The 60,948-nt window shown below is 56.1% G+C and overlaps 2 protein-coding genes across 4 annotated transcripts; both read right to left on the minus strand.

The window, feature by feature from the left end:
- Window positions 1-9,253: 9,253 nt before the first annotated feature.
- On the minus strand, window positions 9,254-12,185 carry MFSD6L (major facilitator superfamily domain containing 6 like). The gene has a single exon (XM_002718978.5). The coding sequence runs from the start codon at window positions 11,968-11,970 to the stop codon at window positions 10,207-10,209; it is 1,764 nt and encodes a 587-aa protein (XP_002719024.3). The 5' UTR covers window positions 11,971-12,185; the 3' UTR covers window positions 9,254-10,206.
- A 2,349-nt stretch (window positions 12,186-14,534) lies between these two features.
- PIK3R6 (phosphoinositide-3-kinase regulatory subunit 6) lies at window positions 14,535-60,581 on the minus strand. Of its 3 annotated transcripts, none has more exons than XM_070060053.1 (20): window positions 60,396-60,581; window positions 47,169-47,270; window positions 40,275-40,358; window positions 39,703-39,876; window positions 39,238-39,306; window positions 38,591-38,723; window positions 38,365-38,434; window positions 37,218-37,401; window positions 36,298-36,463; window positions 34,671-34,757; window positions 33,615-34,038; window positions 33,243-33,321; window positions 32,612-32,743; window positions 29,499-29,609; window positions 24,065-24,155; window positions 23,745-23,815; window positions 23,167-23,257; window positions 21,136-21,251; window positions 15,455-15,567; window positions 14,535-15,024 (listed from the first exon to the last, which is right to left on the minus strand). In XM_070060053.1, the coding sequence occupies exons 3-20, from the start codon at window positions 40,356-40,358 to the stop codon at window positions 14,868-14,870; spliced, it is 2,352 nt and encodes a 783-aa protein (XP_069916154.1). In that variant the 5' UTR covers window positions 47,169-47,270; window positions 60,396-60,581; the 3' UTR covers window positions 14,535-14,867. The 3 variants fall into 3 exon arrangements, with proteins under 3 accessions (XP_069916154.1, XP_069916155.1, XP_051681149.2); XM_070060054.1 differs by having other exon boundaries at window positions 39,703-39,794; window positions 60,396-60,574; XM_051825189.2 differs by having other exon boundaries at window positions 39,703-39,797; window positions 60,396-60,574.
- Window positions 60,582-60,948: the final 367 nt, after the last annotated feature.

Raw genomic sequence — 60,948 nt, forward strand, 5'->3', positions numbered from 1 at the left:
TCTCTCTCACTGTCCACTCTGCCTGTCAAAAAAAAAAAAAAAAAAAAAAAAGTAAAAAGCTGAAGTGGAAAATCAATGACACTACTAAGATCCATAAGGTATTGCCTCCCCAAAATTGGAGAGATTGACAGGTGGATGGAGGGAATACCACATGCTGGGACAAACCCGCAGGCAGAAGCCTCCGCCAGGAACCTGGGCCAGGGTAGGAAAACCTGGGCTGGAGTGACAGAATGCTTGGAGGGGGAAGGGGAAAAGGGGGGAGAGGGGGAGAGGGAGGGGGAGGGAGGAGGAGCCAGTCAGAAAACGAATTTTATCTCAGAGAGCTCCACCACGTTCCCACAGTGAGCATTGTGGGAAAATTCCCTCCTGCTTCCATGGGGGGTGGGGGGAGAGAGGCACCATGTTGAAATACGCACCAGCTTTCCATTCTTTTTTTTTTTTTTTTTGACAGGCAGAGTGGACAGTGTGAGAGAGAGAGAGACAGAGAGAAAGGTCTTCCTTTTGCCATTGGTTCACCCTCCAATGGCCGCCACGGCTGGTGCGCTGCGGCCAGCGCATCGCGCTGATCCGATGGCAGGAGCCAGGAGCCAGGTGCTTTTCCTGGTCTCCCATGGGGTGCAGGGCCCAAGCACCTGGGCCATCCTCCACTGCACTCCCTGGCCACAGCAGAGAGCTGGCCTGGAAGAGGGGCAACCGGGACAGAATCCGGCGCCCCGACCGGGACTAGAACCTGGTGTGCCGGCGCCGGCGCCGCAAGGTGGAGGATTAGCCTAGTGAGCCACGGCGCTGGCCCCATTATTCTTAACCAGCTCTAACCTGCTGGGCTTAATGAGCTTGAGGAAAGGGCGTCCCCCCCACCCCAGGGAAATACTTAATTCCCCTCCAGCCTTCTACGTGGAAGAACAGCACTACCCCCCTCCAGCGCACTCTGACCATCCCGGCACCCCTAAGAAGGGGGACCCACCGAGGAGCGAGTGTGCAGTCCATGCACAGGGGCGCCAGCCAGGGACAGATGTGGGACCACTGAACGCTTGCTTCCTCCCACCTTACTCTAGGCTGATTGACGGCAGTTTCTTTCAGCAAGAACCTCAAGTCTAGCTATGAAGAAAAATGTACAAGGCAAACTCAAAGGGACTCCCACCCCCACCTCAAACAGCATCTTTTTTATGTTTTAAAGACGTATTTATTTGATTTGAAAGGCAGAACCACAGAGAGAGGGAGAAACACACACACAGATTTGTTCCCCAAATGGCCACAATGGTTGGGGCTGAGCCAGGCCAATGCCAGGAATGTAGATCTCCATCCTAGTCTCCTATGTGGATGGCAGGTGGCCAAGTGTTTGGGCCATCTTCTCCTGCTTTCCCAGGTGCAGTAGCAGGGAGCTCAGATCAGAAGCAGAGCAGCTGGGACTTGAACCGGCGCCCTTATGGGATGCCAGGTGTTGCAGGTGGCAGATAAACCCCCTGCACCACAATGCTGGCTCCCAAAGAGCATTTTTTTTCCAAATGTCTGCTGCCCTTCTGTCTTTTGCCCTTCTTTGCACAAATGTTTATTCAAGGCCCTTGCCCATTTTAAAATCAGGTTTTTGGGGGCCAGCCTGGTTTTCACACAGAATCAAGACACCGCTTGTGACATCGGCATCACGTATCGAGCGCTGCTTTGAGTCCTGGCAGCTCCTTGCGAATGCACCTGGGGAAAGCAGCAGACCATGACCCATGCACTTGGGCCCATGTGGGCCACTCATGTGGGAGACCCGGATGGAATTATGGGCTCCTGGCTTTGGCTTGGCCCAACCCTAGCTGTTACAGCCAAATGGGGGAGTGAACCAGAAGATGAAAGATCTGTCTTTCCTCCTCTCTCTCTATCACTCTTTCAAATATATAAAAATAGATATTAAAAAAAAAGTCAGGTTTCTCTTGCTGTAGAGTTGTAGGAGTTCCTCCCATAACCTGCATGGTAACCCCTTCTCAGACGTATCACTGCTGAAATAGTTGTGTAAATGGCTGATGCTCTCTTCCCTCCCGCACGTGGCCTTTTCTCTCTGTTGCTCGTGACCTTGGAAGCCTGACCTGCCTCCTGGTGTCCTTGGCGCCCACTCGTGAACCCCTTCCCTTGCTGGTGGCCGTGTGGCACTTGGGGACCCAGAATGACGTGGAAGGTGGCCCCTCCTTAGATTCCTTGGGTTGCAATGGAACAAAGAGACTTAAGCTTTTTTTTTTTTTTTAAGTTTTATTTTCTAAATGCTTCTTTATTCTCTATTCAAGACAAGCAAAACTCGGAGATCACCCACACAAGCTGTGGCCCTCCCGGTGGCAGGTTGGATGTCTTTGTCCAATCCTAGCCGCCGCCCAGCCGGTCTGGCTCACCAGTCCCCGGGACAGATGTGATAAGTTTATTTGCTGCTGGCAGCCAAGAACCCCCTGGCTGCTGGTGGCCCCCTGCTGCCGTTTATCGCGGCTCAATGCTACCATTTAAGGTAGGTTCTTGCTGTGGCCCCCAGTCAACTTCTCTCTGCCCTAATTCACCTCCCTGTTCTCCAACAGAAACCTAGAAAGCATTCAGGACAGCTCACAAGAAAGGAGGCTCCAAGCCAAAACAGGCGTGGGATTCTCCGCTTCCTGGTCGTGCAGTCTGCCCGCGCGCACAGATTTTCATGCCTTTTGCCAAGAACAGCAGAGAGGGGCGTTGCTTACTGATGCCCCAGACAAAGGGGGCGGCGACGGCCCAGCGTCCACCGACACTGGGGCCCCAGGGGTTGCCTGCTTGAGGCCAGAGTTCCAGAGGCTGGGGGAGACGCTCTCTGCAGTCCAACCCTGCTCCGATCAAGACGGAAGCCGCAGTACTGGCGCCCGTGTCCTCGGGAGCACATCCCCAGGGCTGCCCTGGGCTGCCCGGGCTGGGAGCCCTGCCTGTGTGTCTTCCAGATCAATTGCAGGGAAAGCCAATTTCAGTCCTCTCCGGGACCTACCGCCTGCCTCTCACAAGACCGGCTCAGATCCAAGCTCCCAAGGCTGAAAGACAAGAGGGAGCTATCGTCACCCTGAGCTGGCGAGGGGACAGAGGACCAGGTTTGCCCAGAGGAAGCAGCCGCTTACTTGTTTTCCCCGATGTGTTTGGTGCCCTCTGGTGGTAAAGCTTCCAAACTGCAGGTCGAATCTCCACTTCCAGGTCTTGGTGAGCTATTAGAAAATCCTCATTGAGCCCGGGCTTAGAGCGCCCTCCTGCTGAGTGGAGGTAGGAACTGGCTTTTCAGCCTTCACAGGATGCTCCTCTCCCTTGCGGGGGCAGAGGGGCAGCAGGGGTCCCGACGCCAAGGCTGAATGGCAGCAGGAAGGCGCTGCCTGCACTGATGGTGCCTAGCCAGTCTTCTCTCCCCCGCCAGCCCCCTCCCCACCCCCAACGCTGGAGCCCCGACCCACAGGCTGCTCCTCTGGCTTGCATCACCAACCCCTGCACCCTGGCTGTGAGGGCACGTGGGCTACCCAGTCTGCTAACCGCGGGTAACAAAACCTGGGGAGGAATGTCCCCTGTTTCACACCCAGAAAACCCTTTGTCCCAGAGAAGGGGGTGGCGGGAGGAAGCGGACCCCATACCCTTATCAAGCCTGGAGTAAATGGAGCCTGGGTTTCTCAGATCCGGCTGGAGATCTGCCCACCCAGTCTCTATTCTTCACACTCGCTGCCTTCTTACCACTACTCTCTGCCGCATGTCTGAAATTCTTTTTAAGATTTTATTTACTGGGGCCGGCACTGTGGCGTAGCAGGTAAAGCCGCCATCTGTAGTGCCAGCATCCCACATGGGCACCGGTTCGAGTCCCTGCTGCTCCACTTTCAAGTGTTGGGCCCCTGCACCTGTGTGGGCCTTTCAAATAAGTAAATAAATAAATAGGCAGAGTTACAGACAGAAAGAGGGAGAGACAGAGAGAGAGAGGTCTTCCATCCACTGGTTCACTCCCCAGATGGCCACAACGGCCGGAGCTGGGCCAGGCCGAAGCCAGGAGCTTCTTTTGGGTCTTCCACACAGGTGCAGGGGCCCAAGCACTTGGGCCATCTTCCACTGCTTTCCCAGGACATTAGCAGAGAGCTGCTGGATTGGAAGAGGAGCAGGCGGGACACGAACCGGCACCCATATGGGATGCCGGTGCCGCAGATGGAGGCTTAGCCTACTATGCCACAGCATCGGCCCTGAAATTCCTTTCTTGCAGGAAGACCAGAACCTCTGTTGCAGCTATGTCTGCTCGGCTCAAAGGAGGGGCTCGTGTCCATGTTGAGGGCATGAGCTTAGGAGGCCGTGGAGGCCAGGACACTCACCGTTGAGACCTGGGAGCTGAGAGGCGGCTGGGAAAGCCGCTTGCCCAGGAGGTCGTAGCTTAAGCTTTCCCTCTGCAGCAGAAGACAACTCGCAAACCATGTTCCCAGCGCAGGCCACGGCTCCCGCTTGTAACCTCCCGCGTCCGAGCCGTTCCACAGCCGGGCCCTGAAAGCAGGCAGGAAAAGCCTCTGGATGCTAACAAAGTTCTCTGCTTCGCCCACTTGGTGGGCCAAGTTAGAAAGAGGTTTGCAAAGATGGGCCATTGGCAAGATACTTGGCAAACACATGTCTCAGGTAGGTTAGGCTATGGCGTTAACCTCGGTTAGTAAACATGCTGTTGTCGTTTTACTAATCTGTGCCGAGTATGAACAGTCTGCATTTCAGGGAGAGCACCTGTGACATTCATCAGATTGTTTTAAAAAATTGTTATTTATTTGAAAGACAGAGAAAGATTTTTTTTCAATTTTTTAAAAAAATTTATTTGACAGGTAGACTTATAGACAGTGTGAGAGAGAGAGAGAGACAGAGAGAAAGGTCTTCCTTCTGTTGGTTCGCTCCCCAAATGGCCGCTACGGCCGGCACTGTGCCAATCTGAAGCCAGGAGCCAGGTGCTTCTCCTGGTCTCCCATTCGGGTGCAGGGCCCAAGCACTTGGGCCATCCTCCACTGCCCTCCTGGGCCACAGCAGAGAGCTGGACTGGAGGAGGAGCAGCAGGGACTAGAACCCAGCGCCCATATGGGATGCTGGCGCCACAGGCAGAGGATTAACCTAGTGAGTCACGGCGCCGGCCACTCCACCTGGGTCTTCTACCTGTGTGGCAGGGACCCTGCTACTTGAACCATCACCTGCTGCCTCCCAGGGTGCACGTTAGTGGGAAACAGGAATCGGAAAGAGAGCTAGCAGGGACCCAGGCACTCCAACGTGGGATGGGCGTGCCCCAAGCACCATCTTCAGTGCTGTACCAACAGCCCACCCCCATTCAGTCCATCACTAAAAGGGTCTATAAGTGTGAAAAATGACTTCTAGGGACAGCACTGTGGCGTATAGGTTAAGCCTCTGCCTGTGGCCCCAGCATTTCATATGGGCACCGGTGCTTGTCCCAGCTGCTTCTCTCCCCATCCAGCTCCTTGCCAATGTGCCTGAGAAAGCAGCAGAGGATGGGCCAAGTGCTTGGGCCCCTGCACCCACGTGGGAGTCCCGGATGGAGTCCCGGATGGAATGGGAGTCCTGGGTGGAGTTCCAGGCTCCTGGCTTCCACCTGGCCTATCCCCAGCTGTTGTGTTCATTTGGGGCGTGAACCAGCAGGTGGAAGGAAAATTCTCCTCTTTCCCCCTCTCTCTGTCATTATGCTTTTTGTCGCTCCCCCTCTTCGTGGAGGAACGACACAGGACCCTGCGCTGTTCTTTCGTCTGCTCGGCCCTCCCCGGGTTTGCTGCTGGTTCTTCACGGGTTGGCTACCGTCCCTCCACCTCCGTGGAGGGGCGGGCCCCCTGCCACTTTCCGCGGGGGAGTGGCACACCGCCAGCCGGCTCTCTCGGGGGCTGCACAGGTGTTCCCTCAGATGTTCCCCTTAGATGTTCCTGGTGCATGTTGTCTCTCTCCTCCTTTATAGTCCTCTTCCACCAATCCCAACTCTGCTACCCACACGCCGAGTACGCTGCTCTCCTCCAATCAGGAGCAGGTCCTGCTGTTTATTGGTTGAACTGGAGGCAGCTGTGTAGAAGCTGTTTCCTCCTCTCCCAGCGCCATATTGTGGGAGAGCAGATGCATAGAATAAGTCTTAATTCCAGTAACTTAGTCTAGTCCGAGTTGCTCCCAGTTGCTCCCCACACTTTTCAAAAACATAAATTTTTTTTTTTACAGGCAGAGTGGACAGTGAGAGAGAGACAGAGAGAAGGGTCTTCCTTTTGCCGTTGGTTCACCCTCCAATGGCCGCCGCAGCCGGCACGCTGCGGCCGGGCGCACCGCGCTGATCCGAAGGCAGGAGCCAGGTGCTTCTCCTGGTCTCCCATGGGGTGCAGGGCCCAGGGACTTGGGCCATCCTCCACTGCACTCCCTGGCTACAGCAGAGAGCTGGCCTGGAAGAGGGGCAACCGGGACAGAATCCGGCACCCTGACCAGGACCAGAACCCGGTGTGCCTGCGCTGCAAGGCGGAGGATTAGCCTAGTGAGCTGCGGCGCCGGCCCCCAAATAGACTTATATTTAATTCCATTTTCCGGGAACTCTTTGAATTGAACGATTGCTATTTGCACACATGGCACAGGGTGGGAGAAATCGGCTTTATTTAAGCAGAGTACTTTGCACTAACGACCGTCTTCCAGATCTTTATATATCTTGGAAGTGATCAGTGGTCTTAGCGTTTTCCCACAGAGACCGTTGTCCCAGTGCGTGGGATGGAATTCTCAGAGATCGCCGGAGGTCCTGGGGCTGCATTCTGTATGGGAAACAATCCCTGCCAGGCACAAAGGGACCGAGTTTTCTTTTCTCCTTTAAAACGCTCGAGGAACGAATTCCAACGCGTGCAGCAAGAGCTGCTCTGCTAGGCTAACGCGCCCTCGGGGCCACCAGGGGGCGTCTGTTCTCCCCAGTTTCTTTGCGCAAGGCCAGAAGATGCTCAACGCCACAGTCAATAAGGAGTTACAGCTGCAGGGCTGTATGGCTGCACTCCTGGCTAACATGCTTGGTCTTTAAAGATTTGTCTATTTATTTGAAAGGCCGAGTTAGAGGAGAGAGAGAGAGATCCTCCATCTGCTGGTTTACTCCCCAGATGTGCCGATCTGAAGCCAGGAATTCTTCGGGGTCTCCTACACAGGTGCAGGGACCCAAGGACTTGGGCCATCTTCCACTGCTTTCCCAGGCCATAGCAGAGAGTTGGATCAGAAGTGGAGCAGCCAGGACTCGAACCGGTGCCCGTATGGGATCCAGCATTGCAGGCAGCGGCTTTACCCACTATGCCACAGCGCCGGCCCCCAGTAGTACAATTCTTTACAAAGGACGGGTAGCTGGCGATTCACTAAGCCCGGATGCGAATTTCCCGGCTTCCCATTCTTCCTATAAAATCTTTTAGGTCATTAAATCATTACCACACTGTCTGTTATCCCGCTCCTCAGCCCAGGCCGCTCTTTCTCATCTTTCTTCTCCTTCTTCAGGTTAAACCACACCTGCTAACTTCGATCTTAAGCCAATCCCTGCTCTTGTTTGCCTTAGGAAGTGGCTTGCGTGTGGTATTCTAGTGTGTTCCACCTACATAGTAAATACTACCCACTGTTCAGTAAATGTCACGCGATCGTTGCCTTCAGTCTAAACTTTCACAAATGTTTCGTTTATTCCAGAGACCAGGGAGAGAAACAGACAGACAGAAAGTTGGAACTCCCACCTGCCGGCTCACTCCCCACACTGTCCGCAACAGCCAGGACTGGGCCAGGCTGAAGTCAGGAGCCAGTAACACAGCCCAGGTCTCCCACATGGGAAGCAGAAGCTGGAGCCATCATTGGCTACCTTCCAGGGTGCACGTTAGCAGGAAGCTGGAATCCGGAGTTGGAGCCAGGATTCAAACTCAGGCACTGTGGTGTAGGAAGGGGCTTTGTAACTGGATCTTAACAACCCAGCCAACTGTCCACCTCTGCTTAAACCTTACTGTTTCAGCCCTCTTCCACTCCCCTTGCCCAGTGTCCTAGAAATAGACCACAGCGATTAAAATCTTAGGTCCTGGGGCCCCGCCTTGTGGCACAGCAGGTACCTGTTGCTGTTGGGAAGTTAGACTGTGAACTAACTAATATCTCTTTCAAGGTGATCTGGTCTCTGTTTTTTTTATGTTTCTGGTTTCTGGTTAGGTCCCTGCAGCTTGAGCGTAACGTGGTGGGTTTAAATATGTCTTGCTCTGGATTTCTTGGGCTTCTTGATTCTGTAGTTTGGATTCCTCATCAGTGCTGGAGAATTCTCAACACTTGTTTCTTCCAAGATTGCTTTCGTCCTGTTTACTCTTTGCTTACATTTTGGAACTCTGATTAAACCTACATTACACCTTTCCAGTCAGTTTTCAGAGTCTTCAACTCGCTGTCATTTATTTCCAATTTTATGTGTCTCTGACATCCACTATTTTTATTTATTCTCAATTCCTCTTCCTGGCCGGTGCCGCGGCTCACTAGGCTAATCCTCCGCCTTGCGGCGCCGGCACACCGGGTTCTAGTCCCAGTCGGGGCGCTGGATTCTGTCCCGGTTGCCCCTCTTCCAGGCCAGCTCTCTGAAAAGGGACCTCTACAAGGTGGAGATGGGACGAAGAGGTGAAGAACAAAAACATTCTAGGTCCCCAGTGGCACAGTGGAGCAGCTGGGCCACCTCTGGGCTGCCTGCCTCTGGGGGGTTTTACGTGAGGCAAGTGACTCTAATCGTTTCAGGCAGTGGTAATTTTATTTTGTTGTTGTTGACCTTTATATTCTTAGCAGAGTTTGAAAAATAAAAGGCCCTGGAGCCATGTCTCAGGGGTGCTTGAGAAAGTCTGGGTTGTGTTATCAAATTATAGTATAAATTTTTTTTTTGACAGGCAGAGTGGACAGTGAGAGAGACAGACAGACAGAAAGGTCTTCCTTTGCCGTTGGTTCACCCTCCAATGGCCACCGCGGCCCGCGCACCGCGCTGATCCGAAGGCAGGAGCCAGGTGCTTCTCCTGGTCTCCCATGGGGTGCAGGGCCCAAGCACTTGGGCCAACCTCCACTGCACTCCCTGGCCACAGCAGAGAGCTGGCCTGGAAGAGGGGCAACTGGGAAAGAATCCGGCGCCCCGACCGGGACTAGAACCCGGTGTGCCGGCGCCGCTAGGTGGAGGATTAGCCTAGTGAGCCGCTGCGCCGGCAGTATAAAATATTAATCTGACCATACTGAAGGGTCCAGGGACTTACAGAGTAACTGGTACGTGAGGGTACTTCCAGAGGGCCATGGGAGATGGAATTAAAAGATAATTTTATTTTGGTGCAAAAAAGTTTTTTGATATCCTTGCACGTTTTCCATCACCTGCGTTTCCACAGACTTTTTGAAGTAGCCTCGTGTACCTGCTCTCCTCTCCAGCAATGAGACTTTCTCTGCGTGTGTACAAAGAGGCTCCTTCTACACCCCGTGTCCTGTATGTACGTGGCAGAGGAGGCCTGTTGAGGACTGGCCCTGGGAATGAAGGGCCCCACCTGCGGGGGGCGGGGGGTGTTGGGAAAGGCCCCGGCTTGTCACTGTACCAGCTTCGCCACGCGGCGGGGCACAGGTGCAGCGGGACCCCCTCGGCAGCCCACACCATTGCGGGTGGTGCCAGCTCCCCTGCGGAGTCAGCACGGATGGCGGCTCTAGAAGCCCCTTTCCCAGGATGCACCCATTTGCAAGGAAGATCGAGTCTCCTAACCCTCCCTCCCTCCGTCCCTCCGTCCGTCCGTCCCATCCTGCTCCAATCCAACACAGGGTACATTTCCCATCACGATATCTTGTTGGAAACCTCAGCACACAGCATTCACGGGCTAGGGCTGATGTCTGTACGACCCAGAGGGGGCGGATCCCTGTCCACACGGGCCAGCTCCTTGCCCACGGCATCCCGCAGGGCCCACTGCCTTCCCGTACCACCAATGTAATGGGGTCACGTGAGCCACGGCGGACCTCAATAATGAAAAATAATAAAAAGGAAGTTTTTTCCTTTTTTTTTTTTTTTTTTTTTTAGCAAATGTATTCTTCCTCCATTATTGAAAAAGATTGAATGGCAAAAGCAGTGACTCTCCTTTTACTACAAAAGTAGAGAAAATCCAGGGATGAGACCATCCCTGCGGGGCCCTCGGCGCGGACCCTCGGATCAAAGGCTCTCCCTGTGGTCCGCGGCAGGGTTCTGCCCTCCCAAGACTGTGTCCCTCCGCCCGCCCCGGCTCAGCCCTTCTGGTGAGACTGCTCCTCCTCCACGGCCTTCACAAACCAGTCCTGGTCCAGCCCCGGCTCCGAGTCACTCGTGTCACTCGCCTCCACCGCCAACAGCTTCGAGTAGTTGATTTTCCGCTCCTGGGGCAGCCTGGGCTGGATGGCCAGGAACAGAGCCAGCCAGAGCAGCAGCGCCACGCAGCAGGCCTGGTAGAGCACAGCCAGGCCGAAGTGCATCACCACGAAGCCTCCCACGAAGCTGCCCAGGCTGCAGCCGCCGCCGTAGAGGTGGCCCCGGAACATAGCGGTCAGGGGTCTCTCCGTGCCGGAAGTGGCCAGGTCCTCTATGGAGGCAACCACGGCCCACCACAGGGCCCCGCCGCTGATGGCGCTCAGGGCCTGGACGGGGAGCACGGACCACCAGCTCCAGATGAAGGAGTAGTAGAGCAGCTGCCCGGCCAGGCAGCCCAGCCCCAGCCCCACCATGCCCACCCTGGACACCTTGCTGAGCAACACGGTCTTGAAAGGCCGGAGAGAGAGCTCTCCCAGCAAGCCCAGGGCCAGCGAGAAGCCCATGACCAGCTCGCCACTGCCGTGGTCCCTCATGTGCCAGAACAGGAAGTTCTGCACCGTGCTGGTGACGGCGCCGATCAGAAAGACGGTGAGGGCCAGGAGGATGAGGCGGGGGGCGCCTCCCATCACAGACAGGGCCTTGATGGTTCTGTAGCGGGGCTCCTGCCGCAGGCACTTGGGGACAGGGAAGGCGATGCTCACCAGCAAGGCCACGAAGCTGACCACGGAGTAGCCGTAGAAGTGCAGCGCCCCCTGGGGGCCGCTGCTCACCAGGAAGCAGCCCAGCTGCTCCACCAGGGCCGCGGTGCCACACGCACCTGCGGACACGCCCAGCAGTCTCCACACCCACAGGCTCCCGTACCGGTCGGTGGCGTCCACAAAATCCAGGTATTCGTAAAGGCTGTCGTCGGCCACCTGCTCCAGAGGGGCCGTCAGCAGCTCCCACAGCACCACGGACCCCAAGGAAAGGATGAAAGTCCAACGCAGCCCTTCCAGGGACAGGTCAAGGGCCTTGGCGTGCCCCTCGGTGGTCGACCAGTTGGCTGGACTTGCCAGTCCGGGGCCCTCCGCGGGCAGGAGAGCCAGGGCCGTGTTGACCACCTCATAGGCACCTTCCCAGGTGTTCACGTCCTCGTCTGAAGCAGCAGGAGGCAGGAGCCCGTGGGAGGTAGTCCTGGCTAAGTAGCCGCCGTGAATGTGCCCCACCGAGTCTCGGTCGCTCCGGCCAGGTCCGTCCGGGTCAGGGGTCCAGTTGCGGGCGAGACCTGGCGCCCCTGCTGGTGGGCTGGAGGCAGACTCCAGGGCCCAGGTGGCGTTCGTCGTAGCGGCCCAGACCCCCGGCGGTGGGGCCGTGGCCGGCACTCGAACGCTTCCATTACAAGGACCGGAGCCCGGCTCCGTGTGCAGCGGCGGGACCAGCACCAGCAGGAGGCTGGCGCCCACCGAGCCCAGCAGCGAGCCGGTGAGCAGCGCTCGCCTCTTCTGGTGGTTCTGCGCCAGGAGGGCGCAGAAGGGGGCCCAGAAGGCGGCGATCAGGTGCTTGGTTCCCATGAGAACGCCCACCCAGGGCGCGGCCAGGCCCAGCTGCCTCAGGTAGAGGGTCAGGAACGGGCTCACGGAGCCATCGCGGACCCCGCACACTAGCTGGAAGAGCCTGGCCACCCCCAGCGCCCGGCTGACGTCCCACTGGGGGTTGGCGCTCATGGCTGCCCCGGCGCCGTCAGCCCCGAGCTGGCGGCGGCGCAAGGCGGAGCTGGGCGCGGAGGGCACGCCGCGGAGGCCGGGCGGGGCGGCGCCCCATGTCCACCCCCCCTCCCCGGGAGGGAGGCTCGAGGGATCCGGGATCCGGGCTGCGAGCGAGCCACTCCGGCCTCCGGCGGCGCCGCGGTCGCCGGGTCAACCGCCGCCCCCGCCCCCGCGCAAGTCGCCGGCCCGGAAGTGGCCCCGCCTTGGGGGGGGGAGGGCGAGGCGCACCTGCAGCGCTCAGCGGCGAACGGTCGTTACCTGCACAGGTGGGAGTGGGGAGGAGGGTGGGCCGCAGGTGCGCGTCCTGTGGCCTGCAGAGCGCGCTGCGAGCCAGGCCGCTGCGGGTGCCGCCTTGATCTCTGGCTGCCCTGGGTCGCCCCGGAAATCTGGGCTAAATGCCTGGACTGTTTCGGGCAGGTGAGACTGAGTCAGGGTGGAGGAGTGAGAACGCAGTGAACGGGGTCGGTGAGGCTCCCACCCTCCTCAGATCGGTACAGACACAGGGCTGACATGGCAAATCCCATTCTCCCCACTTCCTCCCGGCACACACTCCCTTTCTCTGCTTTCTCTCCTTCTATAGCACCGTGGAACCACTGCGGGGGGGCTGGGTGGGGGTAATTCCATGTACGTACCTCGCCTCTACTGTATCTCCACCCAGATAAGGATTTCTGTCCTCAGGGTCCAGAACTCTCTCTCTGGGTGGGAGCTGTCCCTGGAAGAGGCATGGCCTTGGGCCACAGTTTCCTTCAGCGGGAACAAGGCCGACAGCTGAGGGCAGTTCTTGATGGCTGCCCCTGGGCCTGCTCATTTTAATCTGCGGCTAATCGAGGTCTGATGTGCTGTCACCAAGCCCACACTCCAGAGGTGGTTACAGAAGGGCCTTGTGGTGCAGCGGGTTAAGCCACCACACCACGGGCCAGCATCCCTGGGAGCGTGGGTTGGAGCCCTGGCTGCCCCACTTCCGATCCAGCTCCCCTGCGGATGTGCCTGGGAAAGCAGTGGAAGATGCTTGGGCCCTGGAGTTCCAGGCTGTGGCATCAGCCCTGGCTGTTGGGGGTCATTTGGGGGAGTGAACCAGTAGATGGAAGAGCTCTCTCTCACTCTGCCTTTCAAGTAAAATAAATCACCCTTTCATCTAAGCACGTCAACAATGTTAGGTCAACAGAAACGGCTTCATTGGTTACCATGATAGATATCAGAAATCGTTCCTCGCTGGAAAAATGAGTCATGTCCAAGTCACCGTGGCCTGGGTAGAGCTTTTTGGGAAGTATCTCCTGTCTCGCTTGACCAGGGTTTCAGAGTTTGAGAGTCCAGACTTTGCTGCAGTCCAGCCCTTTGTAATCTGCTGTAGGCTTTGCTCCAAAATGGTCCAGTGTCCAGCTACAGATTCAATAGGTATCTTCATGCAGGGTTTGCTCAGAGCACCTGCTTTGGCTGGGGTGGGAGCCACTGGCCAACGTGTGTGTGTGTGTGTGTGTGTGTATTGTAGAATGTGGTCTGCAACTTGTTTTCCTTGTCAGCCCCCAGAGGGGTGGTTGGGCTCAGAGCCCTCACCTAACCTTAACAACTGGTAAACTCTGCTGTTTCCTTAACAACATGATGGCTGTAAAATGCTCGGCGGATGTGGGTCAGCGTGCCTGCCCTCGAAGGCAGAAAGAAGAAAATCTAAGCCTCTTCTAGGAAAACTCACTCAAATCCAGAGCCCTTGCACCACCTCCGTCACCCGGAAGACCATCCCTGGCTTCTCTCCTCCCTGGGGGGCCGGCAGCAGGCAGCTCTGGGGGGGGGTGCAACACCTCCAACCACCTCTTGGGCTTGGTCAGCCCTGGGCTCCTCTCCACTGGGAGGCAGGCATTATGCCAAGCTGGTGTCTGGTCGAGGTGCCCACAGCTATACCCCTTTCCCTCGGAGGCCTCTGGGCCTGTCTGCTTTTAGCTACTGGGGGAAAAACTTAGCCTGCTTCCCGTGAGCCCTAGGGGCACAGGATCTCTCTCTTGCACTCTCCTGTGTGCTGGGAATGTGCCCTGGACTTGTGCCCACTCCTGGGAACAGAAGGCCCAAAGTGAGGTATCCAGCTGTCTGCTCTTGGATCTCTTCCACAACTCCCATCCGCACCTCTGCCACCTCCTGGGGCTCCGTCCAGGTGACTCAAGTTCAAGTGTTTAAGGCCTCTGTTACTGTCTCCCCCACCCCCTTCCTGGCCCTGGCAGCGAGAAGAGGAGTTGTGCCATTGATCTGTCCTGCTTTTATACCTGGGTGTTGAGTTTTTGAACTTTAAAGTCAAGAATTTTCATGTCTTCCACCACTTGCAATTACCTAGCATCCTCCCCTCCATGTGGGGACAGTGGTGGTCAGGAGAGACCCTCGGTTTGTAAGAATGAGGAGAGGAAGGGGGCAGGGGGCCAGAGGATACCACCTAGTGCTCCCCGAAACCCTTACCTAACTGCAGCCACTGGGTTCTGGAAGCACTGCTCCCGATGTCTATGCAAATACGCATGGTGCTGGGTGCTTGGGAAAGCAGAAAAATTTTAGTGTGCATTTATTGGATCTGGGAGAGACCCCTGCCCTGGAGGGGTAAGGTGGGCAGTGGCCGAGTGTGGGAAGGGGGCAGACAAGGGAGGAGCTGGTTTCAGTTCTCTTCATCCACCGCCCCTTGCCTCCACCCCCAGGGTGACCACAGGGCTCTGGCCACGTCGGCAGCTCTAGCCTTGGTTTCCTGGGGTGGGTGGGAGGACTGGGGGCACCAAGCCCACGGCAGGCTCCCTGGGCTCCTGGGCATTTGCTGTGGCCCACTGTGTTTCAGGTTGATGGGGGTAGTGTTTCCTTCCTCGGGGGTTCCTGCCACCTTGGTGGGCTCACTGGATGATGCCGGAGAATGTGTTGATGGGCATGCGAAGGGGTCTGGGCTGGGCTTTGGTGGTCTCCATCGGCTGCTGCCCGTGGGAACTGAGCCACGATGGCTTGGACTTCTGGGTCTCGGAAGACGGCTCTGGGCAGGGAGCGACCTGGAACCTGTGGGTGGGGAGAGGCCCATCTCAGGTGTCACGGCTGCTCAGGGTGTTGGAAAGGCAAACTCGTTTTGGGGGCAGAAGGGAGAGGAAGAATCAGGATGAGGAAGAACACCCTGCATGGAGTTCCTCTGCCTTTCCAGGTCTAACCAGCCAGGGCTGCGTGAACTGGTGCCAGCAGAGGGGGTGGGATCAGGAATGTGTGTGTACATACGGGACTCTTGGGAGAACTTAAAACATGGGCTGCTCAGCGTCAGCCATTCATTTGCCTCTTCTTCCTGGATTCAAGTCCATGTCTACCAGGCCACCTGCCTGGCTACCAGCTGCGCATGGGACAAGGTGTCCTGGGCTAGATTCACCCCCCCCCCCATACACACAGACACACACAGACACACCAGGGCCTGGATCCCTGTGGGTGGCAGGTGCAGCCTCACCTGATTACGTCCTTGAACGTGCGCCGACTGTCTTTGTCCAGGGTCAGGGTCAGCGGCCTCTGGTCCTGGCTGTGGATCTGGATGTTGGCTGTCCGGAAGGTGTTGGTAACTGTCTGCAACAGAGAGAGAGAAAGAGAGAGGGAGAGAGAGGGAAGAGAGAGAGAGGGAGGGAGGGAGGGAGGGAGGGAAGCAGGGAGAGAGAGTGAGAGAGAGAGAGAGAGAGAGGAGGGAGAGGGAGAGACAGAAAAGGAGGGAGAGGGGGAGGAAGGGAGAGAGAGAGGGAGAAAGAGAGAGAAAGGGAGGGAGGGAGGGAAGGAGAGAGAGAGAGGGAGGGAGAGGGAGAGAGAGACAGAAAAGGAGGGAGAGAGGGAGGGAGGGGGAGAGAGGGAGAAAGAGAAAGGGAGGGAGGGAGGGAGGAAAGGAGAGAGAGAGAGGGAGGGAGAGAGAGGGGGAGGGAGGGAGAAAGAGAGAAAGGGAGGGAGGGAGGGAGAGAGAGAGGGAGGGAGAGGGAGACAGAAAAGGAGGGAGAGAGGGAGGAAGGGGGAGACGGAGGGAGGGAGGGAGGGAGGGAGAGATGTGAGTGTCACCTGCACCCGGCAGGTGCCCCACTAGCATCTCCCACCCTGGAGGTGTGTTTCTTTGGTCCGGCACAGCAGGGTCTCTGGCTGTCTTCCTGCAGGTTAATCTCAGCAGTGAGTGACACTGATGTGACCTGCTGATAAGCTGCTGTAGCCCTGGGGTCTCCCATAGGTCCTGCAGCTCTTTTTCCAACCTGATGCCCTCTCTTGGGACCCAGCCTGGGATGCCGTGGACAGCGCCTTCCAGGTTGTCAACTCGCCCGAGTGTTGATTTGGTCAACTTTCGTTTTGCCAAGCATCTCCCAGGTGACAGGCGTGTTGTTAGGTGTGGAAATGTGGGGGTGCTTCAGGGGCCTTATACATCCTCATCTCTGGCTCTTCAATGACACAATTATTTGCTTGGAGCAGAGATCAAGGGTCTAGAAAGCAGCCTCCATCTAGGCCCAAGGGCAACAAGACCCCAAGCCCCCTTCCAACCCCCAACCCAAGACAGGCTCCTTGCCACTGGGCACAGAAGCTGGGGCATCCTGGGTGCCAGGCGGCCTCCCTGAGCCTCTGGCCCGTTCCACACACACAGAGCAGCCTTGGAGCCAGGGGGTGGTGGGAGTCCTCTGAGTCCATCTCCCCATCCTGAACCCCGGCTGCTGGTAAGATTTGCCTTTCAACTACAAAAATTAGAGATTCTTATTGAAGTAGTCAGCATTTGAGCCCAGGCAGGGGCACTTAAAACTTTTATTTATTTCTTAAATAAAAAAATGTATTTATTTGAGAGAGAGAGAGAGAGAGAGAGAGAGAAGCAGCATTTCAGTGAGGCTTTTGGGAGGAGAGGGGAGGGGCCAGGGATCCTGTCCAGGGCACTGTCCAAGAGGAGTCATAATCCTGGCCCTGCTGTTCACTCACTGTGTGACCTGGGGCACATTTCTGCTATTAGGAAAAAAAATATTGCAGGGGGCCGCACTGTGGGTTAAGCTACCACCTGAGATGCCGGCATCACGTGCCAGAGCGCCTGTTGGAGTCCCGGCTGCTCCGCTTCCAATCCAGCTTCCTGCTAATGCACCTGGGAATGCAGTGGAAGATGGCCCAAGTGCTTGGGCCCCTGCACCCATGTGGGAGACCTGGATGGAGCTCCTAGCTTCTAGCTAGGCTGTTGCAGCCACCTGGGGAGGAAACCAGTGGATGGCACATCTCTCTCTTCTCTCTGTCATTCTGCCATCCAAATAAACAAATACATCTTAACAAGGTATAGTTTGCAGGGCTACTGTGATGATGAAGTGACACAGTGCATGTTAAGCACTTGGGCAGTGCCCCTTGGTGTGTCTCCTGTCTCCTGGCCTTGACCCTCTTCTCTCCCCGCCACCCCCATCCCCCATCCCGACTCCTGTGACTCTGAACAGGTGTCCTGTGAGTAAAGACAGAAAGGTGTATGCAGGCCTCTGCAAGACAGGGAGGGAGCCCATGACAGAGGGCAACACGCAGAGGACGGAGGCATCCCTGGCTGTGCCACAGAGCCTGTGGCAGCTTTGGTGCCCTGGAGCCCTCCACCATGGCGGGCAGCGGGCAGGCACTGGAACCTAGAGGGGGTCAGGTGGTGTGACCCTTGCATGTTGGGAGGTGTGGGGTCCAGCTCTCCGACTCCCCGCTCAGTGTTCTCTCTCCTGCCTTGGCTGCAGCACCAGGTGACTCCAGCCAGATCTGGGCCTTGGCCTTGGCCTTGGCCTCTAGGGCATCAGATGCAGCCCTGGGCTCTCTTCTCCCCTGGCTGCAGTGTGGACAGAGGCCCTTCACTCCTGCTCCGTGGCCTGCACGCCTCACACACCTCCCTGCCCAGAGTCCCGTCTGGGAAGGAGGCCCTGAAGGACAGCAGAGGGGCCAGATGCTGGCCTTGCCACAGGTCCCAGGCTCAGGGAGCGGAGGTGGGGGGGGGGGGGAGGGAAATGCTGTTTCTTGGTCCCTGGTGGCAGCTTCCTGCTTTCCACACCCCAAAGCCCCACTTCTGCTCCTGCTTTCCTTCCCACTGCTCTTCTGTGTCAAACTCCCAAGCCAGGCACAATGCCCTTGCTGGTGCTCTTCTCCCGAGCTGGGAATACCTTCACCTTGAACTTCCCCTGGCCATGTAGCAACTATCTCATCTCTTTGGCTAGAGCAGGCACACAGGGAAAAGCAGAGCTGCTGGAATTCCCCGCTGCCTGCCACCTGCACCTGTGGCCCCAGCAAGTCAGTACAGGAATGAAAAGGAACTGGCTGGAGTGGTAAGTTTAGATTCTCAGAAAGCCCCTGACCAGGGTGTTTAAACAGAAACCACTGCAAGGAACTGACTTGAAAGGGGAAATACAGCGGAAGGGTAAACAGGTCCACCTTGGAGCTGAAAGCCCATGAGCCCCACTGTGTATCAGCCATAGCCCTGTGTACTCAGGAAATGGGGCAGCCAAGGCCCAGGAGCCCAGCGAGCTCTCTGGCCAGAGACAAGGCACCGATCGTGCTATTTACAGGGTTTCAGGTGCTCCCAGGCTGTGTCCCCCGGACCCTATGGGAGCACAGATATGAGGCGCCCAGATCCCCAGGGAGTGAGGGAGGGGAGGAAGGATGGGGTTCCAGGGGAAGCTAAGGCACCAGGTGTGACTTCTGCACCTGCAGGGAGTGGCCGGAGCTCTGGGCACAGAGGAACAGGAGCCAAGTTATGCAGCACCAGAGGTTTGGCTGCCCTAGGGGACCGAGTGAAAGCACAGGGGGACATGTCCGAGCTGTGACCAAGAAAGGTTGGGTGGGCACAGGTGTGGGAGGTGGGCTTCAGGAGCCCCGCTCGGGGGAGGCCATTGCATTTGTCCAGGAAAGGGGGACGGATGAGGGTCTGGACCGAGGGTGGTCAGCTTGGCTGGAATGGCCTGGGACTTTCCTGGTTTCAGCCCTCAAAGTCCCAAGTCCAGGGACCTCTTCAAGTCCCAGGTGAGCTGGGGTGGTTGGACAACCTTGGTGGACCAGAGCAAGGAGGATGGAGGGGGAGGGGGCGGTCTGAGGAGTGCTTGAGAGAGACACAGGGCACAGCAGGGAAGGAGGTGGCGTCTGGGTGCCCCCCGCTTTAGCCTGACCCAGCCTCAGCTCTTTTGGGCATCCGAGGATGAACCAGCAGATGGGAGAGTCTCTGTCTCTCCCTTTCTTGCTGGTGCTCTTTCAAATAAATAAATCTTTTTTTTTTTTTAAGTCTTTCCTGAGAATTCTGAGCTACAAGTCTGCCCTGTTGTGGATTTGGGTACACGTGTATTACCTGCGGGACATATGTAATACATGATCACAAGCAAGACAAATAATTAAAAGAAAATGATTGGGAGGTTTTGCTACATCAAAATATAAGGCTATTTTAGGTTAAAAGAAAAAAGGACACATGGGGAAAAGTGTTTCTGAGATATATGACAAATAAGGGGCTTGTGTCCTCCTTCGATAGAGACAGCACAGAATTCATATGGGATGAAAGTATAAACAGGAAAGGGAAGAATGCAGAAATAGAAATTACCGGCCGGTGCCGTGGCTCACTTGGCTAATCCTCTGCCTGCAGCACCGGCATCCCATATGGGCGCCAGGTTCTAGTCCTGGGTGCTCCTCTTCCAGTCCAGCTCTCTGCTGTGGCCAAGGAAGGCAGTGGAGGATGGCCCAAGTGCTTGGGCCCTGCACCCGCATGGGAGACCAAGAGGAAGCACCTGGCTCCTGGCTTCAGATCGGTCCTGCTCCAGCTATTGCAGCCATTTGGGAGTGAACCAGTGGATGGAAGACTCTGTCTCTCCCTCTAACTCAACATCTCAAGTGAATAAATAGATCTTTTAAAAATAAAAAGAGAATATATATATATAAAGAAATTATTTAAATATATAGGTATACGCAGCCAGCACAGAGATATGAGACACATGTATATTTAATAACACAAAACATATGACACAGACAAGATCCTACCGAGACAAATTTCATATATTTGAGAGTGAAATCGAGCCACAGACAGGTGTGTACTGAGGCTGTGTCGTTTACGTGGAACTGTGTCAGAAGGCTGGATGCTGAAAGTGTTGTCAGTCTCCTCTGAAGACCTGGGGAATGCTCAGTAACTTCACTTCTTGGTGCTTTTTTGGATTAGCCCAAAATAAATCACAAAACCTTTGTTTATCGGTTTGAATACATTGGCCTTGGCACCAGGAGGTGACTGCCACCATGGGGTGGGCTGTAAGCATCGCTGGTGAGGGGCTGCACAAAGACACACAGAGCCCTGCTGTCTGCCGGCTCTCTCCCCAGGTGCCTGCAATGGCCAGGGCTGGGCGGAGGTCAAAGCCGGGACTGGCAACACCTCAGCCAGCACTGCTGCCTCCCTGGGTCTGCATTAGCAGGGAGCTGGAGTCAGGTGCCAGAGCCGGGTATTGAACCCAGGACACAGCTTCCTAATTGCTAGGTTCCTTTTTTTTTTTTTTTTTTTTTTTGGATGAAGGTCAAGGTCAGAGCTAGAGAGAGGAGAATTGCCAGCATGTGGGGATGAGCCCGAGGGGATGGACAAGAAGGGGGCTGAGTGGCACCGAGGACCCTGGGGAGGCAGGTGAGCCCCTAATCAATATGGATGCAACATTTACTCCAGAAGCCCTGGGCCCCTGGATTTCACGGGCGTCTGCCTGGAGGTGGTGCCTGCTAATGAGAGTACAGTTCAGAGGTGACTGTGGGGCCCCGAGGCCATGCAAGCAGCATGAGGAGGTGGGCTCCCGAGGGGCCATCAGACAGGGAGGAAGGGGTGAATCTCATATCTGCTATCCGTGAGCATCAAATCGGGGCCGACGGGCAGCCACAGGGGGCACGGGGTTGGACACGATGGCTTGGTCTGGTCAGGGGCTGGACTGTCGCTGCTGACACCCAGCTGTGGCGTGTGTCAGGGCAGTAGAAGGCAGGCGCATGCTGCTGTCCACTGCCATCCTGGAGGGTCTCTGGCAGCTGATGGGGCGCCTGACTGTACCAGCTGGTGCTGAGCGCTTCAAGCGGACTAACCCTGGTTCCCCTGCTCTGCACTCCCCCTGCTGGGCTCCCAGCCCCCAGCCACGTCCCACCCGGCCGGCCTCCTCTCCACGTGCACCCCGTACTTACGGAGAAGGATCTTCCTGCCAGGTTGGAGGACTTGATGACCTCCGTCACACTGACATGCAGACACGTGTGGTCTGTCACCGGAGCAGCAGCAGCGGGGCAGAGCGGGGTCCCTGCGACTGAATGAGTTGGGGGAGGGGGAGACGGCTGTGATTGGGCCTCCAGGGAGGTAGGGGAGTTAGAGACCCCAGACCCTAAGCCAACCTCAGGGAGCCCACAGTGCCCCTTCCTGCTGCCACACCCCTCTGGGAGCCCACTTCGTGGTTCCTCCTGGGGCCCAGCTAAGGTTCACGTTCTTCCTCCTTATCCATTTCCGTCCCCTGGAATATTCACAAAGTTTCTGTGTCACTCTCAGCAGGTCATACACTACTCCTTGTTTTTCCCCTTGTGTCAAATGTGATCTGGTATCCTCTTAAGAAGACAAATGCACAGCACACAGAGAGGTGTGCTGATGGGATGCTGGCCAAGCCGTGGTACTACAGGCGGAGTAACTGCTTGAAGTTGCACAGGAGAGGAGGGGTCGGAGTGGGCTTCCTCATAAGTATTCTGGCCTGGCCGATGTGTATGTTCATTCAGAATTTCTTCTGGAAAATTCTAAATTCAGGGCCGGCACTGAGGCATACATAGTAGGTTGAGCCTCTGCCTGTGGTGCCAGCATCTCATATGGGCGCCACGTCCCAGCTCCCTGCTAGTGGCCTGGGAAAGCAGTGGAAGATGGCCCAAGTGCTTGGGTCCCGGCACCCATGTTGGAGACCCAGAAGATCCTGGCTCCTGGCTCTGGCTTTGGACCAGCTCAACTCCGGCTGTTGCAGCCATTTGGGGAGTGAATCAGCAGATGGAAGACCTTTCTCTCTGTCTTTAAAAAAATTATAAATTCACTCACTCAACTTTAAAAACAAATTTTGGAACAAAAGGGGGGCCAGCATTGTGGCATCGAGGGTAAAGCTGCACCATATGGGTGCCGGTTCGAGTCCCGGCTGCTCCACTTCCAATCCAGCTTCCTGCTAATGCACCTGGGAAAGCTGTGAAGATGGTCCAAATGCTTGGGCTTTTGTACTCATGTGAGAGACCTAAAGAAACTCCTGGCTCCTGGCTTCAGTCTGGCCCAGCCCTGACTATTGTGACCATCTTGGGAGTGAACCAGCAGATGGACTATCTCTGTCTTTCTCTCTCTTTCAAATAAATAAATCAATTTTTTTAAGAAACAAATTTTGGGGTGTAAGGTGGCACCTCATTTATTTAGCAAGTGTTTGTTGAGTGTCTACCACGTGTTAGGACAGAGGCTAGGGCGCAGAACCGAATGTACAGCTGCCTGGGGGGGCTTTCTCTTCTGCTCTGAAATGATCTGCAGACATCAGGGGGTAACATCCCTTGGGTCTGGGAGGGGAGCAGCAAGGGGCAGCGCTGGGAAGGCCTGGGTCTGAGTCCCCTTCCGACTCTCCTTCCCAGAGGGGAACCTGGGTGAGTTATTCTCTTTGCTTTGGTTTCCTTTCCAGTAAGAAGTGGCCAATGCCAAGAAAACCCATCTCGTAGCACGAACACACTTAAAAGTGCTTGTGCATCTAGCACACTGCCCGACCTCTGCTAACACATGCCGTGGGGAATGGTCCATGTTGGCATCTTTCCCTTTCCCCTGGGAGACCAGGGATCTCACAGTAGGAGCTAATATTTCTAACTATTTGCACAGAAATTGGGGTCTTTGATAATTTATGTTTTTTTTTAAATGACATTAAAAAATCTCAAATTTCCAAACAGATTGTAGCCACCTGCACCCCAGCCCTGGGGTGCCTCCACCTTCCAGCTGTGATACTCCAGCTGGCAGAGGCTCAGTCCAGGGGTCAAGGCCAGAGTCTGGGTTGCTCAACAGTGAGCCAGCTGAGCGTAGAGGCCCTGCGGCCCTCCGGCCAGCACTGGGCCCAGCCCTGAGCCCAGCTCCAGCCCTTGATGGGAAGGGGTGATGTGAGAGGCCTCCCTCCTGGGATACCCCATATCCCACCCACCCTGACTTTCCCCTTCTTGTCCCCAGCTCCTCACCTTCAGTGTCACCAGTCGGGATGGTCTTCAGGACCAGCCCAGTGCTCCGCAGGGAGACAGTGACCTCCCGGGGTCTGTGGCTGAGCAAGGCCTGGGAGAGGGCGTAGAGGAAAATATGGGGTCCTCAAGACATTCCCCCTGCCCCAAGCAGCCTCACACCCATGGCCTCACCTCTGTCCTCTGCTTCCTGCCTCTGCCCCTGCCCCAAGAGTCTGCATTGCTGATGCCCACTAAGGGGCTAGCAGGTAGAGGCTCACAGTACTCCTGGCCGGGAGCATCTGATCAGCCTCCGGACCCCAGGGAGATGGGTTCGAGCTTCCGCTCAGCTGGTGGGGAGGGTGCTTTTGAGTCAGGGGTCAGCCTCCGGTCCCTTCCCCGGGGTCACCTCCTTGCCTGCATGGTGACCCTGCAGAGAGCCCTGAAGGCTGGGAGATGGAGGGTGGGGGGTGGGCAACTTCAACCCAAGGGACAGAGAGTTCCTTTGGCTCTAGCTGCATCCCCCCTGCCCCCCTGCCCCCAGTCTGCCCTCTGGCTGCCTGTGTGCCACCTCCCTCCCAGCCTCGCCCAAGCACACCTACCTTCTGGTAGCACATGGACAGCTCAGCCCCCAGGCTCTCGGCCACACCTCGCCTCCTAGGGGAAAACCCATCTGGGGGAAGATCACAGGGGTGAGGTGTGAACCCCCAGGTGCTGGTTCCCTGCACCTCTCCCCAGGTGCAAGGTCAGACTTGGGGCGGGGTGTGTGTGTGGGGGGGAACGGGACACATGGGCAGCCCTGGTACCCAGCAGGGGGTCAGGCCGAGGGGATGAGGGTGGCATTAGGGGAGAGGGGGAGGAGCTGAGTTTTGGGGAAGCTGGGCCCAGGGGAGCTTTGGAAAAAAGGGAGGCGGAAGCTCACCTTTGGGGGACTTGGAGTCTTGGATCTTGGCCTTCAGCTCGGTGAGAAAAACATCCTCCACGGGGTCTTGGCTGGGGTCACTGAAGAAGATCTGGAGGGGCGAGGAGGAGGAATGGCTTGGAGAAGGCTCCCACCTGACCTGCTCTGCACAAAGGACAGAAGCCTGGTGGGCGTCCCTCCCCACCTGCAGAGCTGCGGCACGAGACTGCCTCAGGCGGCTCTGGATCTGCCTGTATCCATGGCGATGCAATCCATTTAGAGGCAGTGCCAAGGAGTGTGACCTGCTGGCTAAGGGGGAGGCAGGGGGGGAGACCCCAGTGGGGATCCAGGAGCCGGGAGAGACCAGGTGTGTCTGGGGCAATGGAGGAAGTCTGGGCAGGCAGCGTGGAGGAGTGGCCAAAGGGTTTTGAGAACAGGGATGTGAGAAAGAGAAAAGCAGCCCTGGGAACCAGGAGCTGGCCGGTGCTCCCAGCAGGTCCACGGTGTCCTGTTGACCAGGGACAGTGTCACAGATGCCACCTTCATAAGGCAAGGCAGCTCTGTGACTGGGATTGATTAAGACGGAAGCCAGGGGGCAGTGCTGTGGTGTAGCAGGTAAAGACACTGCCTGCAGTGTTGGCATCCTATATGGGCACTGGTTCAAGTCCCGGCTGCTCCACTTCCAGTCCAGTTCTCTGCTATGGCCTGGGAAAGCAGTAGAAGATGGCTAAGCCCTTGGGCTGCTGCACCCACATAGGAGACCTGGAAGAAGCTCCTGGCTCCTGGCTCCAGATCTGCCCAGCTCTGGCCGTTGTGGCCAATTAGGGAATGAACCAGTGGATGGAAGACCCCTCTCTCTCTCTCGCTCTCTGTAACTCTGCCTTTCAAATAAATAAATAATAACAAAAAAAAAAACAAACAAGATGGAAGCCAGACCCCTGCCCAGCCGTGGGCGACACAGACACAGCCATCCCCTCACTGTTCCATCACAGCAAACCTTGTTCTTGCAAGACATGTGTGACAACAAAGGAAACTTTTTTGCTGGATGGGTGTTGTGGTGCAGCAGTTTAGTTGCCACTTGGGATGCCAGCACCCCATGCCGGAGCACCTGGTTCCAGTCCCAGCTACTGTGCTTCTTTTTTTTTTTTTTTGGACAGGCAGAGTGGACAGTGAGAGAGAGACAGAGAGAAAGGTCTTCCTTTGCCGTTGGTTCACCCTCCAATGGCCACCAAGGCCGGCGTGCTGCGGCTGGCGCACCGCGCTGATCCGATGGCAGGAGCCAGGTGCTTCTCCTGGTCTCCCATGGGGTGCAGGGCCCAAGCACTTGGGCCATCCCCCACTGCACTCCCTGGCCACAGCAGAAAGCTGGCCTGGAAGAGGGGCAACCGGGACAGAATCTGGCACCCCGACCGGGACGAGAACCCGGTGTGCTGGTGCCGCAAGGCGGAGGATTATCCTAGTGAGCCGCGGTGCCGGCCCCTGCTTCTGATCCAGTTTCCTGCCCTGGGAGGCAGCAGATGATGGCTCAAGTTAGTTGGGTCCCTGCCATCCACACGGTAGACCCAGATGGAGTCCCTGGCTCCTGGATTTGGCCCTGCTCAGCCCTGGCTGTTGCAGGCATTAGGGGAGTGAACCAAGGGAAGAAAGGCCTTTCTCTCTCTCTCCCTCTCCTTGCCTCCCTCCATCCCTCCCTCCCTCTCTCTCTCTCCTTCTCTCTCTCCCTCTCCCTCTCCTCTCCCCCTCCCCCCACCACCCCGACCCTGTGCCTTTCAATAAAAATGAAAACAAAAATTAGAAAAAAGACCTATTTTCTGTACCAAAATAATATTTAAAAAAATATGTTGAAAATCAGAATTAGAGAGAGAGAGAGAATCTTCCGTTTCACTCCCCACATGGCTGCAATGGCCAGCGCTGGGCCAGGCTGGAGCCAGGTCCCAGGAGCTTCCTCTGGGTCTCCCACATGGAGGCAGGGGCCCAAGGACTTGTGCTATCTTGCACTGTTTTCCCAGGCCATTATCAGGAAGCTAGATTGGAAGCAGAGCAGCCAGGACATGAACTGGTGCCCATAAGGGATGCCAGCATTGCAGGCAAGTGGCTCTACCTGCTATGCCACAATGCTGGCCCCAAGAAACTTTTAAAATTCAATTTTCCATGAACTTTTTGAAGTCCCCTTCTATGGGGCCAGCTGACTCCCCGACCTTGTTAATAAGAATAATGGAGGGCTGGCACCATGGCTCACTAGGCTAATCCTCTGCCTAGCGACACTGGCACACTGGGTTCTAGTCCCGGTCGGGGCGCCGGATTCTGTCCCGGTTGCCCCTCTTCCAGACCAGCTCTCTGCTGTGGCCAGGGAGTGCAGTGGAGGATGGCCCAAGTGCTTGGGCCCTGCACCCCATGGGAGACCAGGAAAAGCACCTGGCTCCTGCCATCGGATCAGCGCGGTGCGCCAGCCGCAGCACGCCGGCCTTGGTGGCCATTGGAGGGTGAACCAACGGCAAAGGAAGACCTTTCTCTCTGTCTCTCTCTCACTGTCCACTCTGCCTGTCAAAAAAAAAAAAAAAAAAAAAAAAAAAAAAAAAAAAAGGCAGAAGGGCTGGAGGCAGTGCTGAGAACGTGGGATCAGAGTCAAGCAAACAGAGATTGTTAAAGTTTCAAAAAAATCGTATTTATTTGAAAGAGAGACATGGAAAGAGAGGGACAGAAAGTCACACAGAGACCACTCGTCTGCTGATTCACTCCCTCAATGCCTGCAACAGCTAAGCCAGCTGCCAGAACTCCATCTGGGTCTCCCACATGAGTGGCAGGGACCCAGCTGTTGGAGCCATCAGCACCTGCTGCCTCCCAGGGTGTGTGCGTTAGCCGGAAGCTGGACTTGGAAGTGAAGCTGGGACTTGAACCCAGGCACTCTGATGGCATTTTTTTTTAAATTTTTTTTTTGCTTGTCTACCTCCTGGCCTTCATTTTACCCTCATCGTCCTTCATCTCTATTTTTCTACTCCTTTAAGTTCTCACAAGAATCCTATGGCCAAGGAAGATAATTGTTTCCATTTTAAATAAGGAGGAAAAATCGGTTTTTGGTGGGTGGGGCTGCCAATGATCACCTAGGTCGCTGGGTGGGGGTGGGGAGAGCTGGGATGGGGAACCACAAATGTTTTACCAGCCCATGCTGTCTCACTGCACACACATTCCACCAGCCAACCCCCTGGGCCACACTGATTCACGCACACACACACAGAGTTTCCGGTGCTAACAGCAAGAGATTCCAGGACAAACAAACACAGCCCCTCATCTCCAGGTGCCAGGCAGATCATCAGACAAGAGCAGCTGGGGAGGGGCCGCAGGACCCCTCCCCCAAGGGCGGAACTAAGGAAGCTGCTCTCTGAGACCCAGCCAGGATGGCCACTTTGCAGGTGGGCTTGTGGGTACAGCATCCTGACACCACGGGAGCCCAGCCCCCCACAAAGGTCGGCGGTACCTAGATGTCCATCACAAATGCCGATCACGAGTGTCATGGGCCACGTCGCCAGCGAATGCCCCTCGTGCCCCAAGCCAGGAGGAAAGGGGGCCACATGCTCTCTCTGCTGCCCGCTCCTCCTTGGAACATCTTTCAATAAACGTTTGCTCTCTGAACTGTAGTCCCTTACTTGTCAGGGACAGAATGGAGGCGAGCCAGCCGGTCACGGGGACAGGGGGACACCTGGCTTTGGTGGGGAGTGGCACCTGCATGCAGGGGTGCATCGCACAGTGAAACAGAGCAGGCCAGGCCAGGCTGGGCCTAGAGCATTGCAGGAGTTCAGAGGCATGGCCCCGACTCCAGCTGGGGCCGAGGGGCTGAGAGGGTGGGGCAAACCAAGAGTGGGTGGGGCAAACCAGGAGTGGGTGGGGCAAGAGTCAGGGACGGGTCAGCGTCAGGAAGGGGAGCATAACGCTTGCATTTTTGTAATCGTGATGCGAACACAGATGGGTACCTGGGTACCCGGCGTGGAAGCCGGGCTCAGTTAGATGATTGGCAAGACCAGAGCCCGCCTACCAGGGTTTGAGGATCAAACCAGAGAGAAGGAACAGGAGAACTCTGGCCCCCAGTGGGGATGTGGGACCCGCCTCCTGGGGCACAGCCATGGTGTGGGCACCGGCACGTGGGAAGAGGGGACGGTTGCCAGGCTCACAAAGGGGGATCAGCAACTGCTGCTGACCCTCTCCTCACCGAGAGGCAGGGGGAGGGAGAGAGCGCGAAACCGCCCTGAGGACACGACGCTGTTCTCAAGTCCAGCTTTTATGAAGCCACCGTTGGCCCTGGACAAGGTGAGCAATTACAGTACCTTTTTCTTTCTTCCTTAAACCAGACTCCAACAAGGGACACAGGCGTGTCCGCCATGAGGCTGGACGCCTGCTCTCTTCCCGAGGCGGGGGGGGGGGGGGGGGGAGGTGGGTGGGGAAAGGCACTGGCTGAAGGGAGGGGCTTGAGCAGGGTGGTGGCAGCCACTGTTGCAGAGGGAGAGGAAGCTGCCCTGGGGGTGGGCCCCAGGAATGTGGGGAGACGTCAAGCCAGGGTGTTTTGGATTTGTTTTCCCAGGAGTTACTCAGGAGCCCAAGGGTGGCCAAAAACAAGACCCATCATGGCACGGATCCTCCAGGCTTGGGTGCTGCTGGGATGCAGAGGGTAGGGAAGGAGTACAAGCCGGGCAGGAGGGACCCGTGAGAGAGGGGTTGGGGAGCAAGCGGCCGCGGCAGAGGAAGCGAGGCAGCAGGGGCGGGTGGGCATGAGAAGACGGAGGGGCCTGCAGGTCTGCGTGAGGGTGACGGAGGTGCGGCGCAAGGAGGAGTGCCTCGGAGCGACGGGAGTTGGTGAGCAGAGACAGAAAACAGAGTGTAGTCTCAGCAGCGTAGCCCTGGCTAGCTTGGGTTTGAGTTCCTGGGAGTCAAGAACCACGCGATTCATCTGGACGGGAAGAAGACACGGCCGGCCAGCGCCGCGGCTCACTAGGCTAATCCTCCGCCTTGCGGTGCCGGCACACCGGGTTCTAGTCCCAGTCGGGGTGCCGGATTCTGTCCCGGTTGCCCCTCTTCCAAGCCAGCCCTCTGCTGTGGCCAGGGAGTGCAGTGGAGGATGGCCCAGGTGCTTAGGCCCTGCACCCCATGGGAGACCAGGAGAAGCACCTGGCTCCTGCCATCGGATCAGCGCAGTGCGCCAGCCGCGGCGGCCATTGGAGGGTGAACCAACGGCAAAGGAAGACCTTTCTCTCTGTCTCTCTGTCTCTCACTGTCCACTATGCCTGTCCAAAAAAAAAAAAAGAAGAAGAAGAAGACATGGCCAACAACCCAGAGCACCTGCTCACGGCCCCTGCCTGCAGCCCGCTGGGCCAAGATCTCCCAGGAGCTAGGGTGTTGCGGATGCAGGGTCCTGGGGTTCGGAGGGCTGTCCCATTACCCTTGGGGCCCCGGGTGGGAGGCTGACCTTGACCATGTAGATCTGGAAGTAGACGGGGTGGGTGCCCATGCGGACGTAGTAGGTGATACCATCCAGGATGAAGGGGTCCACGGCCCGGGAAGTGTCCAGGGAGGGAGGCTGTGGGGAAGACAACAGTGTCCTCAGCCAGGTGGGAGGGGCCACTTTCCTGGCAGAAGGAGCAAGGCCCCACATGCTCTCTGTGATACACAAACCCAGCGGGTCTTTGCACACATTCAGCCCTTTGCCACCGCCCGAGTGTCAATACCAGGTGAAATACTCCTGCCGGGCCCCACCTCCCCCCCAACACCGAACCTGATTCATGTCAGTTCCACAAAGACACATTAAGCATGTAAGCATGTCCATTGGAGAGGCTGCAGGCGGGGCTGCTGGGGGCGGAGCTGATGAAGGAAGCCTGGACAAAGCTCTGGGTTCCCGCTGGCTGCCCTTGGGCCAGGCCTGGGACAAGCAATTCCAGCTCTTCCATGCCTGAGTTTCCTTCCAGGGAAAACCAGAGGCCAAATCCCATGGCCTGAGGTCTCCTTCAGCTCTGGCAGTTCCAGGACTTCTTAACAAGCTAATGAATGTTTGCCTGCTACTGGGAATGGACTTGGTTCTTGTTCCCTAGCCTTACGTGATTACAAAGCATGAGGATTTTTTTTTTTTTAAAGATAAACAGAACACAGAGTAGAACACAGGCTGATCATCCCTTATCTGAAGTGCTTGGAACCACAAGTATTCTTGCATTTCAGATTTCTTCCCCGATTTTGGAATATCTGCATAGATAGATAGATAGATAGATAGAAAGAAAGAACGAACGAGCTGGCGCCGCAGCTCACTAGGCTAATCCTCCGCCTTGTGGCACCAGCACCCCGGGGTTCTAGTCTCAGTTGGGGTGCCGGATTCTGTCCCGGTTGCCCCTCTTCCAGTCCAGCTCTCTGTTGTGGCCCAGGGAAGGCAGAGGAGGATGCTTGGGCCCTGCACCCGCATGGGAGACCAGGAGGAAGCACCTGGCTCCTGGCTTCGGATTGGCGCAGTGCACTGGCCACAATGCAATGGCCGTAGCAACCACTTGGGGTTGAACCAACGGAAAAAGGAAAACCTTTCTCTCTGTCTCTCTCTCTCTCACTGTCTAACTCTGCCTGTCCAAAAAAAAAAAAAAAACCGAACCTGGGGGGGTGAGACCCAAGTCTGCTCGTTTCACAGACACCTTATACACATAGTCCGAACGCCCTTTTCTGCACTGTTTTGAGTGTGCCTGTGTTTTCACAGTAACCATCACCCAGGCAGGTGCACAATTCTCCATTGTGATACCAGGCGGGCGCTCAGAGAGCTTCAAAGTCTGGATGTGCTCAGCCGGGAGCGCCGGGGTTGGAAAGAAGCTCACAGATAAGACGTTGGTTTGGTCCAACTCACACCCCAGCCTGGAAAGCCACCTCGGGGCTCTCGCATCTGGTCTACTTCATGTGGTTCCCTTCGGGAAGGCCACAGAGAGCAAGCGCTTTCCTAATGATGCTGGCACTGCCCAAGACACTTGCAGTCTCTCCCTGCGGAAGATGCTTCCGAGGAAGACCAAGGGCCACACAAATGGTTCATTATAAGGGGAGGGAACAGGCGGGGGCGGGGGAGACCCAATATTTTACAGGTGTGTTGGCTGGGAAAAGAAACCACCCATGAGGCCTGCAGCAAAGGTGGCTCCTGCAAGATCTTTCAGGTTTCGGGGGCACAAAGTAGCCCTGTGTGTGTGCGAAGGTCCTGTCGGAGAAGGCATTGTTCAGAGAACACGCACCACCCTGAATCACACACGTAAGAAGACATCCAAATCAATCGGACGATGAAGCGAAATGGACAGCTCAGTAGAGTACTGAGCTAAACAGATAAATAGGGAAAAAGACGGTGCATTTTGTAATGTGTGTGGTTTTTTTTGCAATTGAAATGATCTCAAATAAATAAAAAGCAGAGCTCCCTCTGCTATGACTGTTAACCAGATATAACGGGAGGAAGAAGCCCTCGCTAACAGCAAGAATCGTTATCAAACGCGAGGCAGAGGTTTAGCAAGGAATCAGAGACACTGCCTGATGAAAGCTGTAGGGGTACGCTGATAGGGGATACAAGAAGACGTTAATAATAGAAAGTCAGATCATGCTCTCTTAGAAGGAAATGCACTAGGGGCCGCCTGCCATGCTGGAATCCCATATGGGCACCGGTTCGAGTCCCAGCTGCTCCTCTTCCTATCCAGCTCGCTGCTGTGGCCTGGGAAAGCCAGATGCTTGGGCCCCTGCACCCACGTGGGAGACCCAGGAGAAGCTCCCAGCTTCTGGCTTTGTATAGGTGCAACTCTGGCCGTTGTGGCCATTTGGGGAGTGAACCAGCAGATGGAAGACCTCTCTCTCTTTGTCTCACCCTCTCACTATCTGTAGCTCTACCTCTCAAATAAATAAATAAAATATTTAGAGAGAGAGAGAGAGAGAGAGAGAGAGAGAGAGATATGCATGCTCCTCTACATGCCAACATGAAATTCTAAAGCTTATCAAAGAAGATAGAATATACAAGCATAGCTTGAAAAGTTTTCAACAATGAAATACATGCCAGGGATTAAAATAGCAACATGCTAACATGTACAGAAATGGTTGGATCAATGAGACAGAAATAAACCCAAGCATAAGTAGGAATTCAGCGATTAATAAAAGCAACATTTCAAATGGATGCGGCCAGATGGGTTAGGCAATAAATAGCTTTAAGACGACTGACTGAATGTTTGGAAATGATAAGACTGCACACCTTACAGTAAACACTAAAATCTCGCAGATGGGTAACAAGTGAAGTGCAGAAACGGAGACGCTATGCACGCTGGCATGAACTACGCGGGGGTATTTATTTAATCCCGCGGTGGAGCAGGCTGTTCAGCGCCTAACTCCAGGGCAGAAACAATGAAGAATAAAAACACCCCCGGCCTGCACAGAATGCTAAATTCCTGCACGTCAAACACCGACAGGAGAATTATGAAGGCGCCTCCAGAGCTTCATAGCTGAGAATGTCCTGTGTCTTCCCCAAAGCCCCGCTCCCTGGATGCACCCCGGCTCCCCCGCCCCAGCTCCCCGCCCCGCCCTGCTGCCCCCTACCATCTCAGCCAGCTTGTGGATGGCGGCACACAGGGTGTTCACCGTGCTCTCGTACCAGGGGTCTGCGCGGCCCAGGAACACGGCCAGCTCCGCCAGCTCCCCCAGCTCCAGCTGCCCGGACGTAGTGGACTGCTGCAGAGGAGGAGGGGTGAGGCAGGCCCGTGGGGCCCTCACTTCCTGGCCAGAGGGGCCCCGGGCTCGTCCACCTTTGCTTTGTAGATGTGGTCACCCACTTCATCGCTCGGGGCCTCCCTTTCTGCCCTGCGTGTGCTTTGCTGAGGGCCATTGGCCAGGGACATTGGCCGACAGTCATCCCGGCTAAGAACGGGAGTGAGCAGTAGAGAGTAAGACCTGCACCTGTGGTGAGTTCTCCCTGCCTGTGTGGTCCCTAGAAATGTGCAGTAGTGGGTGGGGGGTGGGGGGGGCAACTCAGGAGCCAGGAACTCAATCCTGAGCCCCCCACATAGATGGCAGGGACCCAACGACTCAAGCCATCACGGCTGCCTCCCATTGCACACGTTAGCAGGAACCTGGCACGGCGGGTGCTAAATGTGGGTTGCAGGTGACCCAGCCAGGGTTCCTAACTCCTAGGCCAAGACCCAGCCCCTTCTCCTGCCCCAGCCTCCATCACCTGTGGCCCCAGCACGGGGATGTAGTAGAGCTGCAGGCTGAGCCTGGGGGTGAGGCAGAACTTCTGGGTCTCCCGTTTCCTAGCAACAGGCAGCGAAGCACAGAAGGTGAGTGAGGGGTTGGCTTCCAGTAGCCTTGGCCCTGCCATTTATATTCATTATTTGTCACCAGAGGGATTTAGGCTGTCTCATCGAGCCTCTGTTTTCTCGTCTATAAAATGGGCGTGATCGTGAGGCCCTGGCAGGGTGGTGACAAGGACTAACAGGGCCGACAAGTGTACAGCAGCCGGTCCCCTGCAGCCTCCTTCTTCCCCCAGCCCATCCTGCCCCTCCCTGGGCCCTCCCCATCCCAGCCCCTGTCTCCAGCCCCTCACCTGAGTCTGTGGTAGGCCTGGGCCAGGCGTCCCAGCATCCTGTCATCACCCAGCACCAGCACGCGGGCCGTGTGCAGCCGGGAGACACCGGGCAGTAGCTCCCCATCACTGCCGGGCCTGCCCGTCCTGCGGTGCAGCCCTGAGGGCCCGGCCCAGCCAGCAGGCATCAGGAGGTCCGGAGGCCACGCCCGCTTCTTGACGCCCCCTTTGCGCTGCAGCCCCACACGCTCCAGCTCTGGGCTGCCGGGCGCCGGCAGCTCCTCGGGCCCCAGAGGAAGGTCACGCTCGATGCCGCTGTCCGTGGACAGCACGGACACTCGGGCCATGTCCCGGTCTGGCCGGAAGCCCTGCAGATCCAAGGCCTCCAGGTCAGCGCTGAGGCGTGGCTGGGACTGTGGGCGGAGGAAGAGCAGCAGCTCCTTCCCTGAGGGCCGAGGATATGGGTGCTGTCAGGGTGGTGAGGCCCGGGGCCCGTGTCGCCCAGACACTGCAAGGCTCTGTGGTCAGCAAAGCTGCAGAGTCCCACTCGCTCCTGCCACCCTGTTAAAGGTCCTGAGAAGTCCTACAGCTATGCCCTCAATCTTCCCCAGCATTCAGCCGACCCCCGGCCCCCTCTGTGCAACCGTGTGCTCCCAGCCTCCCAGCCCCCGGAGCTTCCTCCAGACACAGGTACGGGGCCTCGAGGGCACGGAGGAGAGCCGGCTTCGACTCGTGTGGCTCAGCATGGGAAGGGAAGGGCCAAGGCGTGAGCCCAGCTCCCTGGTCCCAGGCTTCTTCCCAGCATAGCCTGTGCGTCCTTCTCTTCTCTTGAGGAGAGGCAGGGGCACGAGGTGGTTACGGGACCAAGGACCAAGGTGCTGAGTTTTAGCGATGGAAGGAGTTGGTGGCTTTCCTCCAGGCACACGCAACAGCTTAGGGAGGGACAAGGTGCACACACCGAGACAGACACACTCACACACACACTCACACATGGGCACAGACACCTGCTGGAACCCCCACCCCCACCCGTCTCCAGCCAGCACCCCACACAGCAGCAAATGGGCCCCAGGCACATACAGAGCTGCTCCTCGTCCGTCCACAGGTGGAAAGTGATGTAGGGGCTGGGCAGGGGGGTGCTTGGTGGCCGGTCCTGGGTGGGGTCACCTGAGGAGAGGAGGGGGCTGTGCAGACCTTGGAGGACAGCATTCTGCGGCGCGCCCCCTGCCCAGCTCCCATGTGGGGGTCCCCAGGGCTGGCTGGGACTTCTCCCCGGCGGCTGGCATCTGCTGCCTTCCGTTCTCGGAGGGTCCAGCACTGCTGCTGCCCCTTCCCACCCAAGAAAGCTTAGTGGGCTCCTGCTTGCACCAAGGTGTCCAGCTCTGCCTCCGGGACCCTTCCCAAACCAGCCCAGAGGGTCCTTTCCAGCCTCTGCTCCCTCCACTGCCCCTCCTCTCAGCCCCACGTCACCCTGCCAGCCTGAGGCTGCTCTGGTTTCTCAGAGCCACTTCCGGTCGCCCGCACATGGTGCACAGTCAGTCAACAGTTGCTCCTGCTGTGGGTGCTAGGGCAGCGCGGAGCAGAGACCAGGGCAGCCCTGCCCTCCCTTGGCTTTCTGGAAGCCTTTTCTGACCTCGCCGGTGGTCCCCAGGGGTCATTCCCTCCGGGCAGACTTTCTTGTCTGCACACGGGGTCCAGCTTGTGTCTGGCAGTAGGATTTGGCTCTTGCGTCCCTCTCTAACTTCTACCCAGCTGTGCCTCCCTCCCTAACGAGGCTGCAGGTTTCCCAGGAGGGAGCACTCCCCACCTGCCAGGCGCGGGTCGACTCACCTGGCACACTTCGTAATCCCCTTTCTCTGGATGCTGCCAGCGACCTGGCTGACAGGCAACAGCCCCAGTTCACAAGGGAGGAGCTGGGAGAACCAGCAAGGGCTAACCATCTGCCCAAGGTTGGCAGAGGCAGAAGTTGAGCCCAGGCTGCCCGGCTGTTACCCATGACACTGCGCTTGTAACCACTGTCCCCCCTGTAGCCATATGGGCTTCTCAGGGGGCTGGGCACACAGATGCACGGAGCAAGTCTGGGTAGGACACAGGTGCATCCTGGTACACCCAGGCTGGCACGCTCCACGGACGCTCTGGGTGAGCCTGGAACAGGGCCCACGGGGGAACCCACCCACCGCAGCCAGGAAATACAGATTCCCGACACCCCGGGGCTGGCTCCTCTCTTTCAGATCCCGGGTGGCAGAGCTCTGAACCATGCACACCAAGGAGCAGAGCGGTGGAGAGCCAGACAGCCTGGGTTTGAGCATTGCTTCTGCCACTCACAAGGCTGGGTGATCTGGGGCAAGATTTTTAACCTCTTTCTAACTCAGTTATTCTGCTCTGGAAAACGGAATCATCATAGTTTCCATCTCCCGAGTCCACAGTGAGGACCAGTTGCTCTAATAGACCTAAGATATTTAACTATGTGTGAAGCGCTAAGAACAGCAACAGGGAGACAGCAAGGGGCTCTGCAGGTGTGTGCTGCTAACGAAGCCCAAATCGGCCACCTGCTTAGCCTGCTGGCCGGCCGCCACGTCCTTAGACCGCCCCGGGGGCCCGCACGCTCCATGTCCGGCACCCTCTGCACGCGGGCACACCCCTAGCAGCGGCTGCACTGCTCTCTGGCGCCCCCTGCCGCCGCCGCCGACCCGCGATTGCCACTTACCTGCGCGATGCCCCCTGGCGGCGGCTGCCGGGCCCAGCAGCGAGCAGTAAATCTCCTCCAGCCGCTCCAGGTGTCCGGCGCGGCTCGGGCTGCCCTCGCTTGCCACCTGCTCCACGGCTGCCACCACGGCGTGGAAATAGCGCTCCAGGGTGCGGCGGGGGCTGGCCTGCCGGGGAAAGGCGTCAGAGCCCGGGGACCCCGACTCCCGCGCAGTGTCCGCGGAGTCTCAGCCCAGCGGGTGTGTGTGTGTGGGGGGGTCCCCTCTGCTGTGGCCCTGGAAGCTCAGGATTCTGGCTGGCAGTGGTCGGGGCTCCTCCCTGCAAGAGCTCAGATGCCCTAGACAGGAGTGGGGGCTGGGGAAGTGAGTGACAGCACAGGCTTCCATACGGCCTCTTTCCAAGGACAGGGGGAAGGAAACGTTACATATATGTGCATGGGCACGCGTGCAGTGCATACCCCCCCCCCCCCCGGGGAGAGTTTGGGATCTTGATTTGTCAAGGAGCTAGAAGGGCTGATGGGCTAGTGAACAGTTCTGGGTTCAGATCCTGGCTCAGGCACTTTGCACGTGTGTGAGCTCTGTACAGCTCCGTGCCTTAATGTCCCCAACTGCAAATGCAGATGGTCATTGTATCCGTGTCCCAATGCCATGGTGTGTGTGTGTGCGCATGTGTGATGCAGTGCCTGGAACAGAACGGACCTGCCAGAAACCGCGGCTGTTGCAACCAGGAACATCGTAGCTACTGAGGACATAAAGGCTGACTACTCTGTGATTTTTAATTTGCCCTGTAGCTCACTGGCAGCTGTCGGGTCTTCTGTGGTCCCCTGAATGCACTTTAGAGGGATGGGGCCGAGGGGAAGTGGAATAGCAGAGGGGGGAGCAGCAGCAGGGCGGGTGGGCGGCTGGCACGGGCATTGGTTACCTGCAGCTTCTGGTGCAGTGCGCCCACGTGGCAGGCCTCCCCCAGAGCCGCCTGCAGGGCGTGGGAGACCACGTGGCGCATGCAGGCCTCGGGCGTCTGCTGCCCCTGGGCCGCCTGGATCTCCAGCAGCAGAGCCGTGCACACAGATGCAGACACCAGCTCCGGATCCACGAAGAGGAACACTCTGAGGGGGAGGAGTAGAGGGGGCGGGGCTGGATGGGGGGGCACCCCCGGGGCTGTGCAGCCCCACCCACCTCGAGTTGTTTAGTTCCTTTAAAAGGAGGAGCCTCAAATCCAAACGTCTATAGTGGAATGCAGTAGGGAGTGGTGGGGGCTGTGGCAAACAAGAACACACAAGGCACTTCTGGGGGGCAGTCCTGCTCACTCCACTGACGTCCAAGGACGTCATATAGGAATACAGCCAGAGTCCTATGTCTAAGGAAGCTCCTCTCTCAGCAGCCTGGCCTGGGGGCCGTGTCACCCTCCAGGAGGGACTCCACATCCTGCCTGTCAGGACTGGGGCATGGAATGCTGAGTAAGTGAGTCCCAGCCCCTCACGTCACCCTTATCATGCTCAGAAGCCAACCTCACCCACCTGTCCTCCTCACTCAACTGTGTCATTCTCCCCTCTGACTCCCTGGGGTGCCCTTTCCCCTCCCTGCACCCAGCACCCCCAGCCTCAAACTCCAGCTGTGCCTTTCAGTGCCAAGTGAGTGGAGGGCCCAGCAGAAGAGGGAGGCGTGCACCCTCTGCCATCAGGCCCCTGCCAATACAAACGGGACATTCCACGGTCTTGTCTCTGGTGCTGGGCACACACAGAGGACACTCTGGAGCCGCCTCTGCTGCCCGGCTGCTTTGATGCTGCATCACAGCCAAGGGTAGGGTGCAGGTGCAACCCCAGGGCTCCAGGGTGCCCCCCAGGGCCACATCCAACCCCCACCCCCACCCTGTAAGTCCAGCTCAGGAAGACAGCCCTGTCCTACCTCCAGGGGCCTCTAGACAGACACATGCAGCCTTCTCCACCCTTGGAGGGTGAACACCAGGAATCCTGCCCCCACCTCCGTGCTCCATGTTTGTCCTCCTGCCCCTGAGCAGCCAAGCAGGTGCCTGTCCCCCCAGGGGGCTTAAGGCAGCCAGGGCCGCTTACCTCTCTTGGTAGGGATACAGCTCGCTCATCAGGTTCTGTTCAGCGATGACAGTCCTCTGGTATAGCGTCCCTGCAAACCAGACCCCGTCAGCCAGCCCCGGGACGAGCCTTGGGGCCTCGTGCTCACTGTCCTGTCCCCCGCGGATGGTGGCTGAGACGTGTGAGCTCCCCAGTGCCCTGGGGGAAGGGCCCGGGGCTCAGGTGGTGTGGGTGTAACAGCCCTTACCGGGCACGGCCGCCTCGGTCTTGAGCCTGATGGCGCAGTCCAAGGCAACTGTGCAGTAGGGCGCAGGCAGGGTCAGGAGCCTGGTGCAGAAGGCATAGGTCCTGCGGTACAGCTCCTCGGGGATGCCCGTGGCCTGAGGGAGAGGGGGTGGTTGGGGTGCCCAGAGCCCTAAGGCATGACGGGTCTGGGTGGGGTGGGAGTTGGAGGGGGAGGAGGAGAGTCGGGTCTGAGAGCCTCTCTCCCAAATCTACCCCTTCCAGCTTGTTCCGCCAGCCTCTCTGATGCCCCCCACCCCAATCACCATGGCCTTGTGCCCCACCAGCAATTAGACTCCACCCCCCAACCCTGCCCTGCTTGGTTGAAGCCACATGCTTCTGTGGGTTTCCAGGCTGCAAATCTTGGGGTTACTGCTCGCACCCCGCCTCTTTCCGTTCCATGCTGCCTCGACTTCCCCGTGGTCTCTCCACTCCTTTCTCTTCGCAGGACAGGGAAAGGGCATGGCCAGTGCCAGGGAGCCAGATTGGAGCAGACAATGCAAAGGTTTTCCCAGACTCACACGGGGCCAGCGCCAAGCCCAGCCACACAGGGGCCGCCGCCACCACCACCACCACCACCACCACCACGTCAACCCCTGGTTCCCAGCTCACCTTCGTGAGCACGTACATGAGGGTGTGCAGCAAGGGAATGATGACGTGCCGCAGGTCCTCGCTCTCTGCCTGGAGACCAGGAGACCAGGGGATATTACTGGGCCAGGCCTGGCTGGGACTCCCCCAGGCTCCGAGCAGGACTGGCTGGGGGTGGGCAGGAGATGGTGTAGAAGGTGGCGACCGTTATGCCAAGGGGAGTGAAAGGGTCCCAGCCTGCCTGGGACCAGGGTGGCATGGGTGTGGGAGGTGGGGGAGGGGCAGCACTGACTCAGGCAGGAACCCGGAAGCAGTGCCTCTCAGACAAACAGTTTTTGCTTCTGCACAGGCATAGGAGGAAGATGTGTGTGGTCGAGGCCACACCCACAAATGACCCAAGTGCAACTGAGCCCCAGGACCCGTGAGCCTCTCTTCTGCTCATGTCCACTTGCACCTGCTCCCCTTCCACTCTAGCCCCCAGGAACCCACCTTTTCCAGTTCCCTGAGCAGAATGCGAACCAGCGTGGGACTCCTAGCAGGATCTCGCTCGAGCTTCTTGTGCAGGGACCACCTCCACATGCCTGCTGCGGGGGACCCAGACCTCAGCAGCCGCTGGCCGTGACTTTGGCCAGACTTGGCTCCGACGCCGCAGCCAGGGCTTGGCTGCAGGTGCATGTGGGTGCACAGTGAATTTGCAAGGTGGAAGCCAGCAGGGGGTGGGACACAAGTGGGGACAACAGCCACGGGTAGGCACTCACAGAGCTGCGGGTATGGACCCCGAGGCACATCTGGAAGTCCCACAGGCTAGAGTGCCCGGGGGAGGCTGGGTTTGGAAGTGGAGTAGGGAGGTAGCTAAGAGAGAAAGCAACAGGTCCCCAGGGCACTCTGCTGGGTGGCGGGGTGTGGGGGAGGGGAGCGCTTGAACCAGGGAGCAGAGAAGCCAGCTCATTCCTCTCCAGGTGTTTCCAGCGGGAAGGGGGCTCAGCTGGGGCCCTTTGCTGGGTGTGTGGGCGGAGCAGGCTGGGGTGGGGTAGGGGAGGCTGCATGCTGCTGGCTCCTACCTTGGTTGCTCTGCAGGGCGGGGACCTGGGCGCTGAGCTCCCGGAGCACAGCTTGTACGCTCCTCTGCAGATCCAGCTCCACATCTATGCCGGGTGGGTTGGGGGAGGGGGAAACTTTGAGGCCAGCAGCTTCTGGAGCTCAGCCCCCTGGACTCACCCTTGCCCCCACCTCCATTCCCCCCCAACTCCACCACCGAAAGTGCTGTGAGCTTCTCCCATGAGCCTCAAGCCGCGCCGGTAACATTATCAGCTTAGAGCTGGGAGCCAGCACGCCGAGCTGGGACAGGCCTTTCCATCAGTGTTTCTGGGTTCTTTGTAAAAGCAGCCCAAGGTGTGGGACGCACAGCACTTCCCCTTTATCTGTGGTCGACTGCGGGCCAAAAACATTACGTGGAAAATTCCGGAAGCAAACAATTGACAGGTTTTAGACTGCGTGTGTGGTTCAGCCCTTTGTCCAGGGTGTCCAGGCTGTGCACACGACTTCCCCCAGGCACGTTAGTGACCTAGCTGTCCGGGCTATGGAATCCACTGTCAGGGTATCCCCAGGGCTTGTGTTCCGGCAGCTTTTATTTGCCCTAATAATGGCCCTAAAGGGCAAGAGGATTGAGGCCAGGGGGACACCAGAGCACAGAGCACAGCAGGATAGGGGGTGGGTGCGTGGCCGGCAGTTCAGCCACTGGTCAGGCTGCCCACGTCCCATACTGGGGTGCCTGTATTTGAGTCCTGGCTCTGTTTTCAACTCCAGCTCCCTGCTCACGTGCACCCTGGGAGGCAGCAGGTGATGGGTCCCTGCCACCCATGTGGGAGGCTTGGATGGAGCTCCTGGCTTCTGGAGTCAGTCCTGACCACGGGGTGGGCATTGGGGGAGTGAATCAGTGGATGGCAGTGCGCTCTCTCTTTCTGTCTTTCACTGCCTCCTAAATACAAAACAAAAAAATATGGTAGGAAAGGTTAATTCCAGTGCTCCGGGGCAAAGCTATGGGCCGTACAGGATAAACACCAAAGCCCTGGTTCAGTACTTTCTGCAGCTTCTGGCATCCGCTGGGGACGTGTCCTCCACAGATAAGGGGAAAGCCACGTTAGGTGGTGGTACACAGTCTCAAAATACAAATAGTTACACACTGATTTTCATGTGTATTAGGAAAAAAAATACATGTGATTAACTCCTCAATCTGTGCAGAAGCTAAAAACCTCAAGTCAACCGAGCGAAACATATCAGACAAACACGAAGACAAGGGGTAACAAAGATGCTCTCTCTCCTTGGCCAAACCTTCCGAAGGCTCCCTGGAGCCCTCTCTTCCACTAGGCCTGAGTCTGGAACCCTGCACTCTCCCTGACCTGCCCAGCCCAGCCCAGTTGCAGCGAGAATCCCACAAAGTCGGTTCAGAGTGAACACCCCGCTCCTGACCTCGGATCAAGCATTTCTCCACCGTCAGTGTGTGAGAATCTACCGGCCTCCAGCAAGAATCCCGCTGCCCCGACCTCTCTGGACCCCTCTCTCTGCTCACTGGCTGTGAAGCCCCGGGCTGTCTGCTCCGTGTGGGGAGCAGAGCTCACTCTCTCGCTCCTGTTGCAATGATTTTCCACAAATGTCAGCCTACATGAAGGCAGCCCAAGAAGAAGCAATGGGCATTTGAAAAGTGTTGGAGTGGGGCTGGTGCTGTGGCACAGTGGGTAAAGCCACCGCCTGCAATGCTTCCATCCCATACGAGCGAGCGCCAGTTCAAGTCCCAGCTGCTGCACTTCCTATCCAGCTCCCTGCTAACGCACCTGGGAAAGGCAGCAGAGGATGGCCTAAGTACTTGGGCCCCGGCCACCCACGTGGGAGACCCAAATGGATTTCTTGGCTCCTGGCTCTGGCTTGGCCCAGCCCCAACCCCAGCTGTGTGGCCATTTAGGGAGTGAGTCAGTGGATGGAAAATCTCTCTCAGTAACTGCCTTTCAAATAAATAAATAAATCTTTAAAAATAAATAAATAAAAATCAGCAGGTGCAGTCTGAGAGTGAAAAATGCGCTTAGGCCAAGGCACACTGTGTCCTGGCCACACGGCCCATCCCCCATGGCTCCGGGGCTGGCAGGTGCCTCTGAAGCCCCCAAATTTCCTCTGGTTCTCACTTGTCCCCACCTTGAGACCCTTGTCATGGCCAAGGCCTGGCCCTGAATCTCCTGCCTGAGAGTGGGCATCTGTGCACCTGCTGGATCTGCTGGGGAGGGCAGCGGCGCCTCAGCTGGGGCAGAGACTGCTTAGCTGGGCCTGGGGGCTGGTCGGTCTGTCCTTCCAGCCACCCATCCCCGCCTGCCTGCGTGAGCTAACGCAAGGTGAGTCATTCACAAATTTCCTCCCTACTCACCTCCCTCCCTCCCTCTCCCCCCTTTCTCCCTCCTGTCTCCCTCCCCCCTTTTCTCCTTTCCTCTCCCTCCCTCACTCCGTCTCTCTCCCTCTCCCACTGCAGATTGCTCAGAAAGACTCAAGGTCATGACCACTGTCCCTCCCTCCCTACTCAGCAGAAAGGCAGCCACGCCTTCATCTTTAGAGCCCCCAGGTCCCCCCTACTTTGCAAGGGGAGCTAAGTTTTTACCTTCCAGAATAAATCACAGAAGCTTCCTGGGAGCCCCGGGAGACAAATCTCAAAAAATCTTTGCTTTTGAAAGTCTGGGCAGCCAGAGCAAACCTTCCACCCCTGGACCACATCTGGCTGGCAGACATGTTTTGTTTGGGCTTGTGCAGTGTCTTAAAAAAAAAAAAAATTAATGGCCAACATGAACACATCAGGAGATTTTAGGTAAAGTTTGGGGTTTCTGGCACCCCTCGGAAATTCAGAGGCACTGGGCGGGCCACCTTCTTGCACGACACTGTGGAGAGGGGCTGGGGAGCAGCTGGCCCTTTCAGCTCGACACAAAGCAGAACCCCCCCCCGCCCCCACCCTCATCCATATCCTCTGCCTGGCCCCAGACAGCCCACCCAGCCCCTCCGTCAGGCTGCACTGTCAGCCGATGCTTTCTGTTAAAGAGGAAGCAACGCAGTTCAAGGAGAGGAGGTTGGACTCCCCAAGACTGTGAGGGCCCCAGAGTTCTGGGGTGCTGGGGAAGCGGGGGCACCAGGGACAGCTGAGCCACAGCTTGCTGGAGGCAGCGAAGAGCTGAAGAGAGCAGCAGAGCCCTGGAGGCCATGTTGTGACGTGCCTGTGACGTGCCTGTGACAGGCTGTGTCTGCCAGGCACAAGAATGGCCTCCCAGGCAGCTCCCCAACAAACCGGTCCCTCAGTTCCGCCGCATGGAAGACCTCACGCATTGCCCACTGTCCAGACTTCTCACAGGCTCCTGAGGAAGGGCCGAGTGTCCCCAGTGAGTGACACTGGCTTCCCGCTGACCTTGGAAAAATGAGGGCCTGAAGCTGGATTTGATTTGGGTAAGGAGAGAAAGAAATGGAATGTCTCAAGTGTCAGAGGTCAGGTGACAAGAGGCTCAGAACTGGGGCTAGCACCATGCCATAGTGAGTAAAACAGGGTGCAGTGCCTGCATCCTGTATGGGTGCCCGGGTGCTCCTCTTCCAATCCAGCTCCCTGCTAATGCGCCCGGGAAAGCAGTGGAAGGTGGCCCAAGTGCTTGGGCCCTGCACCCATGTGGGAGACCCAGAGGAAGCTCCAGGCTCCTGGCTTCGGATCGGCCCAGCTCTGACTGTTGCGGCTGTTTGGGGAGTGCATCAGCAGATAGAAGACCTCTCTCTCTCTCTCTCTCTATCTCTGCCTCTGCCTCTCTGTAACTCTGCCTTTCAAATAAATAAACAAATCTTAAAAAGAAAGAAAGAGAGAGAGAGAGAGAGAAAGCAGCTCAGAGCTCGGGGAGGACAGCTGTGCCAGAGGGCAGGACGAAGATCGTGGTGTCGGGATGCGGGTTCCTGGTGGTGGCAGGAGATCGAACCAACTCAGCTGGACCAAGTTGGTGTCGTTTGCCAGCTTGTTTGGGTGAGATCCAACCTCTGTTCAGAAAGGTAATTCTTGGGGGCCTCCGGGGCCCCGACCCCCTCCTGACATTAGTGAAATTGTCTTAAACTTCCTTTTCAAGCTCACCGCTGCATGTCTTCCTGGGGTTACCCCAAGCCCCTGGGACGGCTGACTTCACGTGTCAGCTTGACTGGGTCACACGGTGTCCAGATGTCACACGGTGTCATTTGCCCTGGTGTGTCTGGGAGGGTGTAAGGGTGTGTTTTACTTTTAGGTGGACAGACTGACTCAGCGCAGGAAAGGCCCGCCCTCACGGGGCTGGCCTCAGCCAATCAGCTGAACCGATAGAACCGAAGGCTGACTCTCCCCTGAGCAAGCGGGACCTCCCTGCCTCCGGCCTTGACCTGGAACATGGGCTCTCCTGGGTCTCTCTGCCTCGTGGACTGCGGCTCTTGGCACTTAAACAGCCTCCACAGTCACCCCGGGGCCCTTTGCAGATAGTCCGACACCACAGCACAGCCTTTCCGGCAACCACAGACCACGGATACAATGCTGATTCTGTAGATTGTATGCGTCGTATTGCCCGGTGACGTGGCAGCCATCCTGACGTCATGGGCCAGCGTATTCCTCCCATGTTTGTGGGGGGTGCTGGTGTAGACACACCTGCATGCCATCAGTCGTGTAAGAGTGTGGCACATACAGTGATGTACCGTATTCATACTTGACAAGCATCATAACTACTATGCTCTTCATTTATTATTTACTTGTTCATTTATTTTTTGAAAGGCAGAGACACAGAGAGGTCTTCCATTCACTGGTTCACTCCCCAAATGCCTGCAGCAGCCAGGGCTGGGCCAAGCTGAAGCCTGGAGCCCCGAAACCCAGTCTGGGTCTCCCACGTGGCTGGCAGGGACCCGACGACTTGAGCCCTCGCCTGCTGATTCCCAGGGTGCACCTTAGCAGGGAAGCAAGCATTGAGTGGAACCGGGAGTTGAACGCAGGCACTCTGATGTGGAAGGCAGCCATCCCAAGCAGGGTCTTGTGTTGGGCCAGACACCTGCTCCTGTTAGGCTCCCTCCCCCTCCTCCCCCATTTTCCTCCCCCTCCTCCCCCTTCTCCTTCCCATCTTCCTCCTCCTCCTTCCCATCTTCCTCCTCCTCCTCCCCATCTTCCTTCCTCCCCCTCCCCTTCCTCCTCCCCCTCCTCCCCTCCTCCTCCTTATCTTCCTCCCCCTCCTCCTCCTCCCCTCCTCCTTCCCATCTTCCTCCCCCTCCCCCTCCTCTCCTTCCTCCTCTCCCTCCTCTTCCCCACCTTCCTCCCCCTCCTCCTCTCCCCATCTTCCTCCTCCTCCTCCTCCCCCGTCTTCCACAGCCTTATACAGAGGAAGGCTAGGAAGGAAGAAGGCCTGGGCTCCACCTACCCCTCCCTGTCCTGGTGGCAGATCTGCCCTGTCCCCTGCTCTTTCTAGTATCTGGCACTTCAGCTTTTCTTCAATGCTTGGTCACTTTTTAGACAAAAGATTACATTGGCCACCTCAATTTTTATTGCTTGCATCCAGAGAAACTTTCCTGGCACCTGTCTCTTCCTAGAAGACAGCAGGGCTTATCATTTACAATGGGTTTATCATTACAATTAAAGTGAGTGGGAACAGTTCACCTAGAGAGGAAGATGCTTGGCCACTTCCAGCTTCCTGCTAATGCTGACCCAGGGAGGTAGCAGGTTGTCTCAAGTAGTTGGGTCCCTGCCACCCACATGGGAGACCTGGGTTGAGCTCCTGGCTCCCAACTTCCGCCTGGCCCAGCCCCTGCCATTTTGGGCATTTGTGGAGTGAACCAGAGAGGATGGGCGATCTCTCTCCCTCTCTCTCTCACTTACTGTTTCTCTTTCTCTCTTTCTCTGTGCCTGTCTTCTTCTATTTGTCTCTCTCTCTCTCTCTCTGCTTCTCGAATAAATAAACACAGTGCAAAATGAGCACAAAGGAAATTGGTTCTGAAACATTAGCAGGTTTTCACAGTGGTGCTCCATTCCTGGTCCTCAGCCCCAACCCCTCTGGTTAAAGACAACCCAGAATTTTGGGACCGTGGGGTTCACTGGGGGTCCCTGGTTCTGTGGAACTGCTTCTGATAGGTCCAGGCTCTCAGAGGGGGGGTGGAGTGCGGGGAGGATCCATGTGGTAGGGATGATGGCAGCCAGACACCTGTCCCTGCCTAGAGACCCCTCCCCTTCATCAGTGTCCGTGCCTGGTGGCCTTGGTGTGGCCTTGGGCTTGCTGGCTGATCATTAGCGGGTGCACATCTTGAGGGGAGCCGGCCCCTTTCCTTGTGGTCCTTGTTGACGCAGCCTTGGCATCACCCAGGCCCCGGTCCTGGCTTTGAGAGGATTACCTAACCACTCTCACTCTCAGTTTCCCTTCCAGAAAAATGAGGTCACAGCGACATCACCACTTCCTAGACTTCTCGTGACACTTCTACAAGGCAGCCAGAGTGTGGGCGTGGGGGTGAGACTGCCAGGTCCAGAGCCTGATGTGACCTTGGGGAAAATACCTGCCCATACCATGCCTCAGTTTCCCCTTTGGGAAAAGAATCCTTGCCTTATGGGGTTATCATAAAAACTAGGAGAGTTAATGTTTGCCAAGTGTTTTTTTTTTAATCACCCCTTGATACACTGTACACGCAATCTAGGCTTTCGTTAAATCGTCTCCGTGTTTGGTGATAAAGCCTGGCTACTTTGTCATCAGCTCAGTGACTGCAAACAATCAGTGCCTCCCACAGCAGGTGTGAGGGTGTCCACCCCTCAAGATGTTCTTCCCCTCGGGCCGCAGAGTTGGGGTCTCTCAGCCTGGCTGGGTTCAGGGGTCCCTGCCAGCCCTGGGGATGTCCCCCTGCAACCCCATCCCAACAAGCAGCAGCCGCCAGGCTTGGCAAACCCCCACAGCCCCCAGCACACTGACCTGAGCTCTCCATGGGAGCCCGCGGAGTCTGTGAGGAGGATGTGGTCGCCCCAGGCAGCGGAATGGAAAGCAGAGCGGTTGCTTTTCTGCACAGAGGTGCTTCTGCAAAAGAGGCGGTGGCGTGAGTAGCGGGAAGGTGAAGAAGTAGTGTCTGAGACGTGGAGGAAATCCTGGAGGCCCTGCGTCTCTAGCATGATGGGGGAAGCACAATCTAGAGATATTTAAGAAATACTTAAGTCACTAAAATATTTAAATGATGGAGAGGCTAGAGCTCTTGGAGAAATACAGCTAGCTTTCACCCACATGGGTTCTACAGCCGCAGGTTCAACCAGCCAAGGTTCAAAAAAAAAAAAAAAAGCATCTGTAATGAACATGTACAGATTTGGTTCTCATCGTTCCCTGGACAATGCAGCACGACCATCATGTATAACGTGTTAGGCATTAGAAGTAATTGAGAGAGGATTTAGAGTATAAGGGAGGGTGTGCAGGCTCTATGTAAATACTTCACGGTGTTCCATAAGGGGTTTGAGCATTCCCAGGTGCTGATACCTGTGGGGGTCCTGGAACCAATCCACTGTGGATGCTGGGGGGTGACTGCGCTTAAACAATCCTTACGTGGTGCTCAGTATGCAGCCGGCATGCCTCTAAGTGTTTAAAAGCCACCAGCTGTTTACTATGAATATATTAAGCACGTGAGGGAGGTACCATTTTTCCACCTCTCCTACAGATGGGGAGACTGGGGCACAGAGAAACCAAACAACCATTCAAACAGGTAACAGAGGCAGACACCACCTGGCACCCGAGCCCACACCCTTGGCCACCATCCCTGACCTCCCCACTGAGGACAAGGGAATTGCTCAGCCCGACCCCTGGGTTGGGGGGGAGGGAGGGGGAAGGGGAGGACCCCTAGAAATACCCGAGAGAACTGACATCGACTTAGGAAAACTAATCCAGAGAGAGAAAATGACAGGATTAGGAACGACGCATGTCCTACACGAAGGGACTTCAAAGAGCTTGTGGGAGAACGGAATTGAAAGACCAGTAGATAGCAGCAGCTCCCTCAAGTTCAAGAAACTTTTGGAAGTGATGAGATCTGCCTTTTAGTCCATCCCTGTAGAGCTGAGGCTCCCGGGACTTGAACCATGTCCATGCAGACCCCTTCACAATGTTAACTGTAGAAAGATTTTCCAAGATTACCCAAAAATTTTTTTTAAAGATTAGGAAGCAACAACAAGTCAGAAGGGGCCAAGTCAGGACTGGTGATCTCCCATCAAGACTCACAAATTGCTCTTGCTTGATGAGAAAACAGGAGCACCCTGACGTCGGAGGAGGACCCTGGTGGAGATTCCCAGGCATTTTTCGGGCAAGGCTTTGACTAACTTTCCCCAAATACTCTCCTAATAAGCTGATGCTGTCATTCTGTGGCTTTCGAGCAAGCCAACAAACAAAATGCCTTGAACAACCCCAAAAAACAGCTGCAGTGGTCTTCGTCCCACCGGCCTGCTTTGCAGCGTCCTGATCCTTCCGCTTCTTGGTAGCCATTACTTGGGTTACACTTTGTCTTCAGGATTGTACTGGGAAAGCCAGGTTTCCTTTCCTGTTATGATTCTTCTAAGAAACACTTCAGGGTCTTGAGCCCATTAGTTCAACACTTTCATGAAGAGCTCTGCTCTTGTCTGGAATACATCCGGGTGGAGCAGTTTGCACCCAGAGAGCAGAAAATAATTTTTTGAATTTTATTACTTTTATTACACATCAACTACTTTATATTTTAATTCTTTACAAAGAAAAGTGCTAAGAAAATTAAAATCACATGTTATATGGTTTTAAATCATAATTCTAGATTTCTTTACATAGAAGATGGAAAGGTTCAGTGGCTATGTCCACTGTCACAGACTTTAGTTCTGTTCACATCCTGCAAAATTAACTAGTCACACACAAAAATGTCTCAAATACAGTAAAATGTATGTAAAATAAAGGTAATTTATAAATCTTTAAAAACAGGTTTATATATTTACTTGAAAGTTAGAGTTTGAGAGAGAGAGAGAGAGAGAGAGAGAGAGAGAGAAAGGTCTTCCAATACCTGTTTCACTCCCCAGATGGCCACAAGGGCTGGAGCTGGGCCAGGCCCAAGCCAGGAGACAGAAGCCTCTTCTGGGTTTTGCATACAGGTGCAGGGGCCTAAAGACTTGGGCCATCTTCCACTGCTTTCTCAGGCCATTAGCAGGGGGCTGGATTGGAAGTGGAGCAGCTGAGACTGCAACCAGTGCCCATATGGGAAGCCAGCACTGCAGGCTTTACTTGCTACACCACAGTGCCAGCCCAGAAAATAAAATTTCAGTCAGAATGGTAAAAGGTCAGCCAACTGAGATGTCTCTATGAGGGTATTTCAAAACGTTCATAGAAGAATGAATTAAAAGCATGAGTTTATTTATATTTTCTAATATTGCGAAAAAATATTTTGCATCAAAAAGGTTTTTTACACTAAAATAAACTCTTTTAGTTCCATTTTCCCACTAACTTCCTGAAGTCTCCTTGTGTGGTGTTGGCTGCTGTTTGTACGTTAATCACAATCCTCTTCAATTAGTGCATGGACAAGTTTAGTTTTTTCCCCGAAAATTGACACAGATAGTCTGCCCCGGCAGGCTGCATCAACAACAATGTCTTGTGTCTTCTTAAAATGAGTTATCTGGGGGCCAGTGCTGTGTGTAGCAAGTTAAGCTGCTGCAGATTCCCACATGGGCATTGGTTCAAGTCCCAGCTGCTCCACTTCCAATCCAGCTCCCTGCTAATGCTCCTGGGAAAGCAGCAGAGGATGGCCCAAATGCTTGGGCCCTTGCACCCACATGGGAGACCTGGAAAAAGCTCCTGGCTCCTGGCTCCTGGCTTCAGCCTTGCCCAGCTCCTACCATGGTGGCCATTTGGGGAGTGAATCAGCCGATGAAAGATCTCTGTCTACCTCTGCTTTTCAAATAAATAAGCAACATATTAAAAAAAATGAGTTATGGCGGGGGGGCATTTGGTACAGCAGTTAAGGTGCAGCGTGAGACGCCTGCATCCCACATCCGAGTATTTGACTTCGAGTCCTGGCTCTGCTTCCTGCACCCTGGTAGGTGGCAGTTGATGGCTCAAGTATCTGAGCCCCTGCCATCGACATGGGAGACCTGGATGGAGTTCCAGGTTTCTGGCTTCAGCTTGGCCCAATCCTAGTTGTTGCAGGCATTTGGGGAATGAATCAGTGGATGGAAGATCTCTCTCTCTCTCTCTCTCTCTCTGTCCCTCTTCCTTTCAAATAAATACATAAAAATAAGTAAGCAAGTTATCCATTTGTGAACTACTGATTTCTTTGGGGCATTGCCCCATGAACTTTTCAGAAAACATCTCTGGTTTCACCATTCTTTCACCCAAGCTTCACCAATCTGATGCTCATTCTTGCTTTATTCTCAGCAGAATTCATTTTGTTCTGATCTGGAATCTTCTTAAACTGATGTCTCCTCCTTTTTGCTTCAGACTAGATCTTGTCTGCACATGTCCCAACAAGGTAGTTTTGGTGCAAAAAATTTTTGAAGGCCGGTGCCATGGCTCACTTGGCTAATCCTCCACCTGTGGTGCCAGCACCCTGGGTTCTAGTCCCGGTTGGGGCGCCGGATTCTGTCCCGGTTGCTCCTCTTCCAGTCCAGCTCTCTGCTGTGGCCTGGGAGTGCAGTGGAGGATGGCCCAAGTGCTTGGGTCCCTGCACCTGCATGGGAGATCGAGCGGAAGCACCCAGCTCCTGGCTTTGGATCGGCACAGGGCCAGCTGTAGCACCCATTAGCGGAGTGAACCAATGGAAGGAAGACCTTTCTCTCTGTCTCTCTCACTGTCTAACTCTGCCTGTAAAAAATAAAAAAAAAATTTTTTTTTTGAAGTCCATGCATAGTTTTTCCCAGTATACACTTCCCAGGAATTTTTGAAGACCAGCCACCTTGGCTACACCATGGGCTAACCCTACTAAATGACTAGACATTTTAAATGGACAGGAGAGAGTTCTAGTGAGTGTGTGGAGGAAGTGGAACGCCCATACTCGGCTGGTGGGAACGCAAAGTGGCACAGCTGGAAAACAACTTCTCACCAAGCTAAGCCACGTTTCCTATGGGATCCTGCTCTCCAACCAGCAGCTATTTCTTCTAGAAAAATGAAAACGGGCTGGCGCTGTGACATAGTAGGCTAAAAGTCTCTGCCTTTGTCATCAGCATCCCATATGGGCTCCAATTTGAGTCCCAGCTGCTCCACTTCTGATCCAGCTCCCTGCTAATGGCCTGGGATAGCAGTAAAAGATGGCTCAAGTCCTTGGGCCTCTGTATCCGCATGGGAGACCCAGAAGAAGCTCCTGGTTCCTGGCTTTGGATCAGCCCATTGTGGCCATTTGGGGAGTGAACCAGCAGATGGATGACCTCTATTTCTGTCTCTCCCTCTCTCTCCATAATTCTACCTTTCAAATAAATAAATCTTTTTAAAAATCTTTAAAAAATAGAAATTTACATTCACAAAAACATCTGTTCCTAGATATGGGCGGCAGCTCTATTTTTAAGTACCCCAAACCGACAACCCCGATGCCTGCCACGAGTGAATGGATAAGCAAACTGACATATCCACGATGAGATACTGTACCCAGAAATAGAAAAAGAGAACTACATGCAACAACACGCATGTACCTCAAAGACATTTTGCTGAGTAAGAACAGCAAGAATTGAAAGGTTACATGTTGTATGCTGCCAGGGATACAACATTCTAGAAAAGGGGACATGATACAGTCAGAGGGCAGAGCAGTGTTGTGAGGGGTTGAGTGGGTGACTACAGAGGGGGTGAGGAAAATGCTCTGGGGGGCCGGCGCTGTGGTGCAGCGGGTTAACACCTTGGCCTGCAGTGCCGACATCCCATACAGGCGCCGGTTCTAGTCTCGGCTGCTCCACTTCCAAACCAGCTCTCTGCTATGGCCTGGGAAGGCAGTGGAGGATGGCCCAAGTCCTTGGCCCCTGCACCCACGTGGGAAACTCGGAAGAAGCTCTTGGCGCCTAGCTTTGGATCGGCACATCTCTGGCTATTGCGGCCAATTGGGGGGTGAACCAGTGGAAGGAAGACCTCTCTCTCTCTTTCTCTCTCCTTCTCTCTCTGTTTATCTCTTTCAAATAAATAAATCTCAAAAAAAAAAAAAAAACAAAGAAAATGCTCTGCACCCTGCATCCTGATCCTATGTATGATATGTAGGTCACACAAGGTCCCTACCTCAGAGCCTTTGCACGTCTCTGCCTGGAGCACCCTCCCCTAGCTTTCTCCAGAGCTGGCTCCTCAGTGTTCAGATCTCATTTTGAACCTCACCTGGCCTTCCTGACCCCTCTAAGTAAAACAGCCGTCCCAATCACACTGGAGCACACACCTCATGGGAAATTTTCCCGTGTCGTGACTGGCTTTCTCGGCTACTGCTCAGAACATGAGACCCCCACACGCTGGCTCCTGGTGTGTCTCATTCCCTCCATCGTGCCTGGTTCATAGGACAGCACCACACCAAGTGGAAGAGGAATACATCTTTAGAAATATCTGATGAACAAATAAAGTGGAAGGGTCTCACCAAAAGCCACCAGGGCTAGAGCTCAGCTCTCAGCTCCAAGTGCAGGGTCATGGTCACTTCCCCTGCCTTTGCAACCCTTCCTGCCCCTCACCAAGCCCCTCTGCTCTAGTGAAACACACTGACCACACAGGCAAGCTTCTCTCCATAGGAGGCCTTGAAGGAAAGGAAACCACACAAATAAAAACGAAGAGAGAAATGTACAGCCAAGGAGGTGCTGTGGAGAGCTGAGAAGTCTCTGGGTGGTGTATTTGTCTTTTTTCTTTCTTTCTCTCTCTCTCTCTCTCTCTCTCTCTCTTTCTCTCTCTCTCTCTCTCTTTCTCTCTATCTCTTTCTCTCTCTCTCTTCCTCTCTTTCTCTCTTTCTTTCTTTCTGGAGCTGATGAGAGAGAGAAACCAAGAGAGCCGGCCCTCATGTGCTGGTTCTGCTCTCCAAATGCCTGCAATAGCTGGAGGTGGGCCAGGCCAAAGCAGGGAGCCAGGAACTTAATCCGGGTCTCCCACAGGGGTTGCAGAATTGGAAATGGAGCCAGGACTCACACCCAGGTACTTGAAGTGACAGCTCTGCCACAAGGCCAAATGCCTGCCCCCTGATTTTCAACTGAAGAGAAAATTCTAGAAAGCTTTAATGATTTCTGCCAGAACTCTCCTCATTCATTCATTCAGTCATCAGAAATTTATGCAGGTAGCGCAGGTGGTGGGTCCTTCCAGCGCAGCCCTCCGTCGGTTCTTCCCGTCCTTGGGGGCTGCTGACCACAGCAGAGTGGGGGAACAGCCCCTAGGGGACAAGCCTCCACCTAGACAGGAAATGAAAACGACAGAACCCAGCCCATTCTTAAAATGCGTCAGCGCCTCATCTGTCTCCACTTCAGGGATGGCCTAAACCTCCTGGGAGATGAAGCAGGTCCTGGCGGACATTTTCCCAAGGAACCCTGGCAGGCGCTGATAGCATGCACCACGCCCCGGGCACCGCTAGGGTGAGGGCGACCTCCCTCCCACACACGCCTCCTGCTGTGTGATTCTGGCCTAATCCTCCTGAGCTGTGGAGGCGAGGAAGGGGCTCCAGCCCAGCCCTCAGTCCCACTGCCACCAGCCAGGGAGGGCGAGGTTTTGTCATCCGTCCGTCCATCTGTCCGTCCATGTAACTCGTGTGCTGAGAAGCTGTGCCTCTTTATATTCCAACAAGGGCACCTCCTGCGTGAGCTGCTGGCCCTGCGCAGGCCTCTCTGCTCCTCCGCCCAGCTGCCGGCTTGCGGAAGGCTGGAAGTCCCGACAAGTGCACGTCCTCGCTCGCCTTGCGCGGTAACCACGGAGGCAAAGCCGCAGTCGCCGTCTTGCAAAGGAACCGCAAACTCCCAGCCATGGACCTGCGGCCTCGGGCGCTCTGTGTGCTCGCTGGCCGTCTCCTGGAAGTACTCCGCATGGTGGAGGTGGGCGAGTCAATGAGGGAACATCCACGTGGTGAAATGCGGCTAAAAAATCTGTAAAGGGGCATGGGTATTTTGGTGCAGTGGGTTAAGCCTCCATTTGGCACACCTGCACCTCATATTGGAGCCCTGGCTGGAGTCCCAGCTGCCTCACTTCCAATCCAGCTCCCTGCTAGTGCACCTGGGAAAGCAGGGGAAGCTGACCCAGGAGCTCGGGACCCTGCCACCTGTGTGGAAGACCTAGATGGAGCTCCTGGCTCCTGGATTTGGTCTGGCCCAGACCTGGCTGTGTCGCTATTTGGGGAGTGAACCAGTGGATGGAAGACCTCCCTCTCCCCCCGCCTCCTCTCTTTCCCTGCTTGTCACCCTGCCTTTTGAATAAATAAATCTTTAAAACAATCTAAAAGGCATTATACAGCAAAACACAAGCATCATTCTTGCCTGTTACCCAGCTCATCCGTTTCTCCCCCCGCCCCGAAGAAGGGGGAACACTGAGCCTGTGGTCAATATTTGAAAGTCAGACTTCACATCAGAACAAAGACTTCCAGATTTCAGAACACTGAAGGATCTGGGAAGACGGGGCCTGCGATTCTGCAGTGCAACCATAGTTGGCGGTGAGGCGCACCTGCTCCTGTGGCAGGGGCCTTGCTGCCTTCGACTTCCATCACAGAGAACGCGGGCAGGTGCCAGCGGCCACCGTGCCCGCACTCTGCATTTTGTACCATCATTTATGTCACCTGCCCGGCCCTTGAGTGCAGACACACTGGGGACCCATCAGCTATATAATTCATGGAAATGTACACTATGAGAAAACTATGCATGGATTCCAAAAACAATTCTTAGACCAAAATAAGCATCTAATATTTTCCATGAACTTTCGGCAGTACTCTTGTACGTGGGTCAACTCCTAGATCCCAAAGAGAAAGACTAACTACAGAGAGCCTGCTATGAAATGGGCATTAGGGTTGTCCCACAGTGCCCACAAGTCATTCAACAAACACCATGGTGCGTCCCAGCACTTCTCCATAGCACCTGATGCCTGCTATTGTGCTTGTTAGCTGTCTGGTTTATTTATGAGAGAGAGAGTGAGCGAGCACTCCCATTTATTGGTTCACTCCCCGAAGGCCCACAACAGCCTCCTGTTGGAGCTGAAATTGGGAGCTGGGAGCTCAATCCAGGTCTCCCAGGTGGGTGGCAGGAACCCAATCTCTTGCGCCATCAATGCTGCCACCCAGGGTCTGCATTGGCAGAGAGCTGGAGTCAGGGGCCAGAGCTGGGTTTCAGCTTCGGGATACCCCACTGTGGGATGCCACCGGGTTACCAAGGGTCTTAGCCGATGGGGCAAATGCCCACCCCAAGGACTCCATCTTGATCTCTGCTGGGTCCCCATTAGCTGACGTTATTTACAACATGCTAAAGGCCTTTCATAAATATTGGTGGATTGATGGGTGCCAGGCACTTGTAGGAAGACGGTCACTGTCCCTTCAGCCGCTCTCAGGCAAGGACGGAACCAAGTCTGCTGTTCATGGTTGATGCAACAGATAGTACAGGAAACAGATGACACTGACGCTCAGAGCACTGTCAAAGCAGACAGATAGAAGTCCTCCAGGAAGCGAGGGCAGACACGACAGCGAGAAGGACATTGCGCTCGCCCACGCCGCTTCCGCCACCTACGGCGGCTGACCCATCTCGGGCCCTATCTTGGTCAATCCCGGCTGCGATGTTTGACTGCGGCTTCTGTGCCACAAAACAAGGTGCAAGGTGCTGACCAACCAATCAGAGCTCCTCTCACACTGCCCCGCCCCGTCTCAGGTTCCCAGGAAGTGCAGGAATGTGGCAGTCCAGGAGCACCACCTGCCAGCCCACCAGCCCCTCGGGAGAAGCTCCATTGCCACCCACCACAGGGCCTCTCGCCTCCTGCTACCCGCTACCCACCACAAGCGTTCATACTTCCACCTTTTCAACAGTCCTTGGGCATCTACTGCGAGTAGGAGGGGACTTCAAAAAGTTTGTGGAAAATGTGAACTATGAAAAAAATTATGCATATATTTAAAAACTGTTTGCATCAAAATAAACTTTTAATTCTATTTTTTCTGTGAAGGTTTTGAAGTCCCCTCCCCTATGTCAAGCCCTGTCCCACAAGGCAGAGAACCAGGTCTTCAACTGAAGACCTAAGTAAACAGATGGATCCACTTATTCAGTGAGCATTTGAGTGCCATTTGTATGTCAGACACTGCTCCAGGTCCTAGTGCTATGGGAGCAAATGGGGATAGGCAGGCATTGGGGCCGGCACTGTGGTGCAGTGGGTTAACGCCCTGGCCTGGAGCACCGGCATCCCATATGGGTGCTGGTTCGAGACCCAGCTGCTCCACTTCCGATTCAGCTCTCTGCTATGGCCTGGGAAAGCATTAGAAGATGGCCCAGCTCCGGCCCTTGCAGCCAACTGGGCAGTGAACCATCGGAAGGAAGATCTCTCTCTCTCTCTCTTTCTCTCTGCCTCTCCTCTCTATGAAAGTCTATGACTTTCATATAAATAAATCTTAAAAAAAATAGGCAGGCATTTAGTCGAGCAGGTGAGATGTGGGCATCTGGCTTCAACACCCAGCTCCGGCTCCTGATGCCAGCTTCCTGCTAATGCACACCCTGGGAGGCTGCAGGTGATGGCTCAAGTGTCTGGGTCCCTGCCACCCACAAGGGAGACCTGGATATGGAGTTCATGGCTCCTGGCCTCAGCCCAGCCTCTGCCACTGCAAGCATTTGGGGAGGGAGCTCTCTCCACCTCCCTCTCCAATAAATATAATTTAAAATGTCTCTCATGAAGTTTGCATCATTGTGGGCATGTTGGGAATGGAGGGGTTAGGCAATAAGCTAAATAAATTTTATATTAGATGGTGTGTGTGCTACTAAAATAGAATTCAGGAGCTGGCACTGTGGCATAGCAGGTAAAGCTGATACCTACAGTGTTGGCATCCCATATGGGCACTGATTCGAGTGCTGGTTGCTCTACTGCTGATCCAGCTCCCTGCTAATGTGCCTGGGAAAGCAGTAGAAGATGGCCCAAGTCCTTGGGTCCCTGCACCCATGTGGGAGGCCTGGAAGAAGCTCCTGGCTCCTGGCTTTGGACCAGCCCAGCTCCAGCTGTTGCGACCACTAAGGGAGTGAACCAGATGATGGGAGACCTTTCTCTGTCTCTCTCTTCCTCTGTAACTCTACCTCTCAAATAGATAATAAATCTTAAACAATAAATAAATAAAAGGCAACTCTAGGAGTCTCCTGAGGAGGTGACCTTTGGGGGAGGAACCTGAAGGAGACAGAGAACCAGCTATGCAGGAAACATGGCCCGAGCAAACAGAATAGTGGAGACAAAGGGCCCAGAGGGAGGGTGCCTGGTGTTTCCCAGGGCCAGCGTGGCTGGGGTGCAGCAGGCCAGGGGATAAGACGAGGGGTGCAGGGCGACAGCCCTCTGTAGGTTGGTGTCTGTGCATGGGAGGTTTGGCTCTGGCATATTAAACAGCCTAGGAAATTAGAGACGCTCCCTGCAGGGCAGAGGGCAGATCTGTTTGCTGTCCAACGTGATAATCATGTCCCCTTTCAGGGGGCAGGTTTGCGTGCAGCCCACCATGAAGCTGGGGTCTCCTGAGGTCGGGGTTCCTTGGCTGCAATGCACAGTATCCGCTTGGATTGGCCTCTCTGCTGCCCCTATGGGACTTAGGGACAAGGGAACTGAGGACTACGACATTCATGTTGCTTGTTGTGCTAAGAGTAATAAAGTCCTTTGTCTCTGAGTTGGGAGTCTCATATTTTCCGCCAGTATCCACAAAACTGGCAGGCTCATGTGCTAGTTCTAAGTAGGGTACGCATCTAAGATCCTTCACAATCCTGACAGAGGGGTAAGACTGGACGTGAAGAATGGATGAACGAAGGTAGGAATGAATGAAACGGAATTCCTTAAACACAGAACATGAGCAGTGAATGGTCTCCTGGGCAGGTGCACACACATGGCTGGTCACAGCTTGGGGCAAAATAGGCCCAAGGACTGACCGCGGAGGCAGTTGTATGTGGGCCGGCATGGCGGCACTGTGACACCCGCATCCTGTATGGGCACTGGTTCGAGTCCCGGCTGCTCCACTTCCAATCCAGTTCCCTGCTAATGCATCTGGGAAAGCAGTGGAAGATGGCCCAAGTGCTTGGGCCCCTGCCATCCATGCAGAAGAACCTGGAAGAAGTTCCTGGCTCCTGGCTTTGGCCTGGCCCAGCCCCAGCCCTTGTGGCCATCTGGGGAGTGAACCGGTGGATGGAAGACTTTCTCTAACTGTGACTTTCAACTAAATGGATGCAGTGGAGCCTGCTGGCAGCTGTATCTGCTAGGCGATGCTGTTCAGAAAACTTCCCAGCTAGGGGAGGGAAATGAAGGAAGAGGATTTAGGGGAGGAGCTGAGGAAGACTGGCTGGGGACCAGCGTCTGGGGAAGAAAGCTCCAGGTCCGCTGCACCCCTGCAGGCCACCCCTGCACCCCTCCCCACATCCCTGGCCTAGCATCCGCTAGCCACCGCCCAGGCCTCCTGCAGCGCCAGACCTGCAGGACAGAAGCCGGGGAAGAAAGACAGGGATCTGTTTCCCTCCCCCCTCCCCTCTGTGACAGGACAAAGGGGCGGGATCTGCAGAGCCCTTGCACCTGCCTCTCTCTCCTCCCACCACGGAGGCCCCAGGGCCTGGGTGCAGACTCCTGCCACACCACAGGCCTGGTTTAGGGGTCCAGAGCCTGTGATTAGTGGGCTGCCGGTCGCGAGTGGGGGAGGGGGAGAAGTGAGAAGGCGGAGCTCCAAGATGGGAGGGGTCTCCTTTAACCCTCAGCCCCCAATCCATGAGGCCCCTGAGGGCTCTCTCAGGCTCCCCAACCCCAGGGACTGGTGAGTGAGGACCCCGTCTTCCTGGCGGGCTGTGGGGACGGACAGGCCTGCTTCCTCAGCTGTTCCGTCCCCGACTGGGAAGGAAGCACCTGGATTCGAGGGGGTGGGTATTGTTCCCCGGGGCCGGGCTAGGGTCACTGTCGGCCGGCCGGCATGGAGGTAAGCGGAGGCCACGGCAGCAGGGCAGGGCGCTCCCCGCCTCCGCATCACCAGCGCCGCCCGGGCGGGTCGCTGGAAACCCTCTCATTCAGGGGACCTCGCAGGGTCCTCACGGGAGCCAAACGAGAGGAAACTGGGAAACCGCTTGGAGCTGAAAGAAAAGACGCCACATGCCCCCAGCCCTGACCGCCGCGCCATGCCCTCTGCGCTGGACCACCCCGCACGCAGCCCCACGCAGGTCCTGGGTTCAGCACCCACCTTCTCTCTGTGGCTTCCCGCACTTGGCTCCCCTCTGCAGGTCTCTGGCCGCATCACTGCACCGCGGCCCTGCCTCCCCTGCAGCCTCAGCTCAGGGGCCGCCATCCCCTGCGCCCACCCTGGTCCCACGCCCACGGGCCTCTCTCCCCAACTCCCGTGCCCACGGCTTCCCCTGGCGTCTCTCCCCCTCTCTGTGTCAGTCCCCTGCCTCTGTATCTCCACTTCCGGAATGAGCTCCTCCCAGCCGGGAGCCCAGGCTCTGGTCGGACTCTGGTCAGAGGAGCTGCACCTGGGAAAGAGGCTGGATTCAGGAGTGTGGGGAAGAATCGGCCAGACCAGGTGACAGACAGATGGACAGGATGCTGATTAGTCTTGCTCCCCCCAGACCTTCTGTTCAGTCTTTGGAGAGTTGCTTCATCTCCCCAAGCCTCAGTCTTCCGGCTTAACAATGGGCTCATTACCAGCTCTCTCTGGTGTCCTTTACAGCAGCTGCTCTGCCCTCTTGTGCGTGGGTTTCAATGCTTTCTGGCCCCCCACATCATCTATCTTTTAATTCCACTTTCCCCGAAGTTCTTGCAGCCCCCCTTGAATTATCAGTCCCATCACCGTCAGCAGGTGCAAGATCTGAGAAGATACGGGAAGAGGGTCCCGCATCGTCTCATCTGAAGAAAATGGGCAGGACGGTCTAACCTCGGCAGACGGTCCAACAGCCACCCTGGGGTGACCCTTGTCAGGATGGCCAGCCCCACAGCCCACCAGGTCTTGGATTCCTAAGAGCCAGGGGGTCCTTGGTGCCCCTCCCCCAGGGTTTCCCCTCCCAGCCCCTCCATCCGCTCGGCTCAGCCCTGTCTCTCCCAGCCAGCACCCACCTCTGCTTGGCTGCAGCTGCTCAGCTCCCAAGTCCTGCAGCGATTAGCTCCCTTGAGGACCTGCTCGGTGAGGCCACCGGCCCCCAGGGACACAGGGTGGCTTTGGTCTCCACTCCAGCCTCCAGCTCTGCAGAGGACTCGGCCGAGCACCACTCGGGCGAGCTCTGTCCCTCCTCTTCCTTCCCCTTCCCCAAGGCCCTCGAAGCTCCTCCCAGACACATCCTGCCGTGAGGCCCTTTCTACAGAAGAGTCTGCGGTCACTACCGGGTCACCGGCGCTTCTGTATTCTCATCTGGTGCAGCGGGAGGGAGGGGGCACTGCCTCGGGACCCCTCCCCCTCTGGTGCTGCATCTGGCCAGTGATGCAGGAGCTCTGAGCTCTCTTCGGAGCTCCAGGCTCATGCACCACCCTCCTCCCCAGACACTGTGAGCCCGATGTCCTCCAGGCGCTTGCAGCTCACCAAGTCCCAGGCAAGTTCATTATCCACACCTCCCCCCAAGCCTGCTTCTCTCTCTCTCCTCTCGGAACAGAAACCTGGGTGTCGTCTGAACCC

Source organism: Oryctolagus cuniculus, chromosome 17 (assembly GCF_964237555.1).
Source record: "Oryctolagus cuniculus chromosome 17, mOryCun1.1, whole genome shotgun sequence".
Taxonomy (NCBI): Eukaryota; Metazoa; Chordata; class Mammalia; order Lagomorpha; family Leporidae; genus Oryctolagus; species Oryctolagus cuniculus.

Excerpts from the sequence above, each read along its gene's own strand:
- PIK3R6 (XM_070060053.1), bottom strand. The coding sequence starts at position 40,358 with ATGTGGAGCTGGATCTGCAGAGGAGCGTACAAGCTGTGCTCCGGGAGC. Across the intron at positions 37,402-38,364 it reads CTGTATCCCTACCAAGAGAG|AGTGTTCCTCTTCGTGGATC; the intron begins GTAAGCGGCCCT and ends CCTCCCCCTCAG. Across the intron at positions 34,039-34,670 it reads GACGGACGAGGAGCAGCTCT|GGAAGGAGCTGCTGCTCTTC; the intron begins GTATGTGCCTGG and ends CTCGGCCCTCAG.
- MFSD6L (XM_002718978.5), bottom strand. The coding sequence starts at position 11,970 with ATGAGCGCCAACCCCCAGTGGGACGTCAGCCGGGCGCTGGGGGTGGCC.